The sequence below is a fragment of the Sprattus sprattus genome (assembly GCF_963457725.1).
Source record: "Sprattus sprattus genome assembly, chromosome: 4".
In the NCBI taxonomy this organism is placed as follows: Eukaryota; Metazoa; Chordata; class Actinopteri; order Clupeiformes; family Clupeidae; genus Sprattus; species Sprattus sprattus.
This window is the reverse complement of record NC_137923.1, coordinates 32337104-32409192: the sequence shown is the minus strand read 5'-3', so window position 1 is coordinate 32409192 and position 72089 is coordinate 32337104. Positions and strand designations below refer to the sequence as shown.

Genomic DNA, 72089 nt, shown 5'->3' with positions numbered 1-72089 from the left:
AAAAGGAACTCCCGAACAGAACTCCCAAACAGAACCAGAACTCCAAAACAGAACTCTCGAACAGAACTCCCCAACACCAGTCCCAAACAGAACTCCCAAACAGAACTCCCAAAATCCATCAGCGCTACTCAAACAGCACATCTCATCCTACCATATCCCCCCCCCAACCCCCCCCCCCCCCCCCCCCACACACACACACAATAAAAAAAACACTTGTACCTGCTCTCCATTCTACCAAGAAACTCTTAGCCACTCAGGAGTCCATCCTAGCATCAGTCAGATGTCTGAAGAGCATAGAGTGACTGAGTCCCATCCGCACATAAACAGACTGCCAAAGACCATTGCTGCTTCCTGACAAGTGCATGCGAAGCAGAGGGGGAGAGTGTCCATCGCTCGCACACTCCCCAACACCCTCAAATGACTTGACGGTTCCAAGAACTGGAAGCTTCACCGAAATGTGCCTCCATTGGGCCATTCCACGCACTCATCCAGCCATATGTGTGTGTTGTGTGTGTGTGTGTGTGTGTGTGTGTGTGTGTGTGTGTGTGTGTGTGTGTGTGTGTGTGTGTGTGTGTATGTGTGTGTGTGTGTATTATTTATTCAGGGTGCCTGTGTCTGTATTTTTATGAGCACCAGAGTGTGTGTGTGTGTGTTCTGTAAGTTTGTGTGTATGTGTGTAGCCTATGCATTCAGTAGATGTTTTGAGTATGGAATAGTCCAATGCTCCTTCCTGCCCTCTCTGCCCCAGCTGCAAAACAATACACGTTGCTACGCACAGTCTCCCTTTATACTGTCCCCTCGCACACCCACACACACCCACACACACTCAAGTACACAGCCCCTCCGCACAGGCCCTCTTTATGCTCTCACACTGGGACTGTGTGTGATGTGTGTATGTGTATTGTGTGTGTGTGTGTGTGTGTGTGTGTGTGTGTGTGTGTGTGTGTGTATGTGTGTGTGTGTGTGTGTGTGTGTGTGTGTGTGCTAGAGAGCTAGAGAGAGAGAGTGAGAGAGAGAGAGAATGTGTGTGTGTGTGAAAGAGAGCGAGCAAGAAAGAGAGAGAGAGAGAGAGAGAGAGAGAGAGAGAGAGAGTGTATGCGTGTAATTGTGAGACCCTTGTTTGGACTGGTACTGCCACTACACACTCTCAAACACACATGCCCAGAGTTGACCCTAACAGACACAAACTGCACACTCAAACAGACAAACACACCCAAGCACTCACACAACAGTTAGGCTTATGTGAAAGCACTAGACAATACAGTCCAGCATCCTCCAGACTCTCTCTCTCTCTCGGAGGGAGGGAGGGAGGGAGGGAGGGAGAGAGAGACTAAGTGAGAGTCACATGATCATACTTTGGTAATGAAAAAGCCAAAAAAGCCTGTGATCAATTAGGGGATATTTTTAACAGCACTGAGCGTACCTTCAAAAAGCAGGACTGTTTGCGTGACAAACTCAGACTACAGGTCGAAAACTTAAACATAACTTCTGCGGCATAACTTACTAACATGTAAAAAAAAATTATACAACTAATTATTTCTAATAAAAAATATATATATATATTATATAATTTGCTATGCAGTGGGCTAACAATCAGTGTGTCAATTTGCTGTGCAAAGATGGTCAAACAGGAAAGAAATTCGGCTGTGACACAGAACATTAACCTGGTATGAGCACCTACATATTTGTCACTTTTAATTCCACACAAACGGCACTGAAGGGAACAGACAGACTTAGACACACACAAACATGCACACACACACACACACACACACACACACACACACACACACACACACACACAAAGATTCTGTACCTGTTGTGTGTAAACTCCTCTGCATAGAAAAAACACATTGTGCCAGATTTCCTGCAACTTTTAATCTTCATTGTCAAAGAAGGAGCTTAAAATCTATCCATAACAGCATGGCCATCAGCCGAGCCACCTAACACACTGCACACATGCACATCCATACACATGCCTCTCTAGTGAACGACACACAGACTTTCCTACTGCTGGTCTGGACAGGAGTGCAAAGGGAGAGAGGGAGTGAGCACATGCAGACGAGGGCGGGTATCACAAACCTCACAAACCACATGACTATCACACAACCTCTCTTTCGCGCTCATTCTCTCTCCACACACACACACACCCACACACAGTCATGTGATCTGTCTGTCATAGGACACTCTCAGGAGCCAAAGTTGCTCACCTCAGCACACACACACACACACACACACACACACACACACACACACACACACACACAAACACACACACACACACACACACACACACACACACACAAACAAATAAAGGCTGTTGCACTTCACCTGACATATTTTCTTTGCAATCCATGTGTGCATGCATGCATATTGTGTGTGTGTGTGTGTGTGTGAGAGAGAGAGAGAGAGAGAGAGAGAGAGAGAGAGAGGGTGAGCGAGAGAGAGCGTGAGTGAGTCAGTGAGTGTGTGTGTTTGTGTTTTTGAGTGTGTTTATGTGTGTGTGTGAGAGAGAGAGAGCGAGAGAGAGAGCGTGAGTGAGTCAGTGAGTGTATGTGTGTGTGTGTGTGTTTGTGTGTTTGTGTGTGTGTGTGTGTGTGTGTGTGTGTGTGTGTGTGTGTGTGTGTGTGTGTGTGACAGTGACAATTATGGGTTACCTAAAATCAGTAGAACTGCTAGCTTTCAACAGACAGACATGATGTAATAATGTGATTATATCCAACATCCAACCCCAAATGCAGTATTGGGGTATCCACTTTTGAATCACAGGAGAGCCTAAAGGGACTTTCCCTACCAAGTCACTATATCTTCTAATATATTACTATATTATTAGACTCTGTGCACCATTACGAGACAGAGACACACGAAAGTATATGGAATGTGATCAGATTCATTAAGATTGTGTTGGGTGGACTGTGACTGGGAACATGTCCAGATCGTCCATTGTCATTATAGTTTTTGCTGTCGCAGGGAATAGTTTGCGAAAAACACAAAGCACTAAACTGCAAATCTACAACACATACAACTGTTTGATCTAGTTACACATGTAAAAATCAAACTAGCCAACCGAGATTATTGCGAGAGGCGCCATAGTGAGTATCGTGAACTGTCTGGCAGTGTGCTGTTGAATAATAAGGTGGTTACGTAATGGCTCGGCGGCAAAAGAATCGATTCGAGGAGAACGTGCAACAAGACGACGCGTACTTGTTCCGCTCGAAAGTGCAATATTCAGCATTGCCAGACGACTCGACCACGGAGCTATTGCTCGCCAAATCATCCAGTCCGTGATCTGCTTTGAACTGATGATGGCCACTTCCAATGCCATGGGCAGGGCAAGCATGTGGGAATTGTTCTGGTCTGATTGGCACTTTTGTCACTCTCTTGTAGTCAGACAATGTTAGATAATTTGTGTTCTTTCTTGTTCTAGCAATTTAGTATGTGTATTCACATCGGATGCATTTTGTGGCGAAGTGCTTTATGCACTTATGAGGAGCAGTTTCGCCAGAAAAGCTTTGAGTTGGGTCTGATTAGCAAGCGATCAGAGATGCAAAATATAGTGACATCAAAAGATTATAACCTAGCGTTATATCCCACAATGTCACATCCCAACCACGACTCTTGTAGTCTGACATCATCCATCACCACGGTAACAGTCACACCTGCGGCGTATACAACTGTATGCCCAGGGTAATGAGAAGGAATACCGCGATCTTACCGTTGCTCCAGTCCACCGGTGCAGTTAGTAGCGCTGTTACCCAATTTTTTGCTGAAGAGTTTCTGCAGGAGCGTGGGAGCCATAATGCCCCGAACCACACTCAAACACTAATTCGGAGGTTGCTTCTCTTCTGATGCCCGTGAATTCGAAGCATGTATGCCTGAACTCGCGGGCCTTAAGGCGTCCATGGCTTGATGTCGTGGTTATATGATAGACTAGCGTGAACGCCGACTCTGCCTCCGTACATCGAACTTGGGGCGCCCTCTTCTGGACTTGCATCGTAACTCACCGACAGAAAATTACTACAGGCTTTAGTAGCCTACTGAGCTCTGAAATTCCACCCAAGGGACTATTGCCAAAGAAATCAGTATGGATCACAATGGAAACATCACACTGTCCTAAGTGCCCTCACACTGTAGAGCTAGAAATCGGAGTAATGTGCAGATATGCCCAGTGCCCACTCTTGTGATTTTCCGTTCATAAAACCATTCCCTCACAAAAATAGTTTGCAAGTTCTGCAGCTTAACCTAAAACACAACCCTCAGACTTTGGTTGAATACATGTTAGCAATATGATCCATTTCATTGTTATAATGCTCGTAAACGACCATTAGTGACTCCCAGATAGCAGAACGTTAGTGAAACACTGTCGGTTCACTGGTGAGTTACCAACGTTTTACCATTTGCTTTAAAAGCTTTTTTTCTTTATTCATTTATACTTCTTCGTACATTTTGAGCAATACTTTCTTTCCATTCTGTCATTTAAACAAAAGAATATGGTGGTCAGGGAACGGACCAGACGTAGCACACAACCAGCGGGATGTCCACTCAAACCCCCCATTGGACCGATATGCTTGCTATCTGGGGTGTGATTGCTGATGGTTGATGAGGAACAGGTTTTAGGCAAAGAGAGAATTCATTTCAGAGGCACTGTGGCCATTGGTTTGTGATGATAACAGTTCCAACCTGTCCCCTGAAAAGTGCACTTCCTTCCCTCAAAATATGCATTTTACGCCATGAGATAGAAAAGAGGCCATATTGGGTAGAATACATTCTCATACATACAACTTACAACTACAGCTTAGAACATGAAACCAAAGTGTATAGACAATTTAAGGCCCTTTACAATGGTATAAGGCACAGTCAGTAGAAATACAGGAGGGAACGGCAACTGATGTAATTACAATTTGGCAAGAACTAGGTAAAACAATCTGTCTCCACTCATACAGGACCTTGGATGCAGTGACAATCAATACTGCTCTCGGCTGGTCAAGATAAAGCACATGTGAATACTCTGGGTGTCACTCAGACAACTTTAATACATAGATAGCAGGAACTCATTAAACCCATTGATTAAAACACCATGTGTGTTAGTTAGACCAGGTCTTGAATGTGTAATTTGATTAATTCAAGGATGACAGAAATACAATACATTGCCATGTGGTGTGTACAAGAGATAGTGATCAAAAAGTCATAATTTTATTTTGTGATGTTTTTGAATTATGGTGATGCAGACCTACCTACCACCCCATTTCCAATTGGCCGTCTAATGTGCTGTTGAGGTAGTCGGTTTTCTCAGTAAGGTCAGCCCGGAAATAGAACCATCTCCCACAGAACCTTACAGAATCAACCTCATTCAACAGCTTAAAAAAAAATCTTAAAACATGGTTTATAAATAACCAAAAATGTGATCATTAGTGGGTAAACAATAGAACTTGTATATTGTGATTTTATTTTATTCACCTATTTATTTTTTGTCAATGTTATGTTTGATATATAAGTTAATGCCTTTTATTAGGTTGTTTAGCCTTTTTCACTCTGGCAGGGGGACTGCTAATGGACACTAGCCTTTTGGCTATAATTGGGTGCATTTACATTTTAATGTTTATTAATGTACACTGTCCCTCTTAAACAAATAAACAAGCTGAAACTGAATAATAAATAGAAAAATTATTATATAAATTATAGAAAAAAATTGGTTTTGTTTCTTTCCTCTTTATATTCATGGAGCACATGTTAATCCTGACACAACAGCTATACATTAACTAATTCTGCTGCAGCAGTTATCAGCCAGAGCTTGTCATGGCACTTTCCACTGATTAGGTGGCTAGAACAAAAAGGTCACAGATGAATTGAGAGAAATTAAAATGAGACAATCCAATGCAAATGCAGTACTCATGCCTTTACCAGTGACCAACGCTGTTCGACAAAGTAAAACATCTCCTGGTGAAAACTAAACGATTTTTTGACATTTATTAAATGAATATGAAAATACATATACAATAACATAAACTAATATGATCAAAGGTGACTTATTTTCATTGGCTCACCAGAGAACACCTGAAGACCTGGAAACTTACAACAATTTGGAAAAAACACCTGGAAAATGTTGACAGAATACAAACAAGACTGTGGCTACCTCACATGAAAGCTCCACTGTAATCACCACGGTTACCACTTGTCCTCCTAGAGCCTCCCTCCTCTGGGACCTCCATCTCTCTCCCTGTTATCCAGGCAGAGCAGCCCCACAGAGAGCACCCTCCGCAGACTGATCATGCTCCGGTGCTCTGGGGGAGAGGGGGGGGGGGCGACCCTCGAGATTTCCTCGAGACACTCTCCATGGCAACACATCCCAGTAGCACAACCTGCAGCCACTGATATTTGACTCTGCTTTTGTGTATTCCAAGCAACATGCTGCAAAATAGCGGCAAACATATACACACACAAACACTGGCAACCATACCCAAACACAACACTGGCAAATTGAACAGTGAACAATTATATTGCAACAACATGGTGCAAAATGTGTTAATTTGTTAATTTGTACTACCATCAACCTCTAACCTTACCAGACAAGCAATTGTGGAGTTTATGATTTACCATGAAGACACAAGCACACGCAAACCAATTTAAAATGTAATTACTTTATTTACAGTAAATCTCACGCTCAACACATGGGAGAAATTTTTTTTTCATGATATTAGCAAAATCAGTTCAGTTGAATCAGTTCAGTTGAACCTTCCTTTTTCTTGAAATAAACATAAAGGGAACACGATATTTGAATTCACCATTGGTGGTTTACCTCATTTAAAGAAAATGTAATTGGTCCCTATGATAACTTTCATAAAGCAGCAATTCTACACTTGGGACGTGGAAAATAAAATAATCATTGCATATATTCTTTCGATAAGGCAACAATTTGCAAATTGAATAAATAATGCATTACAAATATTTTAGATTCGTATATATTAAATTCTCTCTGCCTATGAACATCTACACCCCTGTAAGGTCCAATCATGATGGATGTAAGAATCCAGATAAATCGTGACATGAAAAGCCTACTGTTCCACAACACATCCAAGTCTAATTTATCTATGGGGATTATCTATGTTCTATGTTCTATGTAGTGTATATACAATCAGAAATAGAGCCTATAGGCAGGGTGGGGGGATTGCCTGGCTCCTTTGACAGTGGCTAAATGTTTTCAAGGTTTTAGCAGCATTTAACAGGTTAAAATGTGCATGCTACATTTACTAATCTGCCATCTGACATTACATTGTTGCTCTGCAGTCCTGTTTGACATGTGCTTGACATTTTTGATACAGGACCTGTTTGTTGGAGATGAGGACAACATTGTTTAACACTTGGCCAGAGGGAACACATGAACACATACAAAACACATGAACACATACAAAACTGTATTTTATAATATTACTTGCTCTCTGTCAGTGCCTGTTGTACTCAATTATGTCTGTGTGTGAGTGTGTGTGTGTGTATGTGTGTGTGTGTGTGTGTGTGTGTGTGTGTGTGTGTGTGTGTGTGTGTGTGTGTGTGTGTGTGTGTGTGTGTGTGTGTGTGTACGTGTGTGTGTGTGTGTGTTTGTGTGTGTGTGTGTATGGGTGTGTGTGTATGTGTGTGTGTGTGGGAATACATGCGTACACGCGTTTGAGTGGGAGAGACAAAAGTTTACCTTTACAGACGGACAGCCAGGCAGTGGGCAAGGCAGTATCTGAGCGGGCAGACAGGCTGGTACACACAGACACACCTGGTGCTTGCCCAGCCCATTAGCAGGTTGAAGGAGGCCCACAGAAAGAGCCCCAGGCTCACACTCCCTGGTGCCACAATGGGCATGCCAGTGGCATTGCCTAAAATCAAGCAAAAATGTTAAGTTTCAGTGAGCTCTATTTGGGATGGTTCAATAGAGCTTCATACAATTATTCATACACAAACTGTACGGACTGCAAAAATTACCATCGCCACTGTCAAATTTCTTAACCGGAACGAAGTGACTTCCATAGAAGATTACGGTCACCGCGGACGAGAAGAGATCGTAGGTTACATCCGTGTCATTTGAGGTGGGAGAATCCCGCGAAGCCCCAAAAGGGTGCCGCCCGTCCGGATTTTGCCTCGCATGATCTTGATCACATCACAGATTATTTATTACACGTAGCCTATTAGCTGGTGTTTGGTTGTTAGTTCTTAGACGAAGAGTTTACCTACCTCCACCAGGGTGATGGACAGCATCGATTTCAGACGCGCAGACCGCAGTTAGTATCACTAGGACAAAGAAACATGGAGCCATCCCCATCCACGGTGGTCTCAGCTGTCTTGAGTACATCCAATTTGTGAGTGCATAATCTGGATCTGACACCCACATAGCAAAACGATTGACGCAGGGACACAAACCTTGGGCAACTGGGATTTAAGGGAAGACAAACATCAGCATCTTAGAACGAAGACAGTAGTGCCACCGAAAGGCTTGGAGGTTAAAAAGGGTGTGCACATCTTGAATGTTCATGTACTTCTGCGGGCATAGTTATATTTATGAAGGTTGTGTTGTTGTCACCCATGAGCTCTTGTCGGTTACTCACTACTATACTTTACTTGTTTCTCTATACCTACTGGATGTTTTATTATTCCCACGAGACGTGACATTTAGGAGTTTCCTATAAAGTGTATTTATCCTAAACTGCTACACATCGGAGCCCCAGTAATACTGATGAATTTGTTCAGAATCGTCACACATGGACGTACTACTGCCGCGGCACCTATTTGTATGTCAGTAATAACCTACACTCTGTGTTCATCTTAGGGCAAGGCTTCTCTCCGCATTGAGCTGTCTCTTTGGTTAGCTTTATTAAAAAAAAAAAAAAAAAAAAAAACGGCACGTGCCAAATGCAGTTGCAGCGGTGCAGAGTCTGCTGCATTGCGGAGCCATTCCTGAACGCGAGCTGGGTTGCATAATTGCGAGGGTGCCGATGCTCAGCTCGGGGAAATGCGGCGGACACTAGGTGTGTTCGGAGCGTTCACTCACTCAATCGATAGTCCACTATTGTGAATTAGCCATTTTGTACTGCTGTTCGAATTTTCAAATGTACATGTATTCCCTATAGTGCTGTTCACTAGGCCTACAACAGAGCCGTTTTTCTTTAGTAGGCTATACCACAATTCAGTGCAAGGTGAACGAACTGATATTACCAGATGCTCCTTAGTGACATGCAAGTCATTGTGCCTAGCCCGAATCTGTAAAATTAAACTATATCCGAGAACGTTTAGACTACCACAAACGGTTACGGTTTTATTTAACTTTTTATCACAGCATAGTGTTAATCTTTTTTTCATAAACAGTAGTCTAGGCCTCAAAGAAATAATACAAAAAACAATCTGAATGAATGATGACAAGAAAGCCACATTAAACCTTAGAATAACTTTTCAAAATCACATTTGTTGCCATGTAGTGGACTTTTATTCATTTTACCTGAAGGAAAGCTGTTATTGCCATGTTAGCGTTACCATGCTGCTAAGTTACTGAATGTTTTGGAATGTGTGTCCTAAATCTCCCTTTCTGATTCCTTAGCCTACATAGTGAACCCAATAGATTTTTCTATACAGTGTGTGGAGGGACCAATGTTCACTGTTGCTGCATGGGCGCACACGACAAAATGTGACGTTATTTCCGCTGGCGCGTGCTGTCTTTTGGTGTTGTTTCATGCTGGTCGCGCACCTCCCAATTTTTGTAACTTGGTGCGGGCGGTGCCCGTGTCCACAGGCATCCCAATGCTCTATCTATACGGATGATAGGGATTCTCAGATGGCACATAACTCGTCTAGGGAGATCACTGTAACAATTGGAAAAGAGGAGAAGTTTGTGTGGTTTACTACTTGCCTGATGAAGACCTGAGGGTCAACATTTCGTTTGCATTTAGGCTGTGCTCACAAGGAACGTCTATATGCTCTATTCGGCACATTACCTCTTTGTATTGCTGCTTCCAGCGGTTAATCCACAAATGAAGACTAGTGATACAGTTATGTGTCATGTTTATTTCATAGTACTCCAATTTAGTGCATTTTCTCCAACGGTGTAGATGTTATTTTTCTTAGCCGCGACACCTATCATTTAGGAGAAGACTGCAGTGAGTCACACGCGCACCAGGCCCCCAAGGACAGCTGATTAAGTTTGTCCAGAGTAACAACAATTCTGTGGTAACCCCCTTGAAATCTACAGTGACATGTCAAGAAATGGAGTGAATCACAGTTACCTTTCATCCTATATAACACAAATGCAGGCGATTGGAGGGGAAGAAGAAAAACGAAACAGTGAGAATCTGTTATGTTGACTGAAGTAGATTTGGCAACGGTTTAATTCAACCCTGCAGATAAATGGGTTGTCAATTCTAACAACAACTAGCTAGCCAGTAACTTAAAAAAGAATGAGTGTATGCAATGTATGTAGCTTAAGTAGTTTGCATTAACACGTGGCTGCTACTGCTACACTGTCATCTGATCAAAATCTCTCCAGGTGTACCCCAGGGATCAGTACTTGGACCCCTCCTATCTACACCTTCCTTCATAATGTTCGCTCGGCTTCTACATGCCCCAGTGATATTCCAGTTTGAATGGCTTCTACATGCCCCAGTGATATTCCAGTTTGAATGGCTTCTACATGCCCCAGTGATATTCCAGTTTGAATGGCTTCTACATGACCCAGTGATATTCCAGTTTGAATGGCTTCTACATGACCCAGTGATATTCCAGTTTCTACATGCCCCAGTGATATTTCAGTTTGAATGGTGGATTGACACCTTCAGTTCAATCTTTCTAAAACTAAACTCCCGGTATTCCCAGCCAATCCGGATATCCCATTTATTGACCTTCATTGACCGCACCTAAAACTGGATGATATTTAGGTGCTTTATTTGATGACCAGTATAATTTCTCTGGGCATGTAGCGTCTGTCTGGAGGTGATGTCGGCGTGCACTTTATAACGTTCAGAAGGCCAGACCTTATCTCACACAATATGCTACACAACTTGTGCAGATCTTAGTTTTTTCTAAACTAAACGATTGCAATTTACTTTGAATGGGCCTGCCTGCATGTGTTGTGGATTCAGATGATTCAGAGTCCGGTGGCACGTTTGGTCTTTGATCAGCCAAAGAGCACACATGTAACTACTCTGCTGGTCACCCCAATACAATGTATGAAACTGATAGTGGACAAATTCTCTGAGAAAGGTTTTGGGATTTCAAAATACGTGTAAAAATCCTTTTGTGGGAGATTTACAGATCACTTTTTGCTTTGGTCCCTGCGCACTTTATATCCGACAGGTCCAACCGAATTAATCATTCTGGCTACGCTACTGCAATAAAGCACTCTAGAGAGAGAGGTTGGGTTATAGGGGTTGGTTTTAAATTATATTTATATTCTTATAACTTCTCCCTGTCATGGTAACAGGGAGAAATCAAAATGATAGATGATGATAGATTCAACTAATAGAGGACTAATTAACTATAACACTACCATGGACTGGCTTGATCATCCATACTGTGGGAAGTTCAGACACGGTATCTCTCCACATATTCTGTCTGATCCAGCACTTTTAAGATGCAATCTTTCCCCAACAGGCTCCAGCTTACCTCTTGAGAACATCTAAAGCTTCTGTGTGGACATCATGAACATGACTCACATGGTATAATGGTCGGTGGTAGATCACTGTAGTGTAATAGTCCTGCTGCCCACACACTGTAAAATGCTGACATCGGCAACCTTGTACTGAACAGTAATCTTGGCTTGTGGTGTTCCACTTCCCTTCTCGTTTCTCTCTCTCTCTCTCTCTCTCTCTCTCTCTCTCTCTCTCTATCTCTCTCTCTCTCTCTCTCTCTCACACACACACACACACAGCAATGTATAACACTTTAAAAGTGGAATTTTGTAAGCATATGAAGAATTTCCAGAACAATAACTAATATGGATACTATGAGACAGAACAAAACAATTGGGTAATGAAAAGTAACTAAGAACCAACCTTTTCATTTGATCTGAAAGCATGAGCTGTTAATAAATAAATACGTTTTTCTTCATATTTTTTCTCTAGATAAAATATAAATTACTCTCAGACACTATGCATCTCCTCTTTCATTAAATATGTGAATATGTGTAGTTATGGAGTTACTCTCTTTCTATACCTGTGTGTGTGTGTGTGTGTGTGTGTGTGTGTGTGTTTGTGTGTGTGTGTGTGTGTGTGTTTGTGTGTTAAAGGTGTTAGACACATCTTGCCACCTCAGCACACTGCAGTATGAATGTGCTCAGTCTTAAATCAGCAGCACCCTTCTCCTGCCTGTTCGTCATATTGATCTACCTCCATAATCAATAATCTGCACTGCACATCTGTAGCTTTACTGTGTAAATCACCCGTTGGGTGATGGTGAGGAAAGGAAGATGGTGATGAAAATAACATTACTCTTCAATGCAAAGGAAATGGCAAAGATAGTGACAACATTTGAATCTCCTAAAAACCCAAATACACAAATATAAATAGATAACATAATGCTTTTGTGATGAATCATGAGGCACAGATGTATTATGTCTTTGATGATTTCAATGAAATGCAAGATGTATGACACGTTTGTGGCATAATAATGCATCTAACAGTAGATTTGTGACTGCTTCGGGTGAACTGGCAGAGAATGCAGATGAACGTTATGTCAGCCCTGAGCCAAACTCCAGAGATGACAAAAATACTGAACTGACAACCTCGTTCTCTGGAAGAAGACTAATGCAAAGAGTACAATGGTCAGAAGTAGAGGGTTAAGACAGTAAGACAGAGATCAAGTATGGTCCTGAGGGACACAGAGAGGTTGCGAGGGGAACAGTGAAGGCCAGATGTGATGAGATGACACTACAGTAATAGCAAGAGAAAAAAGGACAGGCAATCCTGAAGTTAAGGAAGAAAACAGGAAGAGATGGTCAACAGATGTAAAGGAAAATCTGAGGTGAAGGACAGAGGCGTTGACATGTCCTGTAGAATTCAAAATGACTAGAGTGGCTGTCACAGGGGAGCCGCCAAAAGGCACTTTTAGACGCTGACATCAGCAGGAGGGGGTTGGTCGAGTTGGGGACAGAGCACCTAAATAGGCTGCAAACATGTCTCATAGTGGGCAGGGGCCCTGTAGATGGGCAGGGGACAGGTTATGGGTCCTGTAGATGGGCCCTGTATGGGGTTAATTTACTGTGAGGAGGACAGGTTATGGGTCCTGTAGATGGGCAGAGGTTATGGGGTTCAGTTGCTGTCCAGAGGATGGATCCTGTAGATGGGCAGGGGTTATGGGGTTCAGTTGCTGGGCAGAGGATGGGTCCTGTAGATGGGCAGGGGAGACTGGGTTCAGCACACAAAAAGTGATGGATAGAGAAAACAAATCCAGATTTTGCTTTTTCAATTGTGAATGCATATGTGACATCCCGCCTCGACTACTGTAATTCCATCCTGTCTGGAATCCCAAATAAGCTACTCCACCGGCTCCAACTCATCCAGAATTCTGCAGCAAGGATTGTAACACGCTCTAAATCCACCAGCCATGTAACACCATTGCTTATGCAACTGCACTGGCTTCCAGTAGCCTACCGAATTCAATTTAAAGTCCTGCTCCTGGCCTACAAGTCCCTACACAACAATACCCCCACCTAGCTCTCTGACCTCCTGGAATCCTACACTCCTGCCCGCTCACTGAGATCCTCCTCAGCAGGCCTACTGCATGTCCCTAAGGCGAACCTCAGCACCCTGGGAGAGAGGGCTTTCAGCTACATCGCCCCCAAGTTGTGGAATTCACTGCCAGACTACATCAGACACTGTGACTCAATTACTGACTTTAAAAGCAGACTTAAAACTAATTTCTTCAAGATAGCTTATGGACTGACTGACTGACTTTTATTTTTCTTATTTTTATTTATTTCTATGAGATGATTGTAATTGTAATGAGATGATTTTTTTGTAAAGCGACCTTGGGTGTCATGAAAGGCGCTTTAAATAAAATGTATTATTATTATTATTATTACTGGGTTCAGTTGCTGGGCAGCTGGAGCTGCTGTGGAGTGGGTGGAAACAGTTGGGCTGAGTCCAGACCTTGTGTACTGGTCTAGTCTCTGACATACTGGCACATTCTGTCCTTGCACTGTCATCAGCAGATCAGCAGCCATAATGCTGACTTATGCTGAGCTAAGATGTACAAAAGAAGCATATCTTTCCCCATTGGGTGGAATATGATACCAAAAAAACGTTCTCTAATAGCATTAACAAATAAGTAGAGAAATAAATGACATTACCTGAAATCAATATAAATGAATATAGAATGACAAATAGTGAACCAGAGATGAAAGTGCCTCCTTAATGTATTGTCTTTTCTACTTGTGCTTTAATCTGCCTCACCTGTGCTGAATGTGCAGCCATATGCCACCTCATAAACTTCAGAGCTTCAGATTTTGCCTTTTCAATACCTTTGCCGGCAAATGCCCCATTCACTCTGTATTCCCTTACAATTATTGAAATGATCCTTTTTGCAAAATAACCTGATTTGACATGTTTCATTTCTTCTTCAAGGTCCATTAAGCCTTGGCTGTAACCAATGCACATATTTTCATTTGACTGGTGGAAGCTCACTGAAGCCTGGCCCTATTTGCTCAAGGTCTGCTGCTACATGAAGACACTCCTCGAGGAATGTCGTTGCAGGCATCAGTGACGGCAGGCAGGCAGCTTCCCAGCCTGCGCCTTTTATTCACTCTGATTACTTGGGGTTGAGTGGAGCCTAACAGCATCAGGTAGGCTTTTAGCATTACAATAGCTGTAAGGCAGCCCTCTCCCGAGGGTGAACCTTTGCGCATTGCAGTAGGATCTGGATCCCCCTGAGGAGAGGACAGAATTGATGGACAGGCAGTGTCAGTTCTGCCGGTGTGAGACTATGGCCAGTCTCATCTCCTCTGAAGAAGCATGGGGCTTCTCTTCTTCCCAGACAGGCTTGCTGGACTCATACGATGAAATAAAGACATGGACATGACAGACCTCAGCATAAAACATTTTTTTTTATGAGGATGTGCCAAAGACAGGATGTTCCATGCCTCTGCTGGAATATTGACCTTCCAACTAAAAGATGCAGAGGAGAACCACTGAATATCCCACTTATGTCAAATAAATAAATACATAAAGCAACAACAACAAAAACAGAAAAAGGTTTTGAATATGTGCTTTATATTAAAAACACAATTTTTACCAGTTCATGAGAGGCACCTAGAGTCAGTCAATGACAACACAAAAGCACATGGCAGGCCTCACAACTGATACGGAACAAAGGAAAAGGGAATCCTGAGTAGGTCCAGTATTATTTACCCTAGTAACATAACTAACTAACGACGTTCCCATTGGATTCCCACACTTGGATAACTGCTGTATTTTGAGGTCACTCTGGAAGGAAACAGGCACTATAGTTAGAACACATGCAGGCACCGACACACACAAATACACAAAAGCTTCAACATTATTAGTGTCCACCCTGTCTTCAATGCGTAGGCGGATTCCAGGGACAATTTCACAACACATTATTTATGAAGTCTACATTCAGCAATGCACATTTCATGGCACTGTTCTCCACGTTTTTTTCTTTTTTTGCGATGCTGCATTGCACATTGCGTGACCCGACTTTGTAATATTTACTTATTCCTAACTCCTCCCCTCCCCTTCTCAACCAAAACCAATTCAACTTATCAGGCGAGACTGAAAACCCTTGCAGCACACTCGTATCCTTAGTGGTATAGATAGCTTCTGGGAATGTTGGCATGGTAACAGTTGTATTCCCCTTTGTCACCATTAAAATAAATGGGTCATGAGACGTACTACTTGGATAAACTACTGCTGAAAAACGTAGAATTTCCGTTGTCGAGCGCTGAAGTCACTTCACACTTCACTGACGCTGACTCAGCTGTTCCACAGCGCTGCGCAAACCAGTTTGCAGTCACAACAACCAGACATCAGAAGGTGAAAGTACACAGTTCCCTCGGTGAATGGATCAATTGTGGGTCAGAATATTGTCGATAATCTGACAGGACGAAGTAGCAGTTTGAGTTATCAGCGATAGGCTATTAGAGAATTGAGAGGAAACTGTGGCTCAGGTGATCAATTCTACGGGTTTTCCCACCACGATCTGGGACGTTTGAAAAAGGGGTCCATGTGATGCGCACAGTGAACATCGCCATCAGTGACTGCAGTTCCTCTCTCCAACACTCTGTGCACTCTACAAGCAGGAAGAGGCATACTTATTCCTTGGAAACAAGCGGGATGGTTATCACAGCGAAAAATTAAACATCCTCACCACTCCTTCACGGCAGCTCGAAAATTAAACCAAAGGATAAAGCGCGCTTGGTTCATAAGGACAGGTAATTTCACTGGTGCTTCGATGAAGAGATCGGAGTTTTTTTGTCGGGTAATCAATTGCGTGAGAATAGGGAGCTGACCAGTATTTTGGTGCTGAAATTGGTTCCGCCGGTAGAAGGGATATATTATTCTCACGACTGCGTCGGGTTTCAGTTGAGGTAACGCGCAACGAAATAATAAAGAAACAAATACGGACGAGTCAACGTTTACTTGAGCCATATCAGTGAGATGACACGGTGCGAAACACTGATTTTACCTGATTGTGATGACCTCAGCGATTCAAGGTAGTTTCAGGATATAAAGTTTCATTTTGGAGTATCATTGCTCGGATGTGGAAGTTGACACCCTGTCTGTCACGAGAGCTGGAAACTGTCTTGATAATACAAAATATGTAGCATAATTCTTGTCATCTGTCATCTGGGGCCAACGTAAAGATAATGTCCTCGCTCATCTCAGGTGTCATGGGATTCATGGTTAACCCTGCCGTATAGCCCGTAGTAATCTGCAGTATGCTGGTTTGGTGCGATCGCGCGGGGGATGGGGAGATTGATGGCAGTGTAATGTGAAGATGCTTCTTGCATGCATATATTTTTCCAGTTCTGAGTAATTTTAGATCTTCCTGAAAAATGACTGTAACGTTTTGAGTTGATGGCTGTTAACTCAGAAACAATTCCGTTTTTGGGAGATATACATGTTTACAGTAGGCTTTGGTCCAAACGCGTGTTCATTAGGTGCGTATATACTTGCTAATAAATTAAATACAATCGGGCCTATACAAATGGGCTTTGTGTCCCTTAATTAACTAAAAAACAAAAAGTTGCTCCTTCAAAACTTGCCACTCCTGAACTTTTTTCTGTTAAAATCTACAGGTCTGGCAACAACGTCACTTGGTCAAGTCACCCCGAATGAGAGATCCTCAGTTCTGTGAAAGGGAGAATTTGAATCTACTACAATGAATTTTGTAATGAAAGCTGCGATGGGAGGTAAGTTTCTTACTATACTTTTTGAGTCAGTGGCGATGTGAAAGCAGTTAGCCTACTCACGACTAATACAAGAGGCAAGAGGCTTGTCTTCAATGATTGATCCTGAGCCTCTCAAGGCATTCATTAATTGACTCAGCTGCGTTCAATAGGTCCACTTATGCGACTATCTTATTTAGAAATAGTGCATTGCTTTTGTCCCGTCAACCGTTGTTTATTTAAGAAGTATTATGTAGGCCACACAGACTGGGCAGTATTCGAACTAAGCATAGACCATATAAAAACAGACTGTTGAAAATAATTCACGTGAAGTAATTTGTCTCTTAACCCATTCCAGGCTTATAAAAGTGTAGGCTACTTTTTATTTTAGCATACTTGTCCCACTTCCTAGCGAGATGGGTGCAACAGAGCTGCATAAAGTACTTTCAGGGTGACATGAAAAACGAGTCTCTTTCAAAACACAAATCACGTTGCCTGTGTAACTTTGTAGATGAAAGAAACGTATTTTCGGCGCGCTGCAATAAAGCTAATGGTTGCCCCCGTGTTGACTGCTCAGGGCGCGAGAGTGCTGACTGTGGGAAAGTCAAAGAGCTGATGTCATCTCTGGCATGCTGCCCAAGCAGAGGAGACTGCAGTGGTGATGGGTAGTTGCTTGGATGGATGGGATGTGTGTGACTGTTCATGGAAGACTTGAGATCAATCGGGTTCCCTCTCCCAAGTTGAATCAAGCTCATTTAGTTTAAAGTGTGTCATTTTGCAGTTTGCTTTTACAGAAGGCAAAACATTAAGTTCAAGTATAGACATCAGGAAACAGATTTCTGTTATCTGTGGAGAGTGCCTGATTAGCGGCGATATTTCCTGGTGTGCTCAAAAACCGCTGTGCAGGTAGCCGTGTGTTTTGAGGTAGCCATCAATCAAACTCATTGTAATATTTTTTTCTTTTGTGGTCATGTCGGGTAAATATATTTGTATTTTACGGAAATGGATAATCGGAAAAATTGAATAGATAAATGGCGAGTCTATGTAAAACAGTGACTTTTGATACAGATCCCTCCATTGGTATAGGCTATATAAGCTTCTCACTTTGCACTAAGGCAGGTGGAAACTGTGCAGTTCACATCTCCCCAGTGATATCTGACAAGATAGACTCAGACAGGGATCAGATTGTCTCAGGCCTTTTAAGTTGGAATATTCAGATGGTAAGGGACGTGACTTGTGGCTACTCTAGTGAGCACTGGCAGTAGTGATGCTGTTGCTGAGTGCTAGTACTGAGTGGCTTAAGATTTTTGCAGCATTGCGCTTTTTTGCTGACCAGAGAATCCCTCAAGCACCAGAGGAAGTGCTGTGGAATCCACCTCCCCCTCCCTGCCTGTGTGTATTACACTTACTACACACACACACACACACACACACACACACACACACACACACACACACACACACACACACACACACATACACAAAATGTCTCTCAGTTATGGACAAACACACACACAGTCACAAAGGCACACAATGTGTCTGTCTTGGCCACAGAAACACTCTCATAAACCCACACATTCATACTGCAGTATTTCAACTCTGGTGAAATCCATAGATCCAGCTCTTTTGCAGATCTGTCAGACATTTATCTTCCTATAAAGTGCCAAATTTCTACTGCAGTGTGCCTGATGAAAGAGCCAAAGAGAGTGTTTGAGGAGAAGTCAAGGCCAGTACACTGATCATCTGCTGAACCGTGACTGCCATAAATGTCAGCTACACTGGTTCATCTCAGCTGCCTATACAAGCATGAAACACAAATTAACATGACTACCAATCAATTGGTAATCATAAAAAATGTAATTCATTAACTGTATTACTGTCATCAATGTTACAATTTTTCTGGACCACTGCATCATCTGAACTAAGGTGGTAAAAAAATCTCAACGACAATTTCAGCTGAACACATAGACTTAATAAAACGTATTCAAGCTGCTGACCTATACGTAAATACTGTTATTTACAAAAAGCAAAATACTGTAATTTATACGTATTTGTTGTTGCAATATGGATTGTGGAAGTTTTCGATAGCTCAAGATGTTGCCTAGCTGTCTGTAAGATACATACCTAATGAGGAAATATCCAATTGTAACAATATTTATTAGTCAGTAATGTCAACCCTGTTTTTTTGTATTATGTGTAAAGGGGCTGGGAAGGATGTGGGTAAAATGCTGGGTGGGGAGGAAGAAGAGAAAGATCCTGAAGCTGAGAAGGAGAAAGAAGAAGAGCGACAGGAGGCTCTGAGGCAACAGGAGGAAGAGAGGAAGGACAAATATAACAAGATGGAGGTAGAGAGGGAGAAAGTGCGGCAGGGTATCAGAGACAAGGTAACAAACACACCATTTCCGCAACCTGTCATTTATAGAAAGGGCTGTGCTGTAATGTTGTTCATACCTATTTCAAGACAAAGTATCCCGTGTAATGGTACGAGTTGCCTGACAATCACTGAAAGCCCAGTTTAATTATATGAGAGTATATGAGACATCTTGACCAGTATATGAGACATCTTAACCAGAACACAGGACAATAGATAGTTTTCCTGCTCAGTGCATCACCCTGGTTTTGTGTGTGTGTGTGTGTGTGTGTGTGTGTGTGTGTGTGTGTGTGTGTGTGTGTGTGCAGTATGGCCTTAAGAAGCGTGAAGAGGCAGAAGCGGAGGCCGCTGCCGCAGCAGAGCAGGTGGCCGAGGGCTCCCTGACTCGTCCCAAGAAGGCTGTACCCTCAGGCTGTGGGGATGATGATGAAGAGGAGGAGAGCATCATGGACACAGTGATGAAGTACCTCCCCGGCCCACTGCAGGACATGCTCAAGAAGTAGCCGGTGCCAATCAGCTGTGTCTGACCTGACCTGACCTGCCCCTCAACCCCGTCCCTGCATCATTAATCTTGCCGGCTCCTCACACACGCCACCACAGCAGAGCAGAACAGATGGTAACAGCCGTTTGGCTGTAGGATGAAACACCAATATCCAATTCTGCTCCAGTCACCATTTTTCAGTGGCATAAATTATGAGATATACTGGCAAACAAACATAGTCTTTGTCCCAAATATGCTAACCAAACCTTGTGGCTATTGTTTGCTTCAAGATAAGCATTCATCTTCAAAATGACTCAAGATATTGAGCATGCCATTTTAGTGTTTGTTCATTCATCTCAAAATGACTCAAAATATTGAGCATGCCATTTTTATGTGTTTGTTCCTTCCATTTGACCACCCGATTAGTTGAGTGCCAGTAGTACTGTGGAAGAACCTGAAGGCCTGTTGTGTGCCTGCATTAGTCAACACTCTTAGTATTCACTCTGTGCTGAAATAGTGAGCAACTAAACTGCTTGCTTGAAATGATGGAGTCCACCTTGGGCAGTTCACTTAAGTGACATTAAGCTTGAGATATTTTAAATCTGCGAATGAATGTGCACTTTTCTTTTCGTCTTCAGGAGAAATAGTGCACTCACACATATACCCCATCCTAACCATTTCTCTATTGGCAGATTTGTAAATACTCTCTAGGTAACAATAATATGTGTATGTTATGTTTTTAACAGTATCCATAAAGAATAAAGGATAGTCACAGAATAAAAGCCATATTTTATCTTTGAGGGAAGTCTCAACATCATACTCTCATGTTATCCTGGGTTGTCGCATAATTTCTAATATTTATAAAATGCTGTACAAGCATTATGTATACTTACATGCGTTAAAACCCACACTTTTCTACTATTGTTTCATTTTTTATTCATAAGAAAATTGAGAAAAGAAAAAAGGAATATTTGTTCCTGCATGGCACTGTAAACTTCATTGTGAATATGTGTAGTAGCTCTTAAATTTCCCTTTTTCTGTGGAACATTTAAAAAAAGAAACTGTTGTATAAGGCAATAATTTTCATCATTTTGTGTGCAACTCCATAAAACAATGCGCTGATTTTAAACTTCAGACTTACATAGTCTCAGTCAGGAGCACCAGTTTTCAAACACTTAAACATCAAGCCTCAATGCAGTTCATATGTCCAAAACCTCAAGTACATCGTGAAATTAAAAATCCAATAATAAACACCAAAAAAAAGGCAAGACTGCTGGACCTCCACTTATTGCATAATGCAGGATGAAAGGTACTGAACCATCTTTTGTTTGTTTTTTGCAAAACACTTTGTATGAACCAAAAGTGACAAAGACATCACACTGTTTCTAACAAATGTATCTTTCAGTTGGTCATTGAATGTTATGAGCAATAAAAGGATCATCCTGTATGCTTGGCTTATGAAAGAAAATAAAAAGTTTACTGACACTAAACTACAGGATCTGAGCCTGTCTATTTTTATGTTTGTGTCTATTTAGGTGTATAACCACAACTCCACCATACATGTGTAAGCAATATGCGGAATAGTAATACATGGTGGGAAGTGTCATTTTCTTTGGTAAATTCTAACAGTAGAGTTTTTATGTCTGGAGGGGCTAATACAATTAATAAATATATTGATGGAACTGAACTATAGTTTTCTCATGATGGTAAGAGGTACCCTCTGACCATGTATGCGAGGTCATTGTTACCCTAACAGATACAGCAGATGTTTTGTTATATTTGTCATTAATCATATCCAGAGTCCAGAGATGGAAACATGCCTGGACACTGACATAAACCTTGTGAAGTTACCAAACAATGGCTCACCATGACACAAAACAAGACTCACCCACTTAAACATGCAAATAATTAAAACTTTATTCTTGTATCAACAAAATCAAGAAGACGGCTGAATCTTCTGGGCCGTACTTGGCTTTGACAGAGGAAACATTATTGTTGTCCCTGAAGTCCATCACTTATGCTCTTCACGTGTGCTGGACCAGAGCTCCAGCCCCTGTCCATATAGGGCTACCTGCTGTCCTGCACAGCCCTCTGGGATATGTGAGCAGCCTGAAGGCACAGCTTGGCCTACAGCCTGACCTAGTTCTCTCAAGGAGACTCTTGCCTTCCTGTAATAACAACTGAATGCTTCAGGGTAACAGAATGACTACGTAATTGTTTGATGCTTTCTCTTGAAAATGAAGTGTTTTTTAAAGGGAGAGAAAAATTACAACATGGCCTAAATATAAAGTATCAGAGACAGGGCCTTCGGTTCACATTGGAGATAAACTATCTCAGTCTGGGATAGAGCTACTGCCATGCAGACCAAAGTCACCTGATGAGAGAAACAGTATCCATGGTGATTATCTGGCCCTTGATCTGTTTTCCAAAATAAATATATAAATAAATACAGTGTGTTTCAAAGATCAGTGTCAAAAAAATTCCCTTTGCTGTTTTAGTGCAAAATAAAACAAAATAAAATCATTCAAAAAACTGACCACTGTCTTAATTACAATTCAGGTGTTATGATATAAATGGTTGCAATTATACAAATGCATCAAGAACCACACTTTAATCTAAAGCTAAACTCTCCTCCTCTTCCAACAATCAACACCCAGAGCAATATCACTTCTACACGCCAAAACAGAAACACAGGAAGTTAAAGACTGAAGTGCCTTCAACACGTCAGTTACATAAACACAATATCCCAATTAAGTTGACATAATATCTGTGATTCAAACATCCTGCCTAAAACGTCATGTCCGAGTCTCAGACCTCTTATGTTGCTGTAATACTAGGGCTCAGGGCCCTGTTTGGTGAGGGGGAGAGGCTCTCTGCTGCCAGGCAGCTGGTCTGATTCAGGATTGATTCTCCTGGCCTCAGCCCCAGTGCTGCAGCTAAGTCGAAACAGAGATTTAGAGAGCATTTGATAACTAGTTAAGACATTGGACTGTATATGTGGCAAAACATTTTGTAGATAGCAAATCATGCCCTCCAGACAATCAACATCGAATCCTGTATATTACTGACAACACACAGGAAAGGTGATACCAACTCAGTATTATACAAAAGAATCATCCCGGTAGAAAGAACTATTAATATTTGGACACAACAGCAAAGACCAGACTACTACAAGCCAATAAAAGGGTCTGGATTCTAGAGGGGAAAAGAGCTGCTGGGGATGTTGGCTGAGTGGAGTCCCATCCAAGGGCAGTGATGTTACACGTTTGTCCGACATTTGGGGAAGATGGGGCCTTCTTCAAGCCTTTTCTTTCTTACTGCAATGACCAGAGAGACAGGTGTAAGAACAGCGTAGGAATGTGTATACATTTGAAAATGAACTACATTTTTAAAACGATTTACTATGGGTGAATATTACAAATATTTTGTATTTTCTATTTGGAAGACTTATTAATTCAGAAGTATTCATATTTGCAGAGATTATGAATGTTTCATGGTTCTTTCAGTGAAGCTATGGAGTTAACAGTCTTGAGAATTGCTAACTTACACCAGTGTACTGATAATGGCTGATAAAAGACACACAGATTATATTTTGGTAAAAAGACAGAGCATGGAAAAAGCATGGCAAATATCATTTGTAGCCTTGGCATGCAACCACCTTCATTAATATCAGTCTTTAACATCAGCAGTGAAAGAGTACAGTATCATGGCTGACTGAATGGCACATTTCAGTCATGAGTTATGGGTCCCACCCTTTGAGCGAGCAGGCCTATAGAAGGTCACATGCGAGGGGAAAGGGCCTGCTGTTCTTGGTCTCTCCCCAGCAACAGCTCAGAACAAGCATCGCAAAACAGCCCACAGAATCCCGACAAGCAAAGGCATCACATGAACACTCTGACAGCAAATCTTCATGAAGGCCCTGACCAGGTAAGAAGCCCGAAACAGAAATAACCTTTAAGTGGGCAAGAAAAGCTCAGAATCAGCAGGAGGAGGAGGCTGGCTTGAGGAGCAGGAGCAGGAGGAGGAGCAAGAGCAGGAGGGACAGAGCACACTGAGAGTAATGTTTGTATGGAAACTCTTCTCTTTACTTGCTCTTGGGCTTGAATTTTTTACCAAAGGCCCTCTCCAGCTCGGGCACAGACAGGGTTAGGGTAAAGGAACCATCCGAATCTGAACGGATCACTCGTGCTGAAACACAACACCAGCAATCAGATACCACACATACACACTTTCTCTTTCTTCCACGTAGGAATATACATCCACAGACACAGACACACTCAGACACAGACACACACACTCTCTTTCTTACACATAGGTATATACATCCACAGACAGACAGACAGACAGACACACACACACATACACTCTCTCTCTTTCTTACACATAGGAATATACATCCACAGACAGGGCAAAAAGAGAGCCAAACTGGGAAGACACATTCTCATACACAAATATGGGCATGTGTACGCACATAAGCACCTGACTTGTTTTCTGTAACCTTGGACATTCCTGTGTGACCTATATCAATGTTTCTCAACTTCCACGTGCACTTGCAATGAAATGTAGTATGACATGGATGTTTGATAAAATGTGGTGCTTGTTAATTGATTGCCAATTAATTTGTTTGCGTAAATGCATTGTGATTGGTCCATTTGAATCCTGCTTATGAGGGCATATCCTATATATGCTGTGAACTTCTATTTTTTGTAATTTGCACTGAGGATGGGGTCACCCGAAACGTTTGCACTTCTTTCTTGTCTGGTGAAGCCAATAAACCCCTTTTGGATGAAAAACACTTTTTAAGGTACTTTTTTGAGAGTGAGCTCCGACCTTGATTTTTGTCTACGCACACAGGCAAACACAGACACACACCGACACACACACAGACACAGACACACACACACACACACACATAGACACAGACACACACACAAACATGGGCATGTGTACCCATGATGCTAACCTAGATCGTTGTTGTTCATCATGGCGTTAGACCCACGGAGCCGGGGACCCTGCTGGGTGAAGTGGTAGCCAAACTTCAAGAGCGTGGTGTTCTTCTCCAGCATACTGGCTATATCCATCTCCACCTTATTGCCCAGTGGCTGACTCTATAGAACAAACAAACAAAGCTTGTTTCACTCTATTCTATTCAACACATAAACCTAGCTCGCCCCAGCTCTCTCTCACACACACACACACACACACACACACACACACACACACACCAGTTTGTGACACAGTGGGTGCTTTTGAGTCTGGTTAAGCACCTGATTGTCGATCTTGAGTTCCAGTAATGTAGTGTTGGACTGCAGACACACCACGAGTGCCATGATGCCTGCCCCTGTGATGAAGTTTGACTCCACATTCAGACTCTTCAGGGTGGTGTTCACCTTCAGCATGTCTGCCAAGGCCTGGGGACGAGTGTCACCATAAACATCAGCTCCCTCTAGTGGCAAAGGCTGCTTACTGAGTCAACCTGCTCAAGTCTGTGTCTCCGCATCCTTATACTCTTAAATGATGCATTCTACATCCAGATAAATGAACTAAATAGTTTGAATTGAAATTTGTTTCATCACAGGGTCATGCCGGCAAACAAACAAATGATAAAAACAGTTTCACAGTTTGGCAAATTCAATCCAACATTGTGGACAAACACTGAATAAAAACAGAATCAGCGTCAAATGAATCAGTCAACTCAAGTCAAAATCTGAAGAATGTCTAGTTCTTGTCCAACCTGGACTGATACATTGACATGTAAGCCTGACTGATGAGGACTTACATGGGCCACGGGATCATTACTCCTAGTTCCCACAATGCTGAAGCGTTCCACCACAGTGTTCTCAGCGAGTGCTTCTGCGTAGGCCTTCAGCACCGGCACGGGAATGTTCTAAAATAAAAGGAACATGTCAGCACAGCAACTTCGTAGTGGAGACAAAAAGAAAGGGGGCACTTCTGTTGTCGCATCATATCTTTTAATAGAACAAGGTCATTTTGAGCCTTTTAGGCTGAACACTGATCTGATTAATTGTAGGCGATTAAAGATATAGTGAGTGGAATACAGAGATGAACCTGGTGTAGGTGCAGATTACAGAAACACAAAATGGTGGCTGTGCATGTTATTGGTTTGTCACACTTTTTTGTTTTAAGCAACTCAGAGTAGAGTTAGATGATTTTTTTTTGCCACAGAGAGGCCCTGACCTAGTTCTAAATCGTTGTTCAACCACCTGAGAGAGACACTTCACAAAAGAACCCATAACCATGTCAGTAATCCAAGGGACTGACTGTAGCAGCACTGGCATAGACTATAAAACCATGTGGTGAAGCACCTTGATGTTGTTGAGGTTGACCTCTAGCAGGTCAGGGTCATTGCGCTGGATCATCTGAAGGGTTTCTTCTACATCAGTGTCATTGGGCTGCTCATCAGGAACGGGTTTATACTGGGCACACTGGATAACACCTGCAAAACACCCACGCACACACACACACACACACACACACACACACACACACACAAACAAGCGCCACACACACGCAAACACACACACACACACACACACACACACGGAAAACACACAAACACGGAAACACACACACACAAACACACGCCACACACACGCACCACACACATGCAAACACACACCCACACACACACACACAAACACACTTAGACTGGAACAGAATTACAGTTGCAAGGGAAATAATACCGTCCCCTGGTGTTTATTTTTACTGTATCCCTGTGCACACTTTCTCTCCCTCACACATATAACCCTCCTCTATTTTTATAGAAAGTGCGCAGTGCAGTTCAAAGGCTTACACTACAAAGGGTGTCGTTAATTTCGATTAATGTACACAGGACAGTCAATGTCTTTGTGTGCTTACAATACTCATTTCAATCATTCAATAAACCCATCATTCATGACGCACATTTTCCACGTCTCCAACATGGGCAGATATAATAGCTTTAAGCCATTAGGGGTTAGATCTTTCTCAAGGACAGTCGGTTTGTTATGCACAGCTGGCCTTATGCGGCCATGATCTCTCCTAACCAAAGAATTTTCATGAGCTCTGTTCCAGTAATTGCTAAGAGAGACTGTTCCAGTAATTGCTGGTTGTTTAAGTAAGACTTATTTGTGACTGGCTAGTGGCTACTTTGTTTAATGACTATTTGTGAATGGCCAAGAGGGTCCAACTATTGAGCCTTTGTGTGTGATTTGCCCCGATTTTTTATTGGGTGACCACTGGTTCAGGCCAGTTTGAAATAGTTGACTTACTGTTTAGACCCTGTTTGTTGACGATAGTGCTGCTGGCCAAGGCCTCGTAGTACTGCTGGTTACTCATCAGAGTGTGCATTCCCAAAATGGCTGCAGGAAGAGGAGAAGCAAAAGACGGAGGGAGAGGAAGGGATACAAACACATTACTATTAGGGAGAGAGAGAGACAGAGAGAGAGAGAGACAGGAATGAAGGAAATAGGGAGTAAGAGAAGACAAAAGGACAACAAAAGAAAAACAGGCAGAGATTACGAGAAGGAAAGAGTGCAAAGGGAAACCCAGGAACTAGAATAAGGTAAACAGTCTTGAAGTACATGTAGTTCTAAAACTTAACGTACAAAAAAGTAATTCCCAGGAGAGTTGACCCAGCAAACACAGACAAAGATCAAAACAGACACAAGCATCACTCAAGACCAACCACTTGACAAAATCAACTGCTCACACCAGCCAGCACAGGACAAACTCGAAGATCAGCCACCACACACAAAGATAAACATCTCTATCCATCTGTATTCAACATATGGAAGTGGAAAACATAAATGCTTACATAAATACAAAGTTTCTTGCGGGATGACATTGTACAAACTATGTGTCACTAGAAGCTACATATTTACTTGTTCGCCTGACACGTTCAGTGTTCCATGTCTCAAATGACTACCCAATAAGTGCATACTGTTATATATTATGACTTCACTAGACTCCTCAATTACCCAAAAGTGAGTTAACCGAGTACTATTTATAGCACCGAAAAAGCTTTCATTCTGTTATAACCATGAAAATATGCCAGTGCTACAGAGAGAAGTGAGATCCAATTAATATATTTTAAAGCACAGGCAAACATAATAGCTACATTTAAACTGCCTCTAGATCTCTATTTGCCTTCCAAAGACATGTCATGCAAAGCAGATAACCATGGTCACAGCGTTACATCAATTCAAAAGCAGAGTTGTGTTCTTTCTCCCGGTAACTTATCAAAACACTGAGCAGCAAACGTAGTACTTCACATCGCAGGAGGGTAAACAGTCTCAGCCACCCCTCGCAGTAACAAAAGCCATTTTCAAAGGAGGACTGTGGTGTTGTTAAGATCAGAAGGTAAACTGTTGGATTTATAATTCAAACATGACGGGGCTCTGTAGTGTCGTTTAAATGTTTGAAACTCCTTGAAAACCACAGAGTGGCAGAAAAGGTATACTGTATTACTGAAAAACTGAGGGTTTAAGAATCACCTCACCTTCCATTTTAAACGCTCAAAGGCTTTTTTTAGTCTCTCCCTTTTGATTTTACCCTTTTTGGTGTCTGTGTTTTCACTTTTCAGTGAGTCATAGTCAAGAAACAAACACTCGTTAGGCAATAAGACAAGCAGCCAGGAGAAGATCGGGTCACAGTCCAACATGCCAACAGGGAAACAGCGTCCATAGCCAACATCAAAGCCAGAATACAACGGTGAAGTTACCAAAGCTCTGCCATTTTGTTTAAGGAGCACAGGAAGAATAGAGATGGCGCCGGGTCAACAACATTGAGAAATCTTTAGGAGAATTCCAATTAATGATAATCCAAAAGTATAATATGGCAACATGACTAATAATGTGACTCAACACAGGTTTTTAACATTTTCGTTTTAGTTTAGAAGTTGCCAAATCTTCACATTAGAGAAATATACATATAGGTCATCATTTGAAAGTGATATACAACAACTTCAGCTGAAGACCCTTTGACATCTTCTGTTCTTGTGCTCATCAAACAAGATCCAAGGAGCTTCCATACGCGCGTCTATGGCAGTGTGTGCATGAAAGCACTTTAGATGAAATGTTAATTACTGCAGTGTGAGGGCTGCCTCTACTGGTTCCTCTGTGGGTTAAACACTGGGTGACCACCCTGGGACACGGAGAGGGGTGGACAGGATGAAAAGAGTGGAGATGATGGGAGGATGAAGGGCACAAGAGGAGGAAAGGTGCACTGAAAGATAAACACATACACACCCCCACACATACAGAATATGGACATACACATACAGATACAATGTTAGGATGGAAAGGGATAATGGTGGAAAGATGTCTTATCAGGGTATACAGCCAATAACATTTTGTTTTCGAACCTAAATTCTGTCTGTAGATAAAAGAAACTCATTAAAAAAAACTAAAAATATGAATTTGAAAAAAAAGCTTACTATGTAATTCTCGTGTGTATACATATGAGCATCTGAACCAACGCTGTTTCTGGTTTATGTTATGTTATTGTAGAGCAATAGTGTATAATTCAGTATATTGTACATGTTTACAATAGTTTCCTCTTCCTACCAGCTATATCACACAGCATCACTGTTATTGAAGAGCAATAGTGTATTATTCAGTATACTATCCATGTTTACAATGATTTGCTCTTCCTACCAGCTATATCACACAGCTCAGCATCACTGGCGTTGGCTAAGGCTTCCTCCAGCTCCGGCTCCAGTGTCACATTCTCCAGGATGGGGTCTACCACCTTCTTCTTTGGCACAAAAGCTTTACCTGAGGGACGCACAACACTGATGAGTTTAACTTAGTTTAAATTAGCTGATGCTAAAAGATCAACTTTTCATTTTCAAGCAAGTCAAATATAATGGAATGTCATAATGTAGTACTGTCAGTACAAACAATAGTTCAGAGCAGAAGCATACAATCACAGTCTCCATTTTTGTGACAAAACAAGCTGGATCATATATCAGTCTTATATACCAACAGACATTCTGTGGTACTGTGAAATACCAAATTATTGCTTCAAATTGTATCAAAGAGTCAGAAGGCCTAGAATCTCCACTCCTTGGTCTAGCCTGTTCCAGTCTTTATACAGAAGTGTAAACCCTGTGGGCCATTTCAGGCCGGGGGGGGGGGGGGGGGGGGGGGGGGGGGGGGTTTCTTTTCTGGCTAGAAGGGGGGTCCACAGGGATTCACCCCTACAGGACAAATGGACTGAAGGCCATCTAGAGTTACAGACAGACATTTGTGGCATCCGGCAAACAGCGTCAGGCAGTCACACTCCCATAGCTGTGGATTATGGAGATGAACGCAGAGTGTGAGAGAGGGGAGGAGAGGAGAGGAGAGGAGAATGAGGTCATAGTGTGCACATAGAGGAGGGCAGTGGAAAGGTTAAGGAGAAGAAAAGAAAGGAGGACAGAGATCATCAAGGGCGGGGGGAAGATGGCAAGCAGGCAACAAATATGAAGGAGTTCTTAGAACTGAGATTACTGTGCAGACATTAGTTTTAGGGTGACCTTTTCCCCTCCAATATGAATATGGTGCTCTCTATTGGTGGTTAGACTTGAATATCCCATGCAGATAAGTTTAGACTTGAATATCCCATGCAGATGAGTGTGATTGCTTCTATGTCCACTCACCTCTCTTTTCTCCAGTGTAGGGCACCAGATCCTCCTGCTCTGGGTGCTCTTTGGCCTGCTTCTCCAAGTGAGCCAGTAAGTCATCTCTCTGGAAGTTTCCAGTGGGTGTTTTCTTGGTCTGGTCCTTTTGTCTGTAGCCCGCAGGCAACAAAGCATTCTGATGACAAGCAAGCAACAGAATAGTCAGTGCTCACTCACCACAAAACTCGGCTTAATCCAGTGATCAAATGCTCCACCCAACACACACCATATCTGTGCTCTACTGCGACTAAAAAATGTTACAAACTACCAGTTATGGTTATAAAAAAATCGAATTAATTGCTTTTAATCATTCATTTAATGTGTGTGAAACACTCTTATGTAGTCAAATATCACGTGTCATTCCCCAAATTACATCCCATCCCCACAAATTTGGCAACTTAGATTAGGAAAAAGACGAGGAGGGTGAGATGTAAAGCAAGCTAAAAATAAACAGGTCTCCAGTCAAGTCCATATCACCAGTTGGGTCTATAAGTGCACCTAAGAATACGGACTGAGAGCAGTCAGATAGAGTCTAACACGGGACAGAAGTTTACAGCACATGATAAGACATGTCACTAACACACTCCATGCACACAATGTCCTCACATGAAGCATAATACAAAAACACAAACAGCAGACCACTACACAGAATAAAGAAGAATAAGTATAACAAATAGAATAAAAACAATAACTACACATATATTAAACTAATAGCAGATCCTCCTAATACATATGTGACCAGAGGGTCAAAGGGAGAACAGAATTCATAACAGATCAGGGTGTGCAAGTGCTCCTCATGTCTCAGTCTGGAAAAAGGTCCAGGTTAGCTAAGGCAAGAGAAGAAAGCTGTGTGCATGGACAACACAGTCTGGAATAAGGTCCAGGTTAGCTAAGGCAAGGAAAGAAAGCTGTGTGTAGGACAACAGAACACTGGAATAAGGTCCAGGTTAGCTAAGGCAAGGAAAGAAAGTTGTGTGTAGGACAACAGTACACTGGAATAAGGTCCAGGTTAGCTAAGGAAAGAGAAAAAAGCTGTGTGCATGGACAACACAATACACTGGAAGTCTGCGGTAAGACTCTAGGGGACAAAAAATTTACATCATTATTACCAGTCATCACCTCAATCACATAACCTCGCCGCCCCACCACACAAACACACACGTGCAGACACTCACTGCACAGCACTGCGAAACAGTACATACATGCAAGATGAATCCACAAGAAATAAGAGTGACGTAGAAGTGATGCCTCGCAGATAAACAAACATTAAGGCCATGGCTTAGTAGGATGACTGAGTTCTATGATCAAATGCAATGTGTAGAACTGTAAATCACGACCAGTTAACTTGCCATGCCAAGGTTGATCTCTAATATCACAATATTAAATGAATGCAAAGAATGTCATGAAGGGTATATTCTTTTCTTCAAAAATATCTGAAAGTAATTAAAGGTAATGCCACCAACTACAGGCAATATTATTTCCCAAAATGCAGCCAAAAACATGAAATAAGTATGTGAGACAGGGTGAAAAACATGAATATGTATGTGAGACTGGTGAAAAAACATGAAATAAGTATGTGAGACGGGTGAAAAAAACATGAAATAGTATGTGAGACGGGTGAAGAAGCACAAGAGGGTTAAACTCCTTGCTCCAAGATGCTTTTAGGTGATGAGGTCATGAGACTCACATCAGGATCCAGCTCCTGCAGTTCATCCTCCAGTCTCTCCAACTCCTCCTCAGAGAGCTTTTTCAGCAGCTCGTCCTCATCCACATCCCGATACTTCTCCATTTGTTTCAACAGGGCCATGACTGCGGTAGTGCAGGGCCGGTTAGGGCACAAAACCCACAATAACAATCAATACCCTCTGGAACACGAGCGGCAGCAGACTACCCAGAACAGCTTGAGTGGGAAAACCTGGGGAGTGCAGAGGGCAGCAGTGAGATCACAGACGGTCTGATGAATCACATGTCTAAATCTGTTTGACATGTTTGTAGTTCATGGAAATGTGCTGTGAATTGCTGCAAGTCAAATGATTGTTCAATGTGAAATATGAATGCACAATGGTTTTATCCATCCTTGACTTCGCTGGACATGCTCAGTTTAGTTAGCCTTTTCTCTGGTAATTCTATATTCCCTGAGCTTATCTCACACCCCAACTTTAACTCTAACTGTAGGAAATTGCAATTAGGTTTTTTTTTTTATATATATATACCTGGGACCCTGGCTGCTTTATAAATAGGTCATGGACAAAGTGAGTTTTAGGAGAGAGACCCTGTCCTCCATGCAACACTAAAGAGAGAACCAAGGCCATTGAACAGACATTTTGATGTAGTCTGATTAGCCCTCCCAAACATTCAAAGTGTAAAGAACGCATTCAAGACCACTGCTGAATCTAGGGCTACATTTCTGTTTAGTTTTCACTTGAATGGCTAAGTCTGCATAGGCTTTCAACAGATTAGTTCAGATACCATTGTCTTCAGATCATTTAAAGCCTTAAAGTAAAAGGTGGCATTATAGAGAAGCCTCAATTGACCCTTTGGTCTTAGTAAAGCCTATGTATATAGGCCTTCTAAATATAACAATAACCTATGTTCACATGTCTACATGTCCAGCATTTTGTCACAGACTAGTTTAAAATTGAGAGACGGCCAAAGTAGGCTCCACCGCCACCAATTTTTTTTTAAACTCAGAACAAGAACTAGACTGTAAGAGTAAAGCTTTGATTCCAAAGGTTTCCGCGCAGACCTAAAAGCTGGTGTTAGTTCTTCTAATTCAAAATGAAACGACTAATATACCGCCGTTTCCCGCGGACAAACACTATATTCGTCACTTACCACCGCCGCTGCTTGTTCCAGGCTATTTATAGAGAGCAGGTCCCGCTTAGTGACAGCTGAATAGTTTGACCAGATATGGTTCCCTTTCGTTGCCGGCAGGACACAGAAATGTAGCGCTTCATGGAACAAAGTAGTAGTTTTCTTGGCGCAAAAATGAAATCGCTCGGCTGAAAAGATACTTTGCAAAAGTTCTGAACATTAACAGTCAGAACGTTATCGACAAAGTGGACTTGCCTTGACAGTCTCCCATACAGACGCAGACAAGTAAGAGAAGTATCGTAGGCAGTGTACTCCCCCTAGTAGTCCCGTCAGTCAAATGATGTCACGGTCTCATACGTATTTTACGTTAGGGATAACTTCTAAAGCAGAAGACTATTGGAAAGCAAGACAACTTTAAAATTGTGTATCTAATCTTAATACAACCTTGATCAACACACGACACAAGAATGAAATTTGTCGCTGTGGCATTTAATGCAGACGGATATTATGGCAATACCAAATAGAGGCAACATACTGGGTATTTTACTAAAAACTAATTTGGTCAGCAGGAATCATCTCTCGCGACTAACTCAACACTGAAAGTGAAATACACACAAAAGAAATCCAAACAAAGTGCTAAAAATAAGCACACACATTATGTTAAGCACCTTAATAACTGGTGTTTTGATTCAAAAATATATACAAAGCACAAAATAAAATATGATGGAAGCAGGTCTTCCACTCCCTTAACACACAAACACAAAAAAAGAATAATTAAGTTGAAGTTAATTTTGCTCAAAATGATTACCTGTTCCAAACTTCCAGGTTAACAGAGAATCACAAACCAACAGTATTCTAACAAACATCAAAACTATCTGAACGTAATGGTATGTTGCCCGTGTGTCTGCAGAGGTCCTGGCTACTGCCTCTTAGGTGGCGAGGCTCATGCAGCTTTGCTGAGCTCATCTAGAAACTCAGTCATGAGGTTGTGCACCCAGATGTCTCTATTGTCCAGCGCCGTGTCCACCAGGTAGACGGTCATCTTCCTGTCCCAGGGGTGTGCAGCATCCTGCACTGACTCCACCCGAGCTACCAGTGGCTTCTTCTCCACATGATTACGGAACACCAAGGCGGCCTCTTCAGACCACGGGCTCTGCTTCACACCTGAGATCACGAGAGGCAGGCAGGAAATACAAAAATGAGAGCAACAGTAACGCCTTCTCCTAAACATACCGACATGCCAGGGACATAGAAAACAGATCACAGAATGCCGCTGTCGTGTGCAATTCGCACTCAGACAATAAAACTTAACATCTATCGTAACAGTGTTAGTTATCGGACGGCGTGTGTTATCGGCAAATGTTTCACTTTGTCATGGGAATCCATTATTAAACTGAAGTTATAGATTGTTAATTCATTATTAAACTTTTTATTAAAGCATTTTGATTGTTTAACAGAATGGCAGATGTTTGACACTGTGCGATAACTGACACAGGTACGCTATCTGCCTTAATTCATCCACAAAACATTCAAATCCTTTTCTCTGACAGCATCGGCGGTAAACCTGTAAGCTCCTACCTGCCAGCTCAGCAGTCATGGCCTGGAAAGGCAGCTGTCTGAACTCGTTGATGAGAGGTCGGAGTTGGCTGCTGCTCACCAGCTCGTGCTTGCCGTAGTCCAGCTCATACACAGAGACCAGCCCATTGGTCAGCAAGCCCTTGACCAGCACACGGTGCCAACTGCAGACACACAACAGCAACAGGTCATCGCCATGACCTGCTAACCCTGAGAGGTCAGGGGTTAAACATGCAAACCTGCTCAAATGTGCAGTACAGCAATATATCAGTCGAATGAATGAAAGGTTGGTTTTGCATAGCCTTTACTAGGCACCCTAGTCTTGGTCGAATACTAGCGAGCTAGTTACCTACAAAGCATGCAAACCTTGCAAACACCACCAACAGCCCATTGGCACTGACAACAGCTGCTGCGAACAGGCATCTTTTGGTGATGACGTAATGCTGTGAATTATTTTCTTACATTTCCGTTTGGGTGTTCTGACCCTAACCACAGAACTACATAACGCATAGCCTGAATGGCTAGCGGGTCCAGCTGGTGTGTTTATCGGTCCTTCACATGACCATATTCCATCAAAAATGATTTGAAGATTATACCAAAAGTAGTACATTAATAAAATCATACCTCAAAGTGTCAGGTTGTTGCATAGCATTGCTTTTAGTGTTTCACATGCATAACTGTGGAATTCATTTCACTTATGCCAATGTGTGGCACCCAGCTAAACGATGCAGCTAGCATGCAGTCAACACAATGCTTTTCTAGGGCTGATGGAATAGACAATTGTCTTTGACCGTTCTCATCTTCTCAATTTCCCAGTTTACATGCTGACAGAACAGGAAAGGCTCTAAACCCCCTCATAGCCTATGGGCTGCAGTAAAGGCAAATGCATCCTAGTGGAGTCAGAAATCAACATTCTTTTAGGTTGGTACATTTACATTGTAGGCGAAGATGTACATAATCACATAGTTACAATTTTAGAAACCCTATCGAACGTGTATCGATTAAATCTAACTGATACTCCATGGCATCGGTGCATCACTAATGATTATGGCCTATAATCACACCCAAATCAATGTGGTCATCTTAGGCCTTGTCCACAGACACAGTGAAGGTAGTGTAGGCAGAGCAGTGTGAACGTACTTGTTCTCCACCTTGGCAGCATATATGAGGTTCTTCTCCACAGTCAGGGGCTTGTCGTCCTGCACGCGGTTGTAGTAGAGGATCATCTCGCCCATCAGCACGATCAGCTTATACAGCTCCTGCCATGGCTGCACCACGAAGTGGCCCGGGTGGCAGGCCACCGACACAAACACGTCAAAGTTCTGGCCCACCTGTGGCATGTCCAGCGCCAGGGGCATGGCAGAGTTCTCTGTGCTTGGAGAAGGGGCGGGCAGCTCGCCAGCAGCAGGCATGCTGATGCGGGGCACTGCAGCAGGGGCAGAGGGGCTCCAGACGTCGGAGGTCAACAGCTGGTGGTTAACGCTGCTGCCCACCTTCTGGCAGCTGTTGGAGGGGAACAAGTAGATGTGCACGAGCCTGGACTCATCCAGCCGAGCTATCTGCGGGGGGGGCAGACAGAAGAGGGAGGCCTACTCGTTGTGTCCTCCAAACAAGAAAAGTCTGCTTTGCTTCATAGAATAGGGACTATATGAGGAAGGGGTGATGTCAGCAGTCAGGTGACCACAATATCTTCATATTCTAGTTTTTATAAACTAAAGGACATAACAGTAATAGGAAGTAAACATGGAGTTACCCACTGATGAGCAAATGACAATTAACCGGGTGTCTGTGCGGTGCGTCTGTGCGGAGCTCTTACCCTCATACTGCAGTCAGTCATGTTGAGTACAGTATCTCTGAGCCACATGATAGAGTTTGGACTCCATACACCCTCACCCACTGACAACTCTTCAAGACCGCACTTGAAAGCCTTCAAAGACAGGGACATGACAAAACAATGAGGACAACAGCATTGCATAATTACAGCATTATGAAAACTAGCAGGCTAACTAGATAGCAGACTTGCCTTTCCAAAAGACAGCACAGCTGCAGTCAATGCATACCTCATTTCACAGTAAATATTTTATATAATTCTATACAATAGGAAAGGCTGAATGGATTAGCAAACTTGTTAAAAAAAATATTTTCACCCCATCTTGTGTTTTCACACATTCACGCAAATTCAAGGATTCCCACAACTGCAATTGCATTTCCTCTTAAGTCTGGGCATAACAGTCATGGAATTTCTGCATTATTCGCGATTGGTGGTCTAAACTAAAACTCACCGAAATTTAAACCATAAGTTCTGAGAATTCCTGATGGATATTTAGTTACTTTTTGCCACAACAATCAAAACAAACCCTAGCAACATCCTGGAGGGACAGACACTATGCACCCTCTCTGCAATTCCTGCGCAGGCCACAGGGAGGAGTTTGAGAAACACTGATCTACAGTGCCCTCCGCAATTATTGGCACCCTTAGTGAATGTGACCAAAACAGGCTATGAAAAAATATATCTTTGCTGTTTATCTTCTTGGTCTTTCCCTCAAAATATTCACAAAAATCTTACCTTTTCATTGATGTAAAATTCTTGAAAGAATTAATTTTTTTGACATTACATAAAATAATTTTCTCCAAAACATGGGTGCCACAATTATTGGCAACCCTAGAAAATCCTATAATTAAAATCTAACTGAAGTATATTAGCAGTCATTTTTTACATTTTTGAGTTCACCTGTTTGATTAGGAACTCTTAAGGCGAGACATGGCAGGTGAATAGGGTAAAATTTTTAAATACAAGGGATTACCATGAAACTTTACCAGTTGATTACATACATCATTATAAGAAAAAAATGTATTACAAGATTTTGAATTTTGCATATTTAATTATGCTAATTAGGCTGGATCTCATTAAATATGCATGCTTTTGCATATATTTTCGGTACATGAATCTTAAACTGTGATAAAGCCAGGACCAAAATTCTTTTTTTATTTTGTTTATATATCAAATGACAAAAAATACTCAGATGGATTTTAGGATATCTGCTTTTATGACCTGGGAAATCAAAATATACTATCCATGGCCTTAAAAACCCTATTTTCGCCATGATTTCCAGGTAAAATGACCCATAAATCTGGCCAGGAACAATTTATAAATAAATCCGTCTGTAGATGTCTTCATAACAATGCTATGTGTTAAACTGGGAAGTGTGGTGTACCTAGGTTCTACATAGGCTGAGAAATGTGTACCTAAAAATGAAAAAACTCATTTTGAGAAAACCGCATTTAAAGACAACACGTGACGCACTGAGCGAATCACATTAGCAGGAAAGCGCCGTCAGCCAATGAATCCCTTCAGAAAGTCAGGATTGGTTGCTGAAAAGAAAGGAAATGCCCATATTTGGATTACACAGCCTTCTTATCGAGGCTCAGAGCTTTAAAATCATTGCAGACATGACAGATCTCGTGTAAAAAGACGAAACGCTGAACGCGGTTCAAGGCAGAATTCTTGGGTAATTTAGGAGAAAATGGATGCCGCGGCTGAACTAAATGCAGTGAAACAGACACATTAATGTGTAATTTTGACGTTTTCTTTATGGTAGTATGAAAGATAACAAGTTAAAGAGGCAAACTAGCCCAAAATCTCAAATTTGACCAGGGCATGAAAAAAAATCGATATTTCACCTGCCGTGTCTCGCCTTAAGTGGTCAAACATGGTATCCTGCTTCAGAGAGGTATAAATATGAGGTGGAACAGGCCAAATACCCTAAGTCATTCATTAAGATGGGAAAGACAAAAGAACTCAGTGTCAAAGTGCGCCAAAAAGTTGTTGAGCTGCTGGAACCCGGATTTAGGGATATAAGAAAATATCTAAACAGTTGGAAATACCCACTTCCACAATCAGGGCAATAGCTAAGAAGTTAAAAGCGACAGGAGATGTAAGGAATCAGCCTGGATCAGTCTGTAAATTGACCCCACGCACCGTGTGGAGGATGGTTCGACAGGCAAAAGAATCTCCAAGGATCACAGCTGGATAATTGCAGAGGTTAGTTAAGTCCTAGGGTCAGAAAGTCTCCAGAACTACCATCAGACAGCACCTACATCACCACAAGTTGTTTTTGAGGGTTGTCAGAAAAAAGCCTCTGCTGTCAATCAACAACAAACTAAAGTGCCTACAGTTTGCCAAATGTAAGTCAGACTTTTATATTAGAGTTATATGGTCAGAAGAGACCAAAAATAAGGCTTCTTGGCAACAAACATCAAAAGGTGGGTTTGGCATAGACAGAAAGATAGCCATACAGAAGAGCACCCCATACCCACTTTGAAGTATGGTGGCGGATCTCTGATGTTGGGGGGGCTGTTTTTCTTCCGAAGGCCCTCGACATCTTGTTAGGATACCTGGTATCATGGACTCCATCACATAACAGCAGATATTAAATGAAAACCTAACAGCCCCCTATAGGAAGCTTAAAATGGGCCGTGGTTGGACCTTCCAGCAGGACAATAATCAGAAGCACACCTCAAAATCAACACAAAAATGGTTCACCGACAGCAGAATAAAGGCTTTATCATGGCCATCCCAGTCCCCAGACCTAAACCCCATAGAAAATCTGTGGAAAGAGCTGAAACCTATTGTACCAGCGTTGACCTAAGAATCTGAAGGATCTGGAGAGATACTGTATGTAGGAATGGTCTCAGATCCGTGCCATGTGTTCACCAACCTCATCACGCATTGTAGGGGAAGACTTGGAGCTGTTATCTTGGCAAAGGGAGGCTGCTCAAAACATTAAATTAAGGGGTGCCAATAATTGTGGCACACCTGTTTAGGAGAATAATATTTATTTAATGTAAAATTAAAATGTTTTCTTTCAATAATTTTATTTCAATGAAAAGGTAAGATTTTTGAGAATATTTTGAGTGAAAAACCAAGAGGATAAACAGCAGACAAATATTTTTCATAGCCTGTTTTGGTCACATTCACTAAGGGTGCCAATAATTGCGGAGGGCTCTGTATGTGTCTTATAGTCCACATGCGTCTGCCTGACCTGGAATGGGATGGTGATGAGCTCAGGCAAGAAAGGCAGTGGGATGTCTCGAAGCTCAATGACCTCTACCGAGGCAGGAACTCCCAGATCCACAAACAGGATGTCCAGCACACGACTGCCATGAAGATTAGTAATCTGAGGACAGATAAGAGAAGGACAGTAACAGAATCTACATTAGAGAGGACAGTAACAGAATCTACATTAGAGAGGACAGTAACAGAATCTACATTATTGTTTAGGACTGATGGACAGATTGCCAAGAGATAGACACTTACTCTACAGATATACATGCAAAGGTTTTGCAAGGATTACAACAGTTTCGGCACACAGTGGCCACATGTTAAAACACGGTCGCATCTACATATTGTGGCTATTGGTAGTGTTTGAGAGCGGGCCCTATTTCTTCCTACCTCCACCCGAGACCATTTGTCTTGGTAGCGTGCCAGGCACACCTTCCCACAGAATGGCTTGGCCACCAACAGCTCCGAGCTCCCCTTGTTTGTAAACAGAGAGGAACAAGCGTCAGATGGCGGGCCTATTTTGTTTTGTGATTATATGACTGTGGAAGCAGCAGAACAGACTGCAAAACATGAAAAGAACTTGTGATGGAAAATCCTGAATCTCCTGAGAAATTTGTAAAACTACAATCTTGCAATAACAAGTGTTTTGGGAGTGTATTTTTCAATTCGCAGATAAAATATGTTCAGTTTCAAAGGAATATTTCTTTCAGTGGTTTCAAAACGCGCTTCGGGAGACCATGCCTAATTAATGTGGAATAGAAAAGTGTCTGCTAAAATCAACATCTACACATCACTATTTGGTCATATGCATCTAAACCTCTCTCCACCTACTCTGTGCCGTGCTATTCTGACATCCAAACATAAAATATAATGTGTGTTCAAAAAGTACATTACCACAGAGTGAATGTCTTTTTACAGAGTCTACTGTAAGGTTATCGAGGTGAGTGAGGGATTATGGGTAAAGTTAGGTTGGCAAATTCCTGGTTCTAGCGAATACGGGTAAAATCATAGTTGATTGTTAGCATTTGGCACTTAGTTGATGCCATTGACATGCATAACAATGTACTAAAGGCTGAGGCTACTATTGGAAGAGTCCATTCAGTATAGACCAGTACACCAGTACAGTGTAACATTATCTACCCCCCAATATGGGGACTGAGAGAAGGCCTAGGCCATGACAAAGTAGAGGAAACACTACAATTACAACATATGATCCAATTTTGATTCTTTGACAAACGTTCAAATGATGACTTTTAGGTCTTTAAAAAGCAAAAAATAAACCAGGAAAAAAAGCAGGACTGTCAAAGGGTGGCAAAATTAAGGAAACTAGGTGTACAAAATGATCAGCTGCTGCATCAAATCCGAGTTCACCTGAGATGAGAAAAATGACTCAATCCTCTCAAACAGGGCTTTCAGTTTGGCAAGACCACGGCAGGGGACCTGGCAGAAAATAGTTCCATCTGAGCACACGTTTGTGACGGAGACGTTCAGGTAGGTGCTGTTAACCTACAAATGTACAAACAGACAAACCAGTTAGAGAGTGCCATGTCTCAATCACAGACACACCAGTTAGAGAAGGCCATGGCTCAATTACAGACACACCAGTTAGAGAAGGCCATGGCTCAATCACAGACACACCAGTTAGAGAAGGCCATGGCTCAATCACAGACACACCAGTTAAAGAAGGCCATGGCTCAATCACAGACACACCAGTTAGAGAAGGCCATGGCTCAATCACAGACACAGACAAACCAGTTAGAGAAGGCCATGGCTCAATCACAGACACAGACAAACCAGTTAGAGAGGGCCATGGCTCAATCACAGACAAACCAGTTAGAGAAGGCCATGGCTCAATCACAGACACAGACAACCCAGTTAGAGAAGGCCATGGCTTAATCACAGACACAGACAGAAGTTGATGGTTGGCGTCAAGTGCAATCTCAGATCAAATGTTCACCTGAAGAGGGTGGCTCATGGAGCCGTCCTGGAGAGTCTTCAGACAGAGGTTATTGATGTTGACATCATTCTCCTGCGACGTATCGTACAGTACCACCAACGGAACTTCTCCTCTCTCCACCACCTCAGCCAGGAGGATGCGGCCGCAGACCTGAGACTCAAGGGCCTTCAGGACTGATGGTTCTGCATGGAAGTCCTTCAGCCCTGGAGCAGACCACAAACACATTTCATGAATTCACTCACAGCTCATTTCAAGTGAAACTCCTCACTGAAAAGGCCCACAGGCATGGATATTCAGAGTCTTTAAAATAGGAGATTCAGCAGTCTTTCAAAACATGGGCTCAACCTAATCTATAAATAATGAATCACCAACTTGTCGATCGCAATCAACTGATGAAACAAAACAGCTGCCCCTTCAATGGAATACAAATAAAATAACCTGCTTTTTCTAATCTACTCACTAACAGTCTGCAATCACTGTTTACATTTAAGACTTTTAATATCTAAACAAAAAACACTGGGACATGTGAATATGAATGCAACATGTACAACAAAAAGTGGCCATTAAATGGGTGGGCCTAAAAAACTATTGAAACGCATGTTGCCATCAATGAACAGGAAATCTTTGAGTTCATAGGTGACATGGGGCTGGAGGTAAGAGAACGCTGGTTAGGTGCATCAGACTGCGGTTTCAGTGGTGTGGTAGGAGGGGTAAACCTGCCTGCAAGGCTACAGGTGGAGGCCTGGAAGGGGAGCTTGAGGAACTTTTCATCAAGTCGTAGAATTTTATCTCTGGCCACCACTTCACTGAAGCCATGGTCCACATAGTACACCTGTAAGGAACCAGCGACAGCATGAGACCATGTTCCATTCAATCACACTTCAGTAGGTGAACCTTTGAGGCAAGAAACTGAAGCCGAGTCGGTCTAACATTAGAGGAAGGGGGGAAAATACCAGAAGATACCAGACATCCCTGAAAATGCATAACTAACCTAAAATGAGTTAAATTAACTAAAATCTATGCTTGGATTATTCATGACTGTTCAGAAATTCTCTTCGATTTAAAAACACCAGATTTTACATTTAAGAGCTCTTGTTTATCAAGAACAATTTTAAATGTTCCGTGTGGATTTGCTGTTCAAGTTCCTCTGCCTTGTCTTTGCTTACCTTGACCTTCTCAGCCATGACCTCGCACACCTGGGCTCTCAGCACCTCCTCCTCCTCCACACGCACCGTGTACAGGCGGTTGGCCAGGAGCACTGGGGGTGCCATGTTCTTCTCCGTTGCACCGTAGAACTCCCGCATGGAGTCCTCCATGGCCTCCTGGGCCTGCGAGTACTCCTGTCCGATATACCTGCAGCCCCCCAACACAGATGACACCCCTCTTTCATGCACTGGACTACAACACAGATGACACCCCTCTTTCATGCACTGGACTACAACACAACACAGATGACACCCCTCTTTCATGCATTGGACAAAAACACGGATGACACCCCTCTTTCAACACAGACACCCCTCTTTCATGCACTGGACTACAACACAGATGACACCCCTCTTTCATGCACTGGACTACAACACAGATGACACCCCTCTTTCATGCCCTGAACACAGATGACACCCCTTTTTCATGCACTTTACACAGATGACACCCCTCTTTCATGCACTGGACTACATCCCAATTCAGTCAGTAGTTCCAATGCATTTACAGCTAAAGAAACTTTCACTCAAATTATTTTCACCAGAACTACCCAATAAATTAGAATTGTACACTTCCGCTTTCAAACTGACTGGAGTCTCATTTTGTAATGCAAAGCCACGGCAAAGTACCGGAGTGACAACGTCTTTATAGCAACAGAGTATATTCAGATGGAACGTCTAAAGTGGCTAAAGAACAATATTTTGTCAAACCTGAAGTGTTTCGTATTTTTAGATAGCTACCAAAGTCACAAGGAATCTAATGTTTTTCACTCAAAATCAGCATTGTGCCCTTGCTCTTTCAGACTGACTAGATCCTGTACAGTATTTTTGGCAAAGGTAAAAAACAGTAAAGCAAAGCCTGGGCAATTAACCAGCACGTATTAGTCTGAAGCTTTTTGGCTGAGTAGAAAAATAATGGCTCAGTCTTATTGAATACGGAGAGCAGGGACCACCTGATGACAAGGCTGCAGGTAGAGAGCGCCTCGACAACCAGCACTGATGGGTAGTCCTCTTTGGGCAGGAGCAGAGAGGGCACCAGCGGGTTCGTCACTGCATGGAAGAGCTTCCGCTGGGGGGAGGGCACGGGGCTCTGGGGCCTGCTCTCGTCCATGGTGGGCCGTGCGTAGAGGATGGCCTTCTTCTTGTTGTCAGGCATGGGGTACTCGATCACGCAGCATTCACTCAGCGGAGACAGGTCTGCCAACGCCTGCACTGGGAAGGTGGTCCTGAAGGCTTCCTGAAGTGGGAGTTCAAACAGTGTTGATTATCAAACATTATCAATTCGGAAATTTCGTTGTATGCTCCAAATTTCGTAATTAAGGCTTTTTTTATTTCCCGTTCTAACAGATTTTGATTTGCCATGGTATTTACCATGATTCACTGCTAACTGCAAAATGCTACATCAATGGAGCCAGGGTTTTAAATCATGGGTAAATCCTGTTGCTAAATTGCTGAAAACCATATTGTCTCAAATGAGGTACCATGAACTTATACCACAACTATGAGCATTTACAGCTGTCCAACGCTTACCATTCTCTGACACCATGCTAACACATTCTCAATAATTATTGCTATTATTGTTTTTAAGGTACTCTAACAACATTTCATCATTATAATTTGATGGACTATGACCACTTGAAAGACAGATTAACACACCTGTCACTCACTAGCCTCTTACTACTGATCATGCAGTTTTGCGATCAAGGTCCAATCCCCTCGCCCCCACCCCCCCCAAAAAGGAACACTTTTTACAGCACAATGTTAACAAGCTAACTAGCTAGCTTTTGACAGGCCAACTGTGCTGCTGTTGGTATTTGCAAGGCATATTTGTTGGCTTTGAGCTAGCTTCATTGCTAGTTTTAGACAATACTAGACAGCATGGCATGGCATGTGTGCGGCAGAGAGGAATTCCCAGCAGGGTGGGGTGTCGGCCTACCTGGAAGAGCTTTGGCACTGCATGAGCCCACAGGCCGTTACTGTACTTCCCCAGGAGCTCCTTCAATTTGTTCTGCACATCCTCACTCAGCACCAGTGGGCCAGAGGGGGGCGAGGACACCGACGTCAGGCACAGAGACACCGGACTCTGAGGGGGGGTGGGCAGGAACGAGAACTTGGGGCTGGTAGGGGTGGGGGTGATGGTTCGGGGTGGAGGGGACATTGGGATGGTTCGGGGTGGAGGGGGCGTTGGGATGGTTCGGGGTGGAGGGGGCGTTGGAGTGGGCTTTGAGGGGATGTTAAGAGTGGGATACACAAGGCGATCCACTATGTTGTTGCTTCCAGGCTTCTCAACCTTTGGAATACATTAAATTCACGTCAGGCCATTGTGTAATATTACAGAAGAAACTAAAGTAATTCAAACTCAAAATCCAATTACCACTTGATTCAGCCTATTTTCTTATGCAAGTTAGTAAAACCCAAATATATATATATATATATATATATATATATATATATATATATATATATAAGATCCATAGCTAGCTCTTTAAAGCACACTCAAACTACAAATAAAATATAGCTGGGTGGAGAAATGTCCAGGTCATATTCAAAAAGTGTGAATGCTTACAGAGCAGACATGGGTCCATTTGTCCATGTCCTTTAGAGCAGAGGGATGTATGTCCAGTTTGAAAAGGTCTCGGTAGAGTTGAGGAATCTTCGACAGCCACACCCCACAGCTGTACTTAGAGAGAAGCTGCTTGAGTAGGCCTTGGATGTGTGGGACCTGGGCAGTGGTCAGCTCCTTGACCAACGGAGCTGGATCACCTGGAGCATAGAGGGAGCTGGTCTTTAAAAGTCCTCACATAGAAGTCTCAAACATACAGCCGCGGAAAAAATTAAGAGACCACTTCAAAATTATCAGTTTCTCTGGTTTTACTATTTATTGGTATGTGTTAAAGTAAAATGTACATTTTTGTTTTATTCTATAACCTACTGGCAACATTCCTACCAAATTTCAAATAAAAATATTGTCATTTAGATCATTTATTTGCAGAAAAATGACAATTGGTCAAAATAGCAAAAAAGATGCAGTGTCTTCAGATCTCGAATAATGCAAAGAAAACAAGCTCATATTCATTTTTAAACTACACAATACTAATGCTTTAACTTAGGAAGAGTTCAGAAATCAATATTTGGTGGAATAACCTTGATTTAAAATCACAACTTTCATGTGTCTTGGCATGCTCTCCACCAGTCTTTCACATTGCCGTTGGGTGACTTTATGCTACTCCTGGCGCAAGAATTCAAGCAGCTCGGCTTCTTTTCATGGCTTGTGACCATCCATCTTCCTCTTGATCACATTTCAGAGTTTTTTTTATGGGATTCAGGTCTCGAAATTGGGCTGGCCATGACAGGGTCCTGATCTGGTGATACTCCATCCACACCTTTACTGGCCTGGCTGTGTGGCATGCAGCATTGCCCTGCTGGAAAAAACACTTCTCAGAGTTGGGGAACATTGTCAGAGCAAAAGGAAGCAAGTTTTTCTTCCGGGACAACGTTGTACTTTGCCTGGCTGAGGTTTGTAAAAGACCATAAGGATTGAACGAAAGCCGACTGGAGGGTCTCCTAGTTCGTCTTCTCTGATGAGTCCAATTTCACAGTAGGTGCAAGACTCTGTGGCTTGTAGGCCTCTCCAGGTCTCCGTCTAACCATCAGACGACCATGTGTTGGGCAAAGCTGAAAATTGGACTCATCAGAGAAGACGAACTAGGAGACCTTCCAGTCTGCTTTGGTTCAATCCTTATGGTCTTTTACAAACCTCAGCCAGGCAAAGTACAACGTTGTCCCGGAAGAAAAACTTGCTTACTTTTGCTCTGACAATGTTCCCCAACTCTGAGAAGTGTTTTTTCCAGCAGGGCAATGCTCCATGCCACACAGCCAGGCCAGTAAAGGTGTGGATGGAGTATCACCAGATCAGGACCCTGTCATGGCCAGCCCAATTTCGAGACCTGAATCCCATAAAAAAAACTCTGAAGTGTGATCAAGAGGAAGATGGATGGTCACAAGCCATGAAAAGAAGCTGAGCTGCTTGAATTCTTGCGCCAGGAGTAGCATAAAGTCACCCAACGGCAATGTGAAAGACTGGTGGAGAGCATGCCAAGACACATGAAAGTTGTGATTTTAAATCAAGGTTATTCCACCAAATATTGATTTCTGAACTCTTCCTAAGTTAAAGCATTAGTATTGTGTAGTTTAAAAATGAATATGAGCTTGTTTTCTTTGCATTATTCGAGATCTGAAGACACTGCATCTTTTTTGCTATTTTGACCAATTGTCATTTTTCTGCAAATAAATGATCTAAATGACAATATTTTTATTTGAAATTTGGTAGAAATGTTGCCAGTAGGTTATAGAATAAAACTAAAATGTACATTTTACTTTAACACATACCAATAAATAGTAAAACCAGAGAAACTGATCATTTTGAAGTGGTCTCTTAATTTTTTCCGCAGCTGTATATGTCTTATTTTATTAACATGTATGTTCATATTTTTAAACATAACCTTGAAATTCACTGCAGATTCATGAATAATGTAAAGATTATATGCTATACTGATTGGAGACATTCAGTTCACATTCAGTAGTTAGCATGCAAAGCTGACCTTGGAGATTGGCGAATTTGACCCATAGAACGTTTAGATTAAGTTTGGAGGGCCTCACTAATGGGTCGAGCATCGTCCCATGTAAAAATATTGAAATGGACTAAACATGATTCAAAACAAAATGACATGCAAAGGAGCACCATTGCACAGTACACACAATCCACATGTACTAAGAGAGGCAAAGACTGCAATACTTGTGTGACTGGAGCACTGGACAGAGAACAAAACAAACATAATAAAAATAACATAGATAGAACGACATCAGGGCCCTGTTCGGCGTACGACTGAAGCTAAGATAATTAATTTAGCTCGCAACTGGAGATTAACTAGCTCGCTAAATGAGAACAGGCCAAACCGGTCTGGCGACGGGCGCTAATTTATTTTAACCTCAAGTTAATTTATCTCGTCAGCTAAATTGCGCGTGCACGTCTTGCTTCAAAAGGCAAGAAAGGTCGATCCCCAAAACCATGATTTTTTTTGAAAGGTATAATGGTCTAAACTCAAAGAAAAAGACTATTTTTTTTCTCCGATAACGCAGGATATGATCATGAACGCGTTATGAAGAATTCAAGACCATAATCATGTCAAAATTCAACACTCCCGTGGCTACCACAGCAATATAAGAAACTGTCTATAAGAGGTATAATACGTGACATCTTCTCCCTTCACGATATGGTACTATGGTGCAGCGGGTTAAGCGACTGGCTTGCATGCTGTAAATCACTGGTTCGACTCCCCTCACCCTCGTAAGAATTGTAGTTTTAAATCGCTTTGAATAAAACCGTCTGCTAAATGACTAAATGTGAATGTATTAATAAGAGATTCAATACATTTAAGCAATGAAAAGAAATTGTGTCTATTTCTCTCTTCTTATCATGCACCCACCTCCACCACCATTCACTACCGCACAAACACTAGACACGTTTCCAATGATGTAAGTTAAAGTAGATAAAACAACTTTAGCCAATATCTATTTGGGTTATGTGCTCAAATTTCCTGGGATCAAAGAAAACGTTAGTAGGCCTATTCATGTGCAAAGGCAGCCTGAGACGTGATTTTTAGTTTGCACATGAATACTAACGTTTACATGAAAGTTATTTCGGGTTTATCAACTGTATGTCTCAACTGTATCTACACTGTCATATAATTATGAGTGCTTTGTTCTCCGCATCGCCGACATTACAAAAATGAAGGCTACCACTGGCAAGAAAGTGATGACATTCAATGTTTGACGGTGGTGTAGCCTATGCAATAAATGACTCGAGAAGGTCTTCTAAATTAATTATTCCTTGTCGGGTGGATCGGTAGCGCTCATACAAGAACTCATCATTATGGAAAAATGGATCTTCTTGGCGATCACAAAGAACTCTTCCTACGCTAATCAAACTGACTCCTTGTCAATGGGATCCCTCCTTTTGGCGTGGGTATGGCAAGTTTAGCCAGCTAAACTTCGCTTAGCCTGCCCTGGAGCAGGCTAAAGCTAAGCGATTAATTACCATGGAAATTGAGCAAAAGTTGCTTCGCCGAATCCGCTAAAGTGGTGTTGTCTTTTTTTAGCCTGGAGTTTAGCTCGCTAAACCGCTTAGCGAGTGACGCCGAATAGTACCCAGGTCATCAGCATCCCCGTTACTAGGCAATAACAACAATTATACTAAAACCTATCTTAGGCAGACACTGAAAAGAAATACAGGTGCTATGGTATAACCATTTATGTGCCTTTTGATTCAATATAAAATGGGAATATCCTTTCATGTTTAAGTTACGGCAATTAGATATGGCAATATGCATGGAACTGAATTAATCCCAGTCCACAAAAGGGTGATTTTAACCCTACTTACCACTGCTTTGATGTGTGTTCTTGGTCACACACACTTCTCTCTGGAACCGTGAAGAAAGTGCAAGTCGGGGTCTAGAGTGAGACACAAAGCTAGTGAGCAAAACACAGTTGCATTCATTAACAATAACAGAAGAGTCCAGTCACATGACCATTTGGGAGACAACTCAATTACATTACATTTTATTTATATAGCGCCATAACAATACAATTGTCTCAAGGCTCTTTACAAAGCCCAGAGCCTGAACTTGAGCGTGTATACAGGTAAGCTAAGCTTGGAGCATCACTCCTTATACACCTCCAAGACTGTGCACACACATGCTGCTGAGCCATGCTCATACTTCTACCACCTAGCAGAAGCTAGTGTAAGCTTAGTTCATTGGTGTGCACTGACTGTACCTTTCAGTCTGTGAGTTGGGTCTGAAAGAGGTCACACTTGGCTGGTTGTTGGTGAAGAACTGCCTCTGGAGGCCGTAGTTCCCTGGGCTTGACATGCCACCACGGCCGTAGTTCCCTGGGTTTGACATGCCACCACGGCCGTAGTTCCCTGGGTTTGACATGCCACCACGGCCGTAGTTCCCTGGATATGACATGCCACCTCGGCCGGTCCGACTCATGTATTCGGGTTGCCTTAGGGAGGTTCTGGGCTTTGCTGTAGAGAGGAACACCAATTGTAGATCCTAATCCTATTTACTGAATTATCGACTAGCTTCTCAGTGAGCAGTCAAACTAAATTTCTCATGAACAGGTTTTCATTGATGTCCCAGGAAACACAACTAAGTCACGTATCAACAGTTTTCAGTACATTACACTAAGGCTTAACCAGTGATATTATAAAAGTGTAAATCAGGAAACAGCATGCTCAACCAGTAGTCTGTGGTTGGTCCTTCTTCCTCTCTGTCAACTAGTCCTCCCATAGAAAGGCAGTCCTGGGCCACATTCACACAATGGTTTGTGAAACGGGTTCAACAGAGTTTAGCTCTGCTCATTACAAGACCTTCACTTTGTTTCGACCTGAACATAGAACTTAGGTTTTGTGTGCATAAAACTGCACAAAACAAAGTGGGTTACTAGGACACTGCCTAGGCTTGGAGGGCCAGCACACACACGTCATCAGAGAGAGGCTTCATTCACCAGCAAATTAAATGAGCGTAGCTCAGATTCCTTACAAATAAACTGCACCAGACCTCTCAAGGAGAAAGACGCTGCAGGTTTCGTTTACTTTTAGTCTCCTTGATACAAAGGCACACTACACAGGCAGCAGGGCTCAAGATCAAACAAACTCTTGTTCTAGGCATAGATAGCATAGGTGATTCAACATCATCTAGTGAGATACCCAACACTAGACAAACAAACTGAGGTGAAAGAGAGTCACTGTGCACTGTGAGAGAACATAATGTAAAGTTCTGGAACATCCTAAAATCAGCTTGAGTCCCCTGCTGGACAAGTAGCGGAATGTGCTTGGTGCTTTTGAACAGCTGGCAACCCTCTGGGAATCAGTTGCAAAACATGGAAATGCTAAGTCAGATGTTATAAATATAAAGCAAAATCATGATTGTTTTTCCCCTTTCCCCACCTTGGGCTTTTCATTATTAGGGACTAGCGAAATAACAGTTCTTACCGTGGAGCATAAATGGTGATGCAGACTTCACTCTCATATGGCAGTTCACCATCTTTGCACGGCCAGTTTTTTTAGGGGCACGCTGACGCGCAATCAACTGGGCAATGTGTGCAGTCTCCTGACACACAGCAGCAAAGCACATCCCCTGCGAGACAGGTTAAAGGTCAGATAAACCAGACTGAAACTATTCTTGTGCTGCCCATTGGACTTTAGAGGATGATTGGACACATTTCCTTTTTGAAAGTTCTGCAAAGTGCAATCTTCTCCCAAACTACTCACTAGGTCTTGTTCAAAGTGCTGGCCATTTTATTGCAGTTAATGTCGAGTCATCTCTGATGGGGCTCTGTTCTAATGGCTACTTGACCCCTCATGGGCCTGACCTCTAAACTGTTCTACCTTCCACCATCTGGTCCTCACCTCTCCAAAGTGATTCTGTTCCATGCGTACCACAGAGGGAATACTCCTTAGGAATCCCTCTAAGGCGGGGTAGCCCATCTGCCTATGCTGAATAAACTCCCCGGTAAGAGCCCTGTAGTCGGACTGCAGTCTCGTCACGGACACTCCATTTTTATTGGACTGTAGAACAGCCCGCAGCATCTTTTTCACCAACTCTATGTCAGACATCCTAAAAAGAAAAATGATTAGTGTTAAAATGACTTTCCAATGTAGTGGCCAGTCTAGGTACTGGTGTCTTACTTCGGAATCAAAAGACTCGAGAGGCATAATTGAAAAGAGCTGGAAGCTTGGTTTATTGTCACAGACAAGACATTAAGAGAAGGACCCGCGTAGTCGTTCTAATGATACAAAAGTGTGTAACCCCTTATATAGACCTCAGTTATCCTATAATATTATCTGTTCATTTCCTACTGGCTCTGGGCCAAGTCCAATCAGAATTATCAAATTGTAATATTCATAAGAGGAGAAGACATTCATTTACATGGCGACTAAGAGTCTAACTCCCTTTTCTGCACATCTGGCATTCTAAAAGACACCAGACCTTAACTTAATTTATTTCAGGAAGCCTAAGCCAATTGTTCATGATACTAGCAGTGTCTAGAGAAATCCCCTAACACAGGGTTAAGCGCATGGGCTCACATGAGCTCACATGGGTTCTTGTAATTTAGAAATTAAACAATACCTACAGTTTAACAATAACTAAAAATGTGATCTACACCAACAATGCCATTTGTCCCATCACCTCACAGCATAGCTGCCATAAGAGGCTAAATATATTCGACTCAATCACAATGTAGGCTTCATGGTTGGACAGACAATACAATGTCTTGCATTTAGGCTTAAAATGTTAGCTGGCATATTTCAGGTGTTTAAGTATAATGATATTTTTTCTTGGAGGTGCAATGTAAATGCAAACTGTTACCCATGTTGTAAACGATCACAGCTAGTGTAGGCCTTGAAGTAACACTGAACAGAAATTCGGCTAAGTGTGCCAAAATAATTAACCGACGCTATAACTTTTGGAATACAATTTAAATGAATGCACTTTTCAAAACAAATGTATGCCCAGATTAACAAACGTTAGGCTGGTGTTCCATGATAATAATTAGGTTTCAGAATAAAACGTTGACATATGCCAAATCTGAACGCCCATGTTACTATAACTTTATGGTAACTTTACACAACGTTGATGGCCTTGGAATGATCGAATGATTCATGTTGTTAGCCAGCTAACCTTACCTGAATTAATTCGCATTGGTGGTGGTGTCAAGAGTTCACTTGGTTGTCTTGAATCGGGTACGCTAAAAAAATAACTCCTCCTAAAAGTAAGTTATTTAACAGGTGATTAATAATTTCCTTTTAAGCACACTAAACTTCTCTATTGAACAGACAATCGCTAGGAACCTCTTGCTAACTAATTTAGCTACATAGGGTGCGTTCGATAGCTAGCTAGCCATCTACTGGTAAATTAGCCCTTCAATTTCAACGCAATTTTAAACCAGTTTAATTCTCCTGTGTGTATTTCTGATTAATTACTGGTTGTAGTTTTGGAAATGTTAACGCAGTTAATTATAAAAAGTAACGACACACAAAACGTTAAATGGTGTTAGCTACCTGCTTAAAGGATAAGGACTAGATCACCAACGTCTGCAAACCTACTACCAAATTCCATGTGTTACTATGCTGTGTCATTACTCATTAGCGCCAAGTTCAAATGTAACATCTTGGGAGAGAAAACCTGGTGGTGATGGATTTTTTCTTCACATGTTAATACCCAATTGCCAACGAATACCCAATTGCAAACGTTTCTTTAAAATTTGACAACTTTCATTATCATTTAACTCCATTTAGGAAAAAAAATACTATTTTGCTTGAAACTTTATCTCAGTTGACGTTGCCTATATTAAGCCTAAATGATTGTTAGCCTAGTAGTTTATGCCGAATAATCCACAAGAAAATGACTAGGCTACCACCTTCATACAGGAAACAGATTAACCTGGTGCCTATAAACAGACACAAACGGCAGTCCGAGTCCCATGATGGGATGAAGGCTCATAGATGTTGAATTTACATGAGAAACCGAAAAGAAATATCACTATAATTTAAACATTTATATGTACAAATGTCTCAAGACGTCGATTCCACTACCCTTACCTGCGTGCTGTCTCATCAGTTTGATGTGGCCTGATAGGAACAGTCCCTAACACGCCCTGCAGGCTCTGACCATGTTTACAGCAGATTTGTCACACTGACTCTTGTATGGTTGGTCATTAAAGCACACGCGGTGTCTGGTATTCAGCAAGAGGCAGTTCAAGTCGCTGAAAACTTTTCACGAGGCATCGAGAAACAGGGCACTGGCTAATAGGAGCTAAACAATTTAGCCAGCAGGCACTAGATAGGCCTAAAGAGCTTACGTAAACATTTATCAGATATCTGCCTAACTTTGCCAATATGTGCACATTTTATACAAGGCAAAGGCAAGCAAAGAAAAATAAACGGATCATCCAGGAAATCTGTAAAATGTTTTTAATTGGACAGCTTTAAAATAGTGGTAGCTTAAGATACACTTATCTCAAAATGTGTACATTTCCCACAGCACATTTGATCAAAGAGGACTATGTTTAATAGTCTATGTAGTGGACTCTCATGCCAAGTCAATGAATCTACCATAAATCTGCAATAAGGCTGAAATTGGTTAGTCTCAATCAAGAGGTCTGATCAGGTCCCTGAGTAGGGTCTGTTCCATGGTCTGGTAATTGTTTAGCCTGGGAATCCATGACCCGGGCAGCAGTGATGGCGTTGTAGTTTTCTTGGAGAGACAGAGACCTTTTCTTCCGCAGCAAAATGAGTTGTGGATTCCTCTGAAGGGTGTAGAAGAGTAGCAAACGACCTTTCACCCTGCCTTCTGTGCCTGACACTGTGGGACAGCCCAGACAATGAGATATACCAAAATGAATGGTTGAATAGCCGACCCTTCAACATTGTGCTCATATACACTGTTAAGGACATGATGGATGGTAGGCTACCACAATGAGGGCTGTATGAGATACTGAATTTTGTTGACACTGTAGCCTACCAGGTGATGTGTTCTGTTAAGCAATAGATGGCCAAAGCAGACCATTACAGGATTATCCTGGTAATGGTCTGCAAAAATCATACCAATCCATGCACTGTACCCTGAAAAAGAACCAGTCACAGATCAACACATATTAGATCATGATATGTAATGTTTGAATATGTGACAATGAAATAGAAATTGTTCCAATGCAGCACACCTGGATCCATTGACTCGTAGCCCCGTTGCATGATAGTACGGTCAATGCGTGACACAAGCCATGTTCCCACGATACAGCTCATTAGTAGTCGCAGGATGCAGTTACTCAGACCCATGATGACGTTGTAGAAAAAGAAGAAGTAGTAGAAGCTGCTTGAGTAGGCCTTGGATGTGTGGGACCTGGGCAGCGGTCAGCTCCTTGACCAACGGAGCCGGAGCACCTGGAGCATAGAGGGAGCTGGTCTTTAAAAGTCCTCACATAGAAGTCTCAAACATACATTGTCTTATTTTATTAACATTTATATTTAGAGATGCACCGATCAATCGGCCGCCGATTAAAAAAGCCGGTTTTATATCCAACCGGCCACAATCGGTGACCTGCCGGTCACTGTCGTAATTTCCGGTTTTCGGCCGATCAAACTGACCCGCAAGCGCGGTGCGTAGCAGCTCAAGGCGCCCAGAGCAAAACAGCTAAAAAGTAGCAAGACTCCGGAAGAAAACATGTCGCTGATTTGGACTTATTTCACTGTGTTCCAGGACGACCCAAAACACGCTGTTTGTAATGCTTGCAAGTCAAAAATAAGACATGTGTGGCGTCCGTGTTAGGGCTCTCTCAAAACTTCGAGCAGTGCCTACTCAACTACGATTGCCATCAACCACAGACTATACCACTATAGCCAGACAGAAATATGCAGAGGGGAAAACAAATTAGGAACTTGTCATACATTTACTGCAGCTGTCCTGACATTTGTATTTCGTTAACCTCCCCGAAGTCCCTGTCTGAGCTCCAGTGTGGAGATATTTACATCTATCTAATAGGAAATCCGTCCACAGACACATCTCAAAAACTGAAAGCCTACAAAAGCACAGATAGTTATTTAATTTTCAGAAGTGGTTGGGTTCACAATGATGTCGTCCGGAAGGTGAAAACTAAAAACCATCTTCATAATCAGCGCAAGGATCGTGCCATTTAATAACTAGGTACCAGCTAGCGAGGTATCTGCTGTAAGCTAGCAGCCGTTAGCCTACCCAACGATGTTCTTTATTTTTTGACACAATTCCCTGGTTTAAACGGTCCCTGGTTTAAGTAGGCTACGAAAAGCTTGTCTGGCGAATGACAACTTAAATGATCTTCCCATATATTTTCTACTGACATTGTAGTATTACTAGTTGAATGACAAAATACACTAGCCTACTTGCTTGCTTAGGTACTTAGGTAGATCAGCAGCTGGGTAATCCACTTTGAATCGTTTTGATGCTTTGTTTCTTGTCTTTATTACTTGATTTATTCCCATTTTAGGTAGTTATTCTGATAAATTAGGCGACCAGAACAGGGTGACTGCTTTTATTTCCAGCTCCAAAAGTAAGGCTACTTTACTGTGTGTCCGAAAAAAGTTGACGCAGAAGGCGTCTACAATCAGCTGGCAGCCACGGCGAAATAAACATTTTTTTGATCAGCTGGCAGGAGCGGTAGCGGGTTTTAAATGCGATAAAAACTAATCCTGGGCTTGCCTCCTCGCCGATTTAAACAGCCAACCGAGCAACAACTGTCTGGCATTTTACTAACTTATATTAAAAGAGCTTGAAAGGTGGGTGGTTCCTGTATTAACTCCAGTGTTAAACAGCTGTGGAACGTCTTTTTTGCCCGCCAGCTGGTCATTCTGACGTCAGCTGAAAACTATCAATAGTGCACTCTATCTTTTGTTTGTATTTATTTTAGTTTTATCCTAGTTATTGACCTGTAAACTGGACTGAATGTCAGTGTTCAAAATAAATCTGCTCAGGAGGCACTGTTAAAACTCTCACTCTATTTCTTATTTGTGATGTTTTATTCTTGAAAAGAGGAGTTATGATAGCATATAGCCTACCACTAGTTGTGGTTTTAATTGCAGTTATATAAGCACAATGTTGTCTGGGAGAAGGGTACTCAAGCCAAACAAATATGGTGTCTATTATATGATTATAATTATTTCTTAGAAAATCGGTATCGGAAAACCGGTTTTGGCAGGTCAGACCTCCTTAAAAACCGGAAATCGGTATCGGCCAAGAATTTTGCAATCGGTGCATCTCTATTTATATTCATATTTTTAAACATAACCTATTGAAATTCACTGCAGTTAATGAATAATGTCAAGATTAATACTATACTATACTGATTGGAGACTGTTCACATTCAGTAGTTGACCTTGTAAACACAAGTTCTCTGAAGTGAAGAGCTGGAGATTGGCGAAATTGACCCAGGAAACGTTTAGATTAAGTTTGGAGGGCCTCCCTAATGGGTGGAGCCTCGTCCAGTGTAAAAATATTGAAATGGACTAAACATGATTCAAAACAAAATGACATGCAAAGGAGCACCATTGCACAGAACACACAATCCACATGTACTAAGAGAGGCAAAGACTGCAAAACTTGTGTGACTGGAGCACTGGACAGAGAACAAAACAAACATAATTAAAAAAACATAGATAGAACGACATCAAGTCATCAGCATCCCTGTTACTAGACAACAACAACAACATGACTCCAACACTAGAAAAATGATAAAAGAATTATACTAAAACCTATCTAAGGCAGACACTGAAAAGGAAATCAGGTCCTATTGTATAGCTATTTATGTGCCTTTTGATTCAATATAAAATGGGAATATCACTTAATGTTTAAATTACGGCAATTCGATATGGCAATATGCATGGAACTGAATTAATCCCAGTCCACAAAAGGGTGATTTTAACCCTACTTACCACTGCTTTGATGTGTGTTCTTGGTCACACACACTTCTCTCTGGAACCGTGAAGAAAGTGCAAGTCGGGGTCTAGAGTGAGACACAAAGCTAGTGAGGCTGGTGTATGCATCGGAACAATGGCAGCAAAACACAGTTGTATTCATTAACAATAACAGAAGAGTCCAGTCACATGACCATTTCGGAGACAACTCAATTACATTCAATTGTATTTATATAGCGCCATAACAATACAATTGTCTCAAGGCTCTTTACAGAGCCCAGAGCCTGAACTTGAGCGTGTATACAGGTGAGCTAAGCTTTGAGCATCACTCCTTATACACCTCCCAGACTGTGCACACACATGCTGCTGAGCCATGCTCATACTTCTACCACCTAGCAGAGGCTAGTGTTAGCTTAGTTTATTAGTGTGCGCTGACTGTACCGTTCAGTCTGTGAGTTGGGTCTGAAAGAGGTCACACTTGGCTGGTTGTTGGTGAAGAACTGCCTCTGGATGCCGTAGTTCCCTGGGTTTGACATGCCACCACGGCCGTAGTTCCCTGGGTTTGACATGCCACCATGGCCGTAGTTCCCTGGGTTTGACATGCCACCACAGCTGTAGTTCCCTGGGTTTGACATGCCACCACGGCCGTAGTTCCCTGGATTTGACATGCCACCGCGGCCGGTCTGACTCATGTATTCGGGTTGCCTTAGGGAGGTTCTGGGCTTCGCTGTAGAGAGGAACACCAATTGTAGATCCTCATCCTATTTACTGAATTATCAACTAGCTTCTCAGTGAGCAGTCAAACTAAATTTCTCATGAACAGGTTTTCAATGATGTCCCAGGAAACACAACTTAGCTTTTTTAGCATTTAGTAAGTCACACATCAACAGTTATCAGTACAGTACACTAAGGCTTAACCAGTGATATTATATAAGTGTAAATCAGGAAACAGCATGCTCAACCAGTAGTCTGTGGTTGGTCCTTCTTCCTCTCTGTCAACTAGTCATCCCATAGAAAGGCAGTCCTGGGCCACATTCACACAATGGTTTGTGAAACGGGTTCAACAGAGTATAGCTCTGCTTATTACACGACCTTCACTTTGTTTCGACCTGAACATAGAACTTAGGTTTTGTGTGCATAAAACTGCACAAAACAAAGTGGGTTACTAGGACACTACCCAGGCTTGGAAGGCCACCACACACACACCATCAGAGAGGCTTCATTCACCAGCAAATGAAATGAGCGTAGCTCAGATTCCTTACAAATAAACTGCACCAGAACTCTCAAGGAGAAAGACGCTGCAGGTTTCGTTTACTTTTAATCTCCTTGATACAAAGGCACACTACACTGGCGGCAAGATCAAACAAACTCAACACCATCTAGTGAGATACCCAACACAAGACAAGCAAACTGAGGTGTAAGAGAGTCACTGTGCACTGAGAGAACATAATGTAATGTTCTGGAACATCCTAAAATCAGCTTGAGTCCCCTGCTGGACAAGCAGGGGAATGTGCTTGGTGCTTTTGAACAGCTGGCAACCCTCTGGGAATCAGTTGCAAAACATGGAAATGCTAAGTCAGATGTTATAAATATAAAGCAAAATCATGATTGTTTTTCCCCTTTCCCCACCTTGGGCTTTTCATTATTAGGGACTAGCGAAATAACAGTTCTTACCGTGGAGCATAAATGGGGATGCAGACTTCACTCTCATATAGCAGTTCACCATCTTGGCACGGCCAGTTTTTTTAGGGGCACGCTGACGCGCAATCAACTGGGCAATGTGTGCCGTCTCCTGACACGGGGCAGCAAAGCACATCCCCTGCGAGACAGGTTAAAGGTCAGATAAACCAGACTGAAACTATTCATGTGCTGCCCATTGGACTTTAGAGGATGATTGGACACATTCCTTTTTGAAAGTTCTGCAAAGTGCAATCTTCTCCCAAACTACTCACTAGGTCTTGTTCAAAGTGCTGGCCATTTTATTGCAGTGAATGTTAAGTCATCTCTGATGGGGCTCTGTTCTAATGGCTACTTGACCCCTCATGGGCCTGACCTCTAAACTGTTCTACCTTCCACCATCTGGTCCTCACCTCTCCAAAGTGATTCTGTTCCATGCGTACCACAGAGGGAATACTCCTAAGGAATCCCTCTAAGGCGGGGTAGCCCATCTGCCTATGCTGAATAAACTCCCCGGTAAGAGCCCTGTAGTCGGACTGCAGGCTCGTCACGGACACTCCATTTTTATTGGACTGTAGAACAGCCCGCAGCATCTTTTTCACCAACTCTATGTCAGACATCCTAAAAAGAAAAATAATTCGTGTTAAAATGACTTTCCAACACTGCCATTTGTCCCATCACCTCACAGCATAGCTGCCATAAGAGGCTAAATATATTCGACTCAATCACAATGTAGGCTACATGGTTGGACAGACAATAAAATGTCTTGCATTTAGGCTTAAAATGTTAGCTGGCATATTTCAGGTGTTAAGTATAATGATAATTTTTCTTGGAGGTGTAAATGCAAACTGTTACCCAGGTTGTAAACTATCACAGCTAGTGTAGGCCTTGAAGTAACACTGAACAGAAATTCGGCTAAAGTGTGCCAAAATAATTAACCGACCTTATAACTTTTGGAATACAATTTAAATTAATGCACTTTTCAACACAAATGTATGCCCAGATTAACAAACGTCGGGTACGCTAAAAAATAACTCCTCCTGAAAGGAAGTTATTTAACAGGTGATTAATCATTTCCTTTTAGGCACACTAAACTTCTCTATTGAACATACAATCGCTAGCAACCTTTTGCTAACTAATTTAGCTACATGGAGTGCGTTCGATAGCTAGCTAGGCATCTACTGGTAAATTAGCCCTTCAATTTCAACGCAATTTTAAACCGGTTTAATTCTCCTGTGTGTATTTTTGATAAATTACTCGTTGTAATTTTGGAAATGTTAACGCAGTTAATAATAAAAAGTAACGACACACAAAACGTTAAATGGTGTTAGCTACCTGCTTAAAGGATAAGGACTAGATCATCAAAGTCTGCAAACCTACTGCCAAATTCCCACGTGTTACTATGCTCCGTGTCATTACTCATTAGCGCCAAATTCAAATGTAACATTTTGGGAGAGAAAACCCATCTCCCCATGTTAATACTTTAAATTATTTAAAATTTGACATTTGTTTTTGTGTGTTAGGCTATATTTATTTGTACTTTTATCATTTAACTCCGTTTAGGAAAAAAATACTATTATGATTGAAACATTATCTCAATAGACATTGCCTGTATTTAGCCTAAATGATTGTTAGGCTAGTAGTTTATGCAGAATAATCCACAACAAGAAAATGACTAGGCTACCACAGATTAACCGGTTGCCTATAAACAGACAGACAGACAGACAGACAGACAGACAGACCAGTCCTATGATGGGATGGACGCTGATAGATGTTGAATTTACATGAGGAACCGAAAATAATACCCAAATATAACCATTATTTAAACATGTATGTACAAATGTCTCAATACGTCGATCCCGCTACTCTTACCTGCGTGCTGTCTCATCAGTTTGATGTTTCCTGATAGGAACGGTCCCTAACCCGCCCTCAGGCTCCGACCATGTTTACAGCAGATTTGTCACACTGACTCTTGTATGGTTCGTCATTAAAGCACACGCGGTGTCTGGTATTCAGCAAGAGGCAGTTCAATTCGCTGAAAACTTTTCACGAGGCATTGAGAAACAGGGCACTGGCTAATAGGAGCTAAACAATTAAGCCAGCAGGCACTAGATAGGCCTAAAGAGTTAACACAAACATTTATCAGATATCTGCTTAACTTTGCCAATATGTGCACATCTTACACTAGACCTAGGCATAGGCAACTAAAGAAAAATAAATGGATCATCCAGGAAATCTGCACAATGTTTTTATTTGGTTATTGATATAAAATATACAAGAGTTTTAGCTTTAAAATAGTGGTAGCTTTAGATACGCTGTTATCTCAGAATGTAAACATTTCCCACAGCACATTTGATCATAGAGGACTATATAGCAGTCTATGTAGTTGACTCTAATGCCAAGTCAATGAATCTACCATAAATCTGCAATAAGGCTGAAATTGGTTAGTCCTAATCAAGAGGTCTGATCAGGTCCCTGAGTAGGTTGTATTACTGGGTCTGGTGATTGTTTAGCCTGTGACTCCATCACCCGGGAAGCAGTGATGACGTTGTAGTTTTCTTGGAGAGACAGAGACCTATTCTTCCGCAGCAAAATTAGTTGTGGATTCCTCTGAAGGGTGTAGAAGAGTAGCCAACGACCTTTCACCCTGCCTTCTGTGCCTGACTCTGTGGGATAGCCCAGACAATGAGATAAACCAAAATGAATTGTTGAATAGTTGACTCTTCAACATTGTGCTCATATACACTGTTAGGGACATGATGGATGGTGGAGATACTGAATTTTGTTGACACTGTAGCCTACCAGGTGATGTGTTATGGAACTCGGAGTACGAGGACATCCTTCTTTGTCTCTGTTTTTCCAGTGTTCTGTTAAGCAATAGATGGCAAAAGCAGACCATTACAGGATTATCCTGGTAATGGTCTGCAAAAATCATACCAATCCATGTACTGTACCCTGAAAAAGAACCAGTCACAGATCGACACATATTAGATTGTGATATGTAATGTTTAAATATGTGACAATGAAATAGAGATAGTTCCAATGCAGCACACCTGGATCCATTGACTCGTAGCCCCGTTGCATGATGGTACGGTCAATGCGTGACACAAGCCATGTTCCCACGATACAGCTCGTTAGTAGTCGCAGGATGCAGTTACTCAGACCCATGATGACGTTGTAGAAAAAGAAGAAGTAGTTGAAGTTATGGAAAGCCTTTCTGCAATAAGACAGTCATCATTTCATGTGTGTGTGTGTGTTTGTGAATGTTAGTCTTACAGATTTCATACAGTATAATATTTCTAAAATACACCAACACACTGATTTAATTATTTCATTACTTTACCTATTATTGAGTGCTAAAGGCTTCTCTTTGTCCTGTGGGTCTAATTTGTCCTGAAGGAAGAATATCTGCACCATAACAATCTGCAATATAACCAGAGCGATTACAATGCCGATGGTCAAGCTGAAAGGAATAGGAGAAATGAGAAAAGATTTCATGTGTAAATTTCAGAATGTGGCATGAAACTAAAATTTAGTTGCCAAGGACGTATTTGCATAGGTAGGCCGAGGTTATTATTCAGTTCAAGGTGGTTTACTAGGGCAAACTCTGATTTATACTCACAGGACAAATCCCAAATTAGTCAGCCATTCCACAAATCGTCCTTCCTGAAGTGGTATAACCACTCCATAAACAAACAGCATGGCAAAGAGGAACTGCACAAAATGCAAAATAAAATACCCTGCAGTGATAACACAGAAACATGTCAGAGGTAATTCAGTCAGTAGTGTTCCACCATATATTGTAACATATTCCATGTTTTATAGGGCACAAGGGGATGTTTTCGGCATGTGTGCTACAGTAAAAGTTTTTGCTCATAAAAATGCTGACGATCAAGTTGTTTGAGATGTACCTTAGAGAGGGCCTTATAAAGCTTAGATAGGTGCTGTAGTCCATATACAAAGTGACAAGTACCACAGTTCTTGTTTCTTTAGGGAATTGGTACTTGGTTATTTTTAATTTTCACTATGTCTTGGATGTTGTAAAGATTGCTTTCTTACCCCACAAGGTGAAAGCTATTTGCCATCCTGAGTATCTTGCAATGGCAGCCTTAAAAAGATACAAAGTTTTTAGCTGAATGTTTGTCTTAACACATTACAGGACAGAAAGTGTTAAAATATATCAAATAAAATCCCTTGTTTTTAAAGTCAAACATGGCCAAACCCCTGTAGTTCAAGTTGAACAGTCTCAGTGTAACCTTAAGGGGGCAGCATCACTCACCACACTAACTGCAGAACTCGGGTTGTGAAACTTCTCAGGCAGAAACCCTCTCTGACCAGCCCAAAGCCTTCGCAGGTGTTTCCTGTCATATAACGCTTGGTTAAGCTTGACTGATCAGCATTTACAGCATTTGGTGTTTTTTTTCCACTTCATTGAAGAACATGAAGTTGAATTACAGGCTGTATGTGTATGTATATTAGAATACATTGCTTCAAAGTATCATCTCTAGTTAAAAGTTTATTCGTCATCAAAAGTACAATGCACCTGTAACATGCTAATACGTGAAAAGTGTAGGACACAGAGGTCAAACTGGCAAAGATGGTTGTGGCAAGCCAAGATTCTGTAACAGGCAAGGAAAGAAAACATAAACATTATAATAATGCATTAACACTGTGTAACTATACCCAGCCTTAAAAGGAGAGATGTTATTATTTTTCATCTTATTATTTTTCAATCATTACATTCCTTGAGCTAGCACAATAGATACTGTTGAAGAGCCTATCGTTCCCACTTGCTCAAGGTAATGGGATCGCAACACGAACAGCTTTCACAGCATGACAATGCCAACAGTTACGCCAAAAGACATCAGTTAGCATGGTAGTAAGCTTTCATCAATGTTAATTGTGCTGTTGTTGGTGTTTGCAAGGTCTTTGCATGCCTCTTATGCCATACATCTTGGTTTAAGAAGGAGTAGAATTCTTACTTCGAGCTACATCGCTGAACTTCTCAATTTGTGGCACTAAGGCAATGAACAAATTGTTTGTGTGATTGCAAGATGCTGCCAGTTCTGCCATTGAGTCCTTCAGTGCATCAAGTTTGTCAAAGGCGTAATCACTGAGACTGTAGTCAGTCAGAGTGACCTTAAAGAGAAGAGTTGGAGAGTATGCATTGACACAGACTCTAGCTTTGTTATAGCTGTGGACCTGTTATATTGGCCACTTTTAGTTATGTGTGTTTTCTGCCTTTCACAATATTGTTTTGAGAATGTGACAGATTTAATATGAATACATCAGTTACAAAAATTAGCATAAATCAGTGAGTGATTTAATTTATGAATTTATGGTGGTGGATACTCACTGCATACAATCCAATGAGAGATATGACAGAGGTTCCAATCATTCGGTTGGGAAACTTGAAATTAGGGTCCCAGTCATAGATTTTCCTCTGGAACCAGCTTTTCTCTGATAATCTGTTAGACAGCCCATACAGTGGATTTAGTAACGATAAATGATGATGAGCAATGACATTCATTGATGAATTCATGAATTCATTCATCTCCACCACAAACTGCTGTAAGGCCTTTATACCTAACCGACCAGAACATACCTCAAATGCATAAAAGACTTAGGTCTGGTTCTTTATGGTTTAGCTTGAAACTGATATTTGCTCCTGAAATGTTATGTACACTATAGGCTATATACAGTCAATGCTGAAAGGGTCACTGTTAGACTCAAAATAAGGCACTGAGCCACAGTGTCCCATTTATGCACTTCTACTCTGATGTGACATGGTGTAACACTGCAAAAGATTTTTTTCGGTAACTATTGTTTTAACACCCATAAATTAATTTTCAGAGAGATAAACACATCTGCCTTTCTCACTAGCCAGCCAAGCTATTCAGTGGGTTGCCAAAATGTGAGAAGCTTTCACAGCATCATCCCACCAGATGCCAAAATACATCAGTTAGCAAGCTATCTCGCCTTTATCGGTTCCAGCTTTTTTGCTGTTAGTGTTTCCATGGCAAGTTTGTCGGCTGTAATGAAGTTGTTCCCTCTAGTTTTAGACAAATCTCTGTACAGTACATCATAGGCCTGTTTGACTCTACCGTTCAGAGGGTCTCTGGAGTAAACTCTGCACATATCTGGCCTGGTGACTCTGCAGCAGCTTTTGCTCTTCCTGCAGAGATTAAAATAGGAAGTGAGTACAAAAACACCCACACATACACACCCCTACACCCCCCCCCCCCCCACACACACACACACACATACAAACCCCTACACACACACACACACACACTCACACACACTCACACACAACTACACACAACTACACACACACACACCTACACACCTACGCACACACACACACACACACACACACACACACACACACACACACACACACACATACACTCACACACACACACACACACACACACACACCTACACACATACACACACCCACCCTTACACACACACACACACACCTACACACATACACACACCCACCCTTACAACCCCCCCCCCCCCACCACCACCACACACACACTCTCACACATACACACTCACAAACACACATGCACACATACACACCTACACACCTAAACACATACACACACACACACACACACACACACACACACACACACACACACACACACACACACACACACACACACACACACAACACACCTACACACCTAAACACGTACACACACACACACACACACACTTCACACTTTGTCCCTAACCTCCTCAGCCAGTAGTTTCAGATGGATGCGAACAGACTTCACTATCATGTACACATAACGCCCCAGCAGGAACAGCAGGCACAGCAGGGATGGCCACTGGAAGATCAGCTTTTGCCAGGGCCCGAGCACCTGAGCGGGAAGCACAATAGCAGCCATGATCATAGGTATTTAAGGTCATCCGCTCGACAAGTGCGTGGCATGAAAATTGTACAATCTCTATTCATTTTGCACAGTACCTCTCCACCAGGACACGTGCCGATGTCCAACACGGTCACAATCACCCTGAGTCAACAGAAGTAGAAACAGAATCTGTTTACACATCTTCCTCTTTACGATACATTTTAAGCAACAAAGAAATAGACGACCACTTCCCTGAACTGGTGCAAAGTATGATTGCTGTAGTTTCAGGCCAACAAAACATGGCAAGTTATGTTAATCAATGCAGCAACACTTGTTTACACAACACAACTGTTTAATTACAGATGTTTGGCTCCCTTTAGGGAGAGAGGCTGCACAGAAGGCAGGTTGTGGAGACACTGACCATGTGAGGGTGTAGAGGAGACCCAGAACCCCTCCATACATCCTGTGAGGGGTGGACAGACACGCGAAGAATGGGTAATAGGCCACACCCACCTCCAGAGCACCCACTAGATACACTATTGCTAAGAGACATAATAACTCACATTCAGGTAACTTGACATTTTAGGGCGATCGAAGGTTGATATTGGATTATTCTGGCTAGAGTGCTCAAAGACAAACCTACCTCGAGCCCAGGGTGGTACATTAAAGGGCAGATATCCCTCAGAAAACAGCAGTAGCACACTGGACGACACAGCACCAAATGCAAATCCATATGACCAGCGGTTACTGAGGCTGCCTATGAAGTCTAGGGGGCTGAAATGACAGACACACAGGTATACACACAGACACAGACACATGTGTCACACAAGTGTAAGTGCGCAGGCTGATATTCATTACTTGTTCCATTCAGAGATACATCCTAGACATATACATTCTTGACATCTTAAGATTTCTTTTCTTAATCCTTTTTACTGTTATGAGACCTGAGACACCTGAGAATTGGACTCATTATAGCTGTAAGGAATGGGGATTAGTATCACATCAGTGGAAAGAGTTAGTCTGGAGAAGCTGTGATACAGAGGTCATGGTTCAGAGCTCGACTCACACAACAATGCCAAAATGACCTTTAAGTACAGGGAATCGCTCATCCAACAACCGCTGTTTTTCCCTCCTCTGAATGAAGGAGAGAATGGCCACAATAAAACACTGAAAGGGTGCAGAAAAACTGGTCAGTTACCTGAACCTGGTGGATGACAAATATTATGATGGCTGTATGTGGTCATGGTTAAGGTATTTGGCAGACACTTTTATCGTGACTAACAATACATATTTAAAAAATGTTTAGAACAATAACAATATTTGTTTTTTAGCATGACATGTACTACATTATTAATAATAGCAGATTATAATAGAAAATAACAATTCCAACAATGCTAACTAACAATAAATGTAAATATAACAAAATTGTTGGTGGTCTTTAACCACTTCTTAAAAATACGAAGGCTGTCAGGTATGGTGCTTTTGTAGTGAAATGGATACTTACTGAAGGGACCAGGGAACAGTGCAGAAACAGGTCAAAAGAAATCCCATTCTCACATGTATGGTTCCTGTCCAACAGACAGCACTGCATTACATCTGAGGTCATTCACAATTTATTCTTGCTTTAACATAATAAAACTTAAACATACACACATACTGAAAATACTGAACAGTTCCGTGCCAGGTGCTAGTAGCATGATGACTTGCGAAATATTTAAGACGTTCCAATCAATGGTTCACATCCAAATATCCAAAAATAATCTCTTGTTTTGGCATCACTGAAATGCATAAATTATCATATGTTCACAGAAATGTAAAGTTAAATTGAGATAATGAAATCAATGTTTAAGTATTACTTTAATGATTAATGAATAGTATCGACTCAGCTGTTAGGAATATAGTTTCAGTACAAGCTCAGACCAAAGTGCTCAACCTCTGTATTTAAAGCTCTAGGCACCTCATATTACTTTTGACTCATTGTTAATCACAATCCCCAGCATTCAACAGTCCACAGTGATTGGATCTGAACATTTAGCACCCTATACTTACATACTCTCTGTCTTGTTGAAATAGACAGAGAGGTTGGACAGCAGGTGAGTAGGAAGTGGATAAATGGGATCTCCAGTGCACTCACATACACCTCATCTCTTACACATAGTCATTTGGTCTGTCCCTAACACACTTGCGTACTCACTTCCTCTCCCCTTTTCACAGCACAGTTATGGCTCTAAAACCATGTGATCAACCTTTGATCTGCCTCAAATACACACACACACACACACACACACACACACACACTCACACACACACACACACACACACACACACACACACACACACACACACACACACACACACACACATACACACATACACACATACAGAGAGAGAGAGAGAGAGAGACACACACACACACACACACACACACCTATAGCCTATATATAATTACAACTGAGAGGGAAAGTAGAAGGAGAACAAACAGACTTAGGCTCTGTTGACTCCTGAGTTAAAGTGTGATGTCAAAGCAAACAAAGATAACAGTTTCCTCTGTCTTTTGGAATGTATTGATCCTGGTAACAGCCATGTCTACTTTAGAGTTAGTTATTCCATCACAGGGAATAGTAAATTATAGAGAGACACTACAGGTCTCACATCAGTCCAGGGTCTTGTGAGTAACGTCATGACATGAAATAGTATGGGGGGGAATTGAACAGTATTCTGGTGTTTTGATACAGAGCTGACTTGTTTAAGGATTGCTAAATTATGATATACTATTTGTGCCCAGATTCCAATTTCACCCAGATACAAACAGTTCACACCATAATCTCTGGAGTATACAGTACCACAGATGTAACCCAAGACATCCTTCATTTTGTCTGAAAGACTTTCCTCTAGAAGGAGGTAATCCACTGCTAAAATTTATATGGGGCATCTCACATTTCTAGAAAGGCGATTTATGGTTTGTCTGATTAATACTGACGTCCAGTTTTTCAGTGTCGTCCATATTGCATCTGGAGATAGGCTACCCAACACTAGAGGACACTGTTGGAGAATGTTTCATTACACAAGTAATGTAAAAATAAAGATTTAGAGAGTGCACAGGAACACTGGGAAATCCTGTTCCTTCAGAATTGTGCATCTTTATGGCACGAAAAACTCCACAATGCACCTTTAAAGGAATGGTTTGATTTCTTGATCCACACCGCTAGAAGTCAGGGCTAGCTCTATGGACATGGAAAGCAGATCTCTTGTCTAAGAGCTGACTAAAAAGAGTTTACGTTTGTGGGCCAATAACCTTGTTAAGCATTTGTCTCATTGTGTTGTTCTTAGGTCTAAACATTACCCTCCACTCAGCCAAACCAGCATTAATCCCTACGCTGCATGTCTTTGCCAGAAGCTTCCCGACCGCCATCCCCTACGATGACAAAATGCACCAGTCAGGTCCTTAAAGGTCTTACACCCTAACCCGACTTGCTGGCATCTGAGTACACCGGTTGTAAAACATCTACTATGTCTATGGGGCCTCAAAGACGTTGATACTACTTCAATAGTTTAATTTATAGACAGCATCCGTGATTAGCCTACTACACTTTAATTTTGAAGTCAGACATATTAACTCTTTTTTCTGCCTTTACATCTCTTGCTCCTGGGATGTCCTTAAAGGCACTCTAATTGTTCTGTACTTAAATCTAGTCAAGGAAGAAGATGCTGTTGTGGTAAAATAATGGCCTGTACTGGCCATATCTGCTTGAGAAAACTAAGATACCCGTTCCTAATCTAATACTATCTCACCACAAGGAAATCAGGTCAGTGTCTAGACAAGAAGGGCTCTGAAAGGAGTAAGGACGCACACAGAATGTTTTCAAGATAAACTAACAAACAACCTGACACAACTGAGAACCTTGAAAACCTGCATGCTAGAAAAGGAAAGCAAAGAATCATAAAGAAATATGAATAGCACATATATTCAGACACAACATCCAACACAACAAATCACAACAAAGTTGAAACTAATAAAGATTACAAATAAGTACCATTAAACTTCAAATCTATCTTACAATGCATGTGATTAGTCCTCTTAAAATTATTCTTTTACAGTTTTTCCCAATCGTTTTCAGGCATTTAGCAATTCATGGGTCAACTTCATCTAATGCTCACATCTTCTTTGCACAGCAAGAGTCTTATCTGGCGAATGGGTTAACCATTTCTCATTGCTTTCACACAAATTTCTTTGAGTTTTAACACACTTTTCAAAACAGTTTACACACTTCTCAGAGAAAGACACAAAACCTAATTAAATAACCATGTCAACACATTGCAGACACTTAGTAGCAGCCTACTGGCACTGCTCTCTATATTCTAAATATCGTCAGCACCTGTGTGAACTCTCTGTGCAAAACTAATCAAGCAGTTTTCAACCTCTAAAAAATTGTCAATAGATCGAAGTTGATACTACAGTAAGCATGTATCGAATAGGCCACCAGGATGAGGACAAGGAAGAGGTTGTGGTAGAGGTAGAGGGGCCCCTGTCAGGGGATGTGGCATTCGTGTAAGATGCTCAAATGAAATTAGGGCAAGAGTTATTGATCTATAGTGAATCATGACCACCATGAGAGAGGCTGGCCAAAGGGTTCTTTCAAACCTGAGCTGTCATACTGTGGCATCAATTGTTTGTACGTTCAGCAATGACAATGACACTTTGCTGGCCTTCACAGTCAATATAATGTATTGTGTTTCATTGTATTTGCACTCTTGGCAACAACAATTTCTATACTTTTGTAAAGTATGTTGTCACAATACAATGTATACTGTAGTTTCACTAAAGTTACTTACAACATATATGGTCGAATTCTGATTACTTTACCTAAATTTACAGTATTTACAGCCTTTTGCACTATTTTTACAGAATCAACACACTGGCCCAAACTGGTGGCAGGGGGAGATTGTTCACTGCAGAACAGAGTTGACCTCATTTTGACATACAGAATAGACATGTAATGTGGAAAAAGGACTGCAATACTGTAAAAATGTTGTGTCAGAATCTTTGCCATTTTGTGCACAGTAGAACAAATGTTACGTAACCATATATATCATCATGATATAGTGTTTAGCAATACAAAAACAGAAATACAAAATGTTACTGTATGGGCCATTCTACCGAATTGGTGCAAAGTCAGGTCGGAAATATTTTGAATTTTTGTATGTTTTATTCCCAAAACTTTGTCTGTATGTATATTGTACCATATCTAAAGTACACATATCTAGTAAAAGAACAGTCAATTTTTATATTGTATTTTCAGAATGTGTTGGAATGTTTTTCCTCTTCCAAAAATTGTCACTACCGAAACATCACATTTACTATAGTAAAAAAGTATTATCATTGACCTGTTCAGATTGTGTTTCCTTCCCTTCTCTGAAGAGTATTTTTACAAATATTTCTTGAAGGTTTTCACAATGAAATTCATAAAAATGAAATTTTAACCAAATTTTCAAGTTCAATTTATACAATTCATCAAAATCTAAGTGCAATATTTCTTTGTAAAA

The 72089-nt window shown here is 41.8% G+C and overlaps 5 protein-coding genes across 6 annotated transcripts in view; 1 reads left to right on the top strand and 4 right to left on the bottom strand.

Annotated features, from left to right (window-relative positions):
* Window positions 1-3798, bottom strand: part of fnip2 (folliculin interacting protein 2) — a gene marked incomplete at both ends in the record, with an annotated part of 16478 nt that extends 12680 nt beyond the window's left edge. Inside the window, one exon of the mRNA XM_080837950.1 lies at window positions 3716-3798. Within this exon, the coding sequence (XP_080694076.1) occupies window positions 3716-3798 (83 nt within the window). The remainder of the gene's footprint in view (window positions 1-3715) is intronic.
* A 13563-nt stretch (window positions 3799-17361) lies between these two features.
* On the top strand, window positions 17362-20242 carry LOC308363927 (complexin-1-like; the record flags this gene model as incomplete). The annotated part of the gene is made up of 3 exons (XM_080836844.1): window positions 17362-17392; window positions 19571-19752; window positions 20048-20242. The coding sequence occupies 3 exons, from the start codon at window positions 17362-17364 to the stop codon at window positions 20240-20242; spliced, it is 408 nt and encodes a 135-aa protein (XP_080692970.1).
* Window positions 20243-22112: 1870 nt separating this feature from the next.
* On the bottom strand, window positions 22113-34008 carry tmod1 (tropomodulin 1). 2 transcript variants are annotated; one of them, XM_080837602.1, is made up of 10 exons: window positions 33719-34008; window positions 32571-32798; window positions 30863-31019; window positions 29877-29996; window positions 27492-27581; window positions 26547-26677; window positions 26000-26107; window positions 25488-25631; window positions 25184-25328; window positions 22113-24408 (listed from the first exon to the last, which is right to left on the bottom strand). In XM_080837602.1, exons 2-10 carry the CDS (start codon window positions 32688-32690, stop codon window positions 24305-24307), a joined length of 1119 nt encoding a protein of 372 aa, XP_080693728.1. In that variant the 5' UTR covers window positions 32691-32798; window positions 33719-34008; the 3' UTR covers window positions 22113-24304. The 2 variants fall into 2 exon arrangements, with proteins under 2 accessions (XP_080693728.1, XP_080693729.1); XM_080837603.1 differs by having other exon boundaries at window positions 22113-23537.
* A 632-nt stretch (window positions 34009-34640) lies between these two features.
* LOC308363466 (tudor domain-containing protein 7B-like) lies at window positions 34641-52170 on the bottom strand (the record flags this gene model as incomplete). Its single annotated transcript, XM_080836273.1, has 17 exons — window positions 34641-34861; window positions 35276-35436; window positions 36413-36831; window positions 37089-37199; window positions 40315-40449; window positions 40725-40808; window positions 41706-41840; window positions 42292-42494; window positions 43012-43123; window positions 43458-43644; window positions 44444-44727; window positions 45427-45780; window positions 46057-46253; window positions 49930-50000; window positions 50325-50577; window positions 51547-51691; window positions 51964-52170. 17 exons carry the CDS (start codon window positions 52168-52170, stop codon window positions 34641-34643), a joined length of 3279 nt encoding a protein of 1092 aa, XP_080692399.1.
* A 9960-nt stretch (window positions 52171-62130) lies between these two features.
* Window positions 62131-68136, bottom strand: stra6l (STRA6-like; the record flags this gene model as incomplete). The annotated part of the gene is made up of 17 exons (XM_080836272.1): window positions 62131-62342; window positions 62479-62631; window positions 62730-62893; window positions 63020-63139; window positions 63299-63416; window positions 63736-63784; window positions 63956-64037; window positions 64220-64295; window positions 64659-64815; window positions 65033-65144; window positions 65781-65851; window positions 66426-66554; window positions 66662-66707; window positions 66967-67087; window positions 67189-67319; window positions 67612-67712; window positions 68050-68136. The coding sequence occupies 17 exons, from the start codon at window positions 68134-68136 to the stop codon at window positions 62131-62133; spliced, it is 1929 nt and encodes a 642-aa protein (XP_080692398.1).
* Between the last annotated feature and the right edge of the window lie 3953 nt (window positions 68137-72089).

Coding starts and splice junctions, on each gene's coding strand:
- tmod1 (XM_080837602.1), bottom strand. CDS start 32,690: ATGGCCCTGTTGAAACAAATGGAGAAGTATCGGGATGTGGATGAGGAC. Junction 31,020..32,570: donor TGCAGGAGCTGGATCCTGAT/GTGAGTCTCATG, acceptor GCTTGTCATCAG/AATGCTTTGTTGCCTGCGGG. Junction 25,632..25,999: donor GTAATGATCCCGTGGCCCAT/GTAAGTCCTCAT, acceptor ACTCGTCCCCAG/GCCTTGGCAGACATGCTGAA.